This window comes from Watersipora subatra, chromosome 6, assembly GCF_963576615.1.
Source record: "Watersipora subatra chromosome 6, tzWatSuba1.1, whole genome shotgun sequence".
In the NCBI taxonomy this organism is placed as follows: Eukaryota; Metazoa; Bryozoa; class Gymnolaemata; order Cheilostomatida; family Watersiporidae; genus Watersipora; species Watersipora subatra.
This window is the reverse complement of record NC_088713.1, coordinates 381307-453395: the sequence shown is the minus strand read 5'-3', so window position 1 is coordinate 453395 and position 72089 is coordinate 381307. Positions and strand designations below refer to the sequence as shown.

The window sequence follows — 72089 nt, the reverse complement described above, 5'->3', positions numbered from 1 at the left end:
CGCTAAGTAGTATCACCCAATCACTATAGGCCAGTAACAGTGAATCGTTAGAGGAGAATTAGCTCCAATGAACTAATGTATGTATTGAATGGTTGTTTTTAATCATAGTTTGCCTTTTAAACTGCATCTAAATATCATTGTTGTAAAAAGATTGAAATTAAACAAATATGGCGCTGAAATTTATTATAAAAAAAATGCAGTTTTTTTTTAGGTTATTGAAAATGGTCATGGAGAATTAGCTGTTGCCAGAGGGCCTGAAAGTACAGTCCCGCCACACAAATATCTGTCATGTTTACATTGCTTTGGCTTCTATGCTAGGAAAAAGCTTACTAGAAATATCAGGGAATGTAAATTCAGGCCATTGGGTAGGAAGACATGTTACAAAAATGATGGTTTATTGCTGCTGGCTCCATTAATCAACGATGTATAGCAAGTAAAAATGAACTTGCTGCTGAGCAACATGAAAGAAACAAAAAATGCAGGTAATCTATTCGACGATCTGTTTAGCAAATTACCATCATGGCAACCAAGTGATGTTCTGCATGTCATTACCAAGAGCAGACTACATTATACTTTTAGTGAGGAGCATTGCATATGTCTGTATACTTAATAAACATTTTAAAAACTAAACCATTTACACTTTTCAACATTGAATGTCGTATGGTAGTACAACTGAACTGGCAAAAACAACTTATACTAAAGTCTTCAGTAAGTTGGAATGAAATCGGATTAATATTGCACCACAAAGATTGAATTTTCCAATTGATATCTGTTCTGGGAAACCACATAAAAGATTGAAACGTATATCAATGTAATATTTACTCCACCCTATAATTTTTGGTTATATTTTTTCTAACACTCAGATTTTACAATTGGATTGGTTACTGAAACTACTCCGCAGCCTGACTTTTTCTAGAGTCAGGAATGCAATAAACTCTCAATAATTGATATTAAAGATCAAAATTTTAAACAAATTATGCATAAGTTGACCTTGAAAAAATACTATCTTGAGAAAAACCTTCAACTCATGAAATTGGTTTAATTCTTTGTAGCTCAGCCTAGCCAATATTAAGTTAGTTATCACTTATGAATAAGAATAACTGTAAATGGACACACCCTAAATTAAAAAACTACACAATTTAGGTCATTCACATAAATCTCCTATTATATATCAAACATGTACCTAATCTAATTTCTGCAGCTACTTATTGCAAACTGGAAGTGTTAACTGGATACTGAAAAAAAATTTCAATGAAAGTAAGAACTTCGATATTGTGTCACGCAAATGATAAATGCCATACTATTAAAAATTGACTGCACACGAAAACTGACATAAACTCAATGGATTAGAAACTGAATGCATCTACAATATGCGTTTCATCATTGCTGTAAGAGTTTTTGAGGTAATCAGGAATGATTGATTAATAAGAGATTTTGGACGCCCTCAGTTTAAACGGCTTGGAGATGCTAATGTACGATACTCAGACATGAACAGCATTTGTAAAAATCTCCGTTCAATAGCTAAACTATGCATTTTCCTTATGGAAGTTTTGCACAATAAAAAATAATGAGTTCAATGATTCGGCCCATGCATATACAGTCCATCAAGACACTCTCCCCATTGGCGACTATGGCCTCTAATTAATATCTAGGGGGAAGCTAGCTGAACCTGGGCTTCGTGCTAGTGGGCACCATAACAGAGGCGCTCCACTTCTTCTAATAGGACATATCCTAGCTGGTGGCCGGGCCATATTGTGAACTGCTGTGCTCCTCTGGGTAGGCTGCGTCGCATTTTCTTCCTGGTGGTGGGGGGCATGCAGCCACTGGTAGAGAGTCTGTTGTTCTGGCAGAACCACTCTCACGTGTCCTGATCGACCAGGTAGACAACTGAGTTGATGTTTCCTGGGTTGGTGTGTTGCGTGGTGGGCCAGCACTTGGTCTCATGACACGTGTTGTCAATTACAGGGTCACACAAACACTGCATAGTGCAGCAATATGTGAAATCTGATCTGCCGGTTGTTAGTAGTAATCCAACAAATCCGACAGCTCCCTCCTTGTACCTGTTCTCCCACTCGCGAGGTAGTCCGGACAGACAGGTATCTAATGATTTTTACTATTGGTTTTTTAGTGGTAGGATTCTCCCTCGATCCAACTTCTCTGACGGGTGTGCTCTCGCAGGGTGCCACATCTGGGGGAAGAAGAGGGCAAGTCCAAGAAATGTGGCTCGATCCTTCTCCTTCTTTGTCTTCATGGCAGCCGCCTGGCATATCTCCTCTTAATCTTCTGTTTGAGTTCCATCTAACAGTGCTTCGACCCACGCGTCAGTCAGTTCCAACATGGTGGGTTCCGAGTGGCCTAGTCCTGTTTGTGTTATGCCTGTTTCTCCACTACTTCTCTTGTGGGCCACCACGTTTGCTGGTGTTGGCCTATCTACCACTTACCCAGCTTCTTTCAAGCTAATTGACACTGAAATCAGTAGATCCAGCAAAGAAGTATTCCATTCGTTGACCATATTCTCGAGCATACTGACGTCGTCTGGAGTGAATGAATGCTTTAAAAGAAAAACTTTGGTAGCGGCAGGAAGAGCCGTTTTACAGCTTTCTATTTTGACCTCTGAACCCCTTTTTTCGCCGGTCCCATTGAGTAGCACATTTTTCTCCCTTACCGCTCCGGCCTTTTAGTAGTCCGGGCTGGTCTCGGGTTGTGTCAGACAAGTTCTGATGACATTTTTGGCATTAGAGCCGTACCGGTTTCCTCTGGGTTTGATTCCGGTTCTCTCGAAAATTCTCCGAGTGTGACCGGATTAATCATTACTGAGCTCGGTCTTTAATTATTCTTTTCTTCTGGTCTGGCGGGGCTTCTTATGGGAGGTGCCTCTTGCCTTTGGGTTTTTGCAGCCTCCATCAGCAGTTTTTTTTAGTTGTAGGGCGGCCTTACTGGTAAGGGGTCATTTCTGATTTTGTCCGGAATTTTCTCCGGCCTGCTGGGTCAGGCTCTCTTCAGGTTAGGGCCCCTTTTAAGCTCTGGGCGGCTGGGCCTTGAACCAGCTGCTCTGGACAGGCATGGTAGGGCTTCAGTCTTGCTTTACTCTGAATTGAGGACTGGCCCTGCCTTTCTCAGATATGTGTGATTGCCCCAGCCTTTAGGACCTGGTACGGTTCCACGAACTTTGCCTGTAGCTTGGGGTTTTCCCCAGGTTGCCATACCTAGTTGCCTGGGGCGTACAGCGGGAGCTCTTCTCAATCCTTCTGTCTCACCTCCATCTAGTTCCGTTGTAGCGTTTCATGCACGGTTTACAACCTTCTCTGCATTCCGAGTGCACGCTTGTGGGTAGGGAAGAACTCGGTTGTGGAGGGTGGCTCTCCAGCTGGTCTGGCAACCTCAGCTTTCGTTCCAACATCAGCAAATTCGCTGTTTTTATATATATATATAATTGTTTCCTCATCCCGCTTATTTCGTATGGGTTGTAATTTCTGCTCTAACTCAGGTTTCTTACCAAAGACCTGGGAGTTTGAGCACTCGTCTCAAAATCTGAGCTGTTCCTAATAATGCACTTTTCTGCAACTCACCTGAGTTGATTGCTGTCGTTATCTGAGCAAGCCACATTTTATGCGCCGGTGTTATTGCGCCCAGTGCCCCAATGACTACTGGGATTACAGTTGTCCGGACATCCCAGCATTTTTCAATCTCTTCTTTAAGAGGGAGATATTTCTCTACCTTTTTTTTTTCTTTGCTGGCTATATTGTAGTCATTGGGTACTGCTATATCTATTATAGTAGCCCTCTTGTCCTCTTTGTCCACCACCACTATATTTGGTTAGTTGGCTAGGACATGCTAGTCAGTCTTGATGTAGAAGTCCCAGAGGATCTTAGGGCGGTCATTTTCATTAACCTTACCAAGAGCTTCCCACCAGTGTTGTGGTTTATTAAGGCCATACTTATCACATAGACTTCCATACACAACACCTGCAACATGATTATGCTGCTCAGTGTACGCATTTCCTGCTAGCTGGTTGCATCCACTGATGATGTGTTGAATGGTCTCAGGTGCCTCTTTGCACAGTCTGCACCTAGGACCATCGCTAGTGTGATAGATTTTTGTTTGGAGTTGCCTTGTTGGGAGCACTTGCTCCTGGAATGCCATGTGTAGCGACTCTGTATTGGCCATTTGGTTTCTTTTGTTCAGCCACATATATGTCTGATGAAGATTGCCAACCTTAGATATTTGTTGGTGGTAAGCACCATGAAAAGGTTTCATGTGCCAGTCAATTTCCTCATCATCAGGGCGAAGCTCCATTGTCGGAGCAGCCGATTGAAATTCAGCTAGCAACTAATCCGAAGTGGCTATATATATATATATATATATATATATATATATATATATATATATATATATATATATATATATATATATATATTAAATGAATGATTGGGTAATAAAAAGTGTTGGCACAGAAGGTTTGTTTTTATTTAGCATATAACTACAGTAACGGTTCTAACTTTCAAACTTCACATCATGAGAAAGGCGTTTTGTGTAGGGCAAATATTGTAAAATCTCTAATTGAACACCATAACACACTGTTTTTCCACCCTTTTTCTATAGTGGTAGCCAGGTCCGTAATTCCTGGGGTGGCTGGGTAGCTGGGCGGCTGAGCCGCTCCAACTTTTTAGTGATTTTCGGCGGTCAAGTACTAACACTTCAAGTCTAAGCTCACTCACTTGGAATTTTCAACAATTCATTTACTTTTCTGATAGCTTGAGAAAGAATGAATATATCCACTTGATCTACAAAACAGGTTGGTAAAAAGAAGATACTTTATTAAGAAATTTGAAAAATACATGAAGCAGCTTTGTTTGAAATCGGTAAATTCTTTTACAACCATTAGCAACAATATTTTGCCAGCGATTTCGATAGTCGTATGTTGACTGTCACCTTAATATTCAGTTCCTATTGCAAATTTTTAAAATTCATACACTAGAAGAGTCAGAATCACTCGATATAGAGTTACCGGAGTCCAGCTAATGGCTAAGAATCTTAGAAGCTTCTACAGCTTGAATGATCCCGGTACAGGTATTAGTTTTTGTCAGCGCTTTTTCTGAGGTGAAATTTCTGTTTGATAATTAGTGAGCCGCCAGCGAGAGGTTCACTAATTAGTTTATATTGTTAGCAACAAGCTTGAATTTATGGAAACCAGATCGTATTGGTTTATCCGAAGCAAAAGCTGAGTACCTATAAACTAACATGCTTTTTAAAAGCCCATATATCTGCTTCCGGCCACAAAGAGAATGTAACCCGAGCTGATACAGCGGCTTGAGTAGTGAAAGAGTTAAGACTTAGAAACTGAACTTTATTGCTTATGGTGGGTTGTGAAGAAGACCCCCAAACTTGCATTTTCCTTATCATATAAAACTTGTGCCACTTCAAACCTGTTTCAAAAAGCCCATTTGTTGAGAGATTAGAGCGCTTTTAGTCATTCACTTTGCCATTGCTTCACAGAAGCTGTACATACATCTATGGACGGTAGCTTTACTAACTCCAAACGCTTCTGCAACCACTCGATATTCTGCACAAGATGCCAGCTTGTACAAAGCAATGCAAACTCTAAAATAAACAAAAACGGGACAAGATATAATTTTCAAAATATAATTACATAACTTTTTAGAAATTCGCATGTTCTGCAACATAAAAATAAGAGATGCCCTAAAATAGCTTCATTTTGCTTGCTGCAACACTGAATATCTAGTGAAGGACAATTTGTTACAAAGGTTTGACAAGGATCAATCGTCATCATCTATCTGCTTACATGTTAGTTATAACAACAAAGCTTATTACTGTAAGTGTGCTAACCTGATTGCAGTAATGTTAGTTTCGCAAAATACTGATTTTAAAATTAGATCATCAAATTTATTCAAGCGACAACACGAAGACGACTGAATGTGATACATATAGTTGAGCATGTACCTTTTTTTCAGTGAAATTGGCGTTCTCACACATTCAATTGTGGGTGCCATGTCATCTTGCACCTCATCGCGCAGTCTGTCTACAACTTCCTGAGGGAGTCTGACATTCTCAACCCATTTGTCGTCTAGACTTTTTAAAAGGACATTTTTGTACCAAGAATCGGTTGTCTAAAGCATAAAAATGGTACATATTATTTAGATGTACTTTAAAACGATAAATTAAATACTTACTGAAACCATTCTATAATTTATATGGTTAATAGGTAAATGGTTTATTTTTGTCATACTTACGGATTGGAGGCTCATCCATTCGTCCGGAGCTTTCCTTTTTTTTTAGAACAGTGAGTTGCTGTGGTTGCCATAACAAAAAATCTAAGGCCAATATTATCTTATTTCTGATGGCAATACTGATTCCGAAACATAGCGTAAGTAAAACCATGCAACAAAAAAAATGTATCGCTGTATCCACTGAGCTAAGCATGGTTGTCGCGTACAACTAAACAACGCTGCTAACTATTAATAACTTCCTGCGTACAATTATTTACCTTTTTCAAAAAAGCGCCTGAGTCAATCCGCATCATGCGAATGTTGTAGAATGTCCATGGAAACACTTAATTTGGAAACACTTTGGAGTTGTGCGCAACTAGCGCACAACTCCAAATCAGCAAAATGTGAATGATTCGAATCATGGAAACGCAGTGATAGAGAGCTTTTAGCTGTTTAGATGAACATTGACTACACTACAATGAATGAACAAAAGAAATTAACTTTATTGTTCTTCACGTAAGCCTTGTGCTGTAGTGACTAGGTGTTTTGGTTGATTCTGCCACTCAAAATAAACAGGCTGATCATGAGCAATACACTCTGATCATTCTCAATCAATCAATCAATCAATGACTCTCAAAATTTTATTTTGAGAGTAGAATTTTATGTTTACAATGAATTGGATTTAGGCATACTTAGAGGGATGTTGATGCATAAAAGGTCCAGAGCTTCAGGGACGCGCCTCCGAGCCCCGTTGGTGAGGCTTACACAATCCCAAACCCCCAGGAGTTCATAATTAAATACCTATCATTTGCAGCCACAACTTTCAACCAGGGAATGCAGGCCTAGTGGTAGCCAATTGGAAGTAGTGTTCTAACAGAGGCTGGGGTTGTGTTTTTCTAATGGCTTGTCAAAATTTTTGGAAGATAAATTTGACCCTTTCATGGGAGAAGCCAATGTCGTCTATAATTTTCCTTCTCTTTTTGGTGGAGCGATGTTAAACCTTTTGGATGCAATAAATCTGCTAACTTACCTCCAACTTTTCAAAGGTCTCTTAATAAATATGCATTGAGAAACCGAAAAATATTTCTACTATTTGATATATATTGCTGTCAATTAACTTGCGATGATACTATAGCCTGTGTCCTGCTTAGCAATTTTTTACAACCTTAACTTTTTATTCCATTCTAAGTTTGAGTACATACTTTCGTTTTATATCTATTTTTACTGATGTTGCATAAAGGTTCATTGCACTCATTGATATGTTTGCTATAGTTTGCAGGCAAAGCAAACTTTTTTAAGTGCAACAGAAAAGGAGTTACAAGCATCAATATGTAAGATCAGATTACCGCAATGATGACAAAAAAATTATATAAATCAGCAAATTTATAAGTTGTACAATGATAATGTACCAAGTGCTACAAATATATATTCATGAACAAGTGACAAAAAGAACTATATTGATATTACATGCAGAAACAACAATTAACGTTTTTAAAGCAAAAGTATTTGCACTGTTTGCTTGCATAGCTGCTTTCTGATTGTGGCTTTTAGTGGAATGATCATCGTCTGGTTGTCCAATACCTTCCGCAACGTCTTCTGATCTCAGCTGTTCTTTGTCAGTGATGAACTAGTCAGTATTAGCGCCTAAACAGTTTTTGGCGGAGTAAAACTTTTTTGCGTTGCATTTAGCACAAATGCATTGTGTAAAAGGTTGTTAAATGTAACTCTTGTGCTGAAACTATTCATTCATCAATCATCGCAAATGTAAATCGTTTTGTGCATAGATGAATTTTAAAGTATCAAGGTGGCATTAAACAAGGAGCTACTACCAGCCTGAGACAGTTACCCTAGGACGCTTATGTATTCGCGGCATCTAACTTTCACGTTTTCGCGGTGTCATCCTCTCGCGAAAATTTAATGAGCGAAACTAAACTATCATAACGAACGAGCGAAAACGCGAAGTTAAATAGCTTTGTTCATTGATATCCACAATAAAATCGTCATATTAGAAATGCAGGCAATTTTCGCCTGTGGTTGGGATCAATGGGAAATTTCTGGTAAACTCACTATAGCTAATACACCGACTGAGCAGCATGGCAAAGCAAATTAAGATTATATCAGTTTAGTCACCGAATTTGTAACTGATGAGGATGAAAGTCTGGTAGGTGAAGTCATAAAATTGCAGAACAATTATTGTAGTGATGAATTTTATTACCAACCAAAAACAATATCAGCCCTCATCAGGTCTAACCACATTATCTCTTCCACTGCCAACCATGTACAAATTAGCTACCGGCCTAGTGCCAGCCATCTTACCGAAATTGCCGATACTGCTTCATGATATGTATACAGTATTTTTTCAAGTTCTGCTTTAATTATCTGTATAATCACGAAAATCTAAATAGGCTATTATGTCATCAACAACTAGTTACCTGTTTTATGACTCGGGCGGGGTAGTTAATGAACTCACAGAAAAATGTTCGTTTTTAGATTAGCAATTCTCAAACAAAAGTTTAAAATTGCTTCGTTGTTTTAGGCTGATTTTATAGAGAAATCTTCGGACAACACAGTCAATTTCATAAAACACTTAAAGACCGTGGGTTATGTGGTCAACAAATAATAAAATCAGGTTACCAGACAATTGCTGAGAAAGTCCAAAAATGCGTTTATGGCAGTGGCCCCTAGAAAACGCATAAATGCGTTTATGGCAGCGTAAGGGTTATACAGTTTTGGTTGTGAAGTTGGTTGCTACCTATCTATTTTCTTTTTCTTGGGATTCGAGTGTGAAAGTCACAGCGGGAGGAACCTAGACGTCATTGATAGTCTAAAAAACAAATGGCAGCAAGTGATCAAATTGAATTGCCGATCTCACCCACACATTTCAACCTGTGGTTTACAAATACGAACTAGTCCCAAATTGATTTTTTTTCTTATTAGCAAACTGGACCTGAGGAATGTAATCTGTTTTTCCACTGCATTTATTTTCACATCACTATATTTTCGCACTCATCAGAACCGCGAAATTAAGTTGCAGCGAAATTTTATTCTGTGTGCTAATCACGAAACTAAATACTAGCGAAATATAAGTGTCCTAGGGTATTTAATTATTTCTATGGTGTTGCTTTCCAAGTTGTAGGGAAAAAACGTGAAAAGCTTTGTTGCTGGAGAACAAGAAAACTAGCTTTATTCATGCAAACGAATCATTATTAATACAATTTTGTGGACACTTTTCTATTAATCGCTTGATGTTATAAGTTCATAAAGATTAAAGATTGTCAAAGTGGCGGTCAAATGGAGTTGGTGCTCAAATAGGTGGTGCCGCTTTACTTTTCAACACTTATCTTGCAGTTGCAGTCACATAGAAATGACATTCTTATAAAAGTGGCGTTCAATTAAAGGTTTTACGGAAAAATTAAAAAAAAATAAAATGACTGAAAGTGATAAAGCATGAATATGAAATAATTAGCCAGTAAAACTGAATTGGCGTCTGTTTTGCTGTAATTACAATTAAAAATTATTTGGCAATAATGCAACTAATACGAACTAAAAAAATGAAATAAAAACCCTGAATATGTTGAAATAATAATAACAATCAGTCCATAAAAGTATGTGTGTGTAATTAAGTGCACTGTTACAGCGGAAGTTATTCGGCAAAATATTAAGTACGACAATACTGATACTTCTCGATACTGGTACAAACGTAATAATGAGATATTGTACTTTCTTTGTCTGGTACTTTGTCTGACCAAATAGAGGGAAAATATAGAGATTATTCCCACTCATGATAATACAGTTTTCTACATTAAAATTATTTAGCCTTTTCATATTTAGCACTCGAGATTAACAAAAACCGGAAATAGGAATGTAACGGTACATTTTAAACGGCATTATAGATTACAAATAATAGTTAAATCGCAAAAATAGGTAATGGTAGCAAGAATTTAGCTTTAAAATATGTCAAAACATAACAAATTCAAAAGGTAATATTGATGAGTAAGTTCAGATTTTATAGGAGTAATCAAAAAAGGATACAGAGTACATTTATGGTAAGAGTGAAGAGAGTGATAAGATCGGCTTAACCTTTTGGTCAAGTGCTCATGTTTGCGGTCGCAATATTCGTGAGTTCTAAACCAAAATGAAGCAAATCTTTTATTCCTAGATCTTAACTGCTGTTGCTGACCAGACAACAAATGACAGATGACAAAATTTGACATTTATATAATATACTAGCTGTGCTACCCTGTGTAGCCTGGGCAATAAAAAAGTCTTTGGACAGAAAATTTATTTTTACTTAACATATATATCAACATTTTGTTGTAAAAATATAACGCTTACAAGTGATTGAAGCGAAGAAGGACACCGTCTGATTCTCCCCACACTTATATACTCTCCTTGAGACTACCGCGTCCTTGACCTCACATAACTTCTCGTAACTACCTGTAACTACCATGACCTTGGACAATAGCGTAGCCCGCGGCCCACCGACCCGATTATACATCACATTTACCATTCTAACTTTCGAACTACATATCATGAGAGAAGTGTTTTCTGTAGTTGAAATAAATTTGGAGAGAAAATAAAAACAACTGTAAAAAGTTTTCAAACTCTGTCAAACTACTGATCTTTCAAACTTTTTATCATGAGGGAATGATTTTGTGCAGAACAGATTCTTTTTTTGGAGGTATTAGACAATGTGTAACTTCTGAGAATACATGTATTTAACAGGTTAACAAAAAAAACATGACATAATATGATAGTATTTTGTGGTTGAAATTTTATTAGAACAATGTCTGCCAAAAATGGTTGAATGAAAAATTAATATTAATAATAAAGGTGAAAAACTAACTAAGTAATAATAACAGTGATAGGAAAATAAATAATGGTTAAACTTCAAACAGATATTATACTTGAACTATGTCTAAAAAATGCAAGTTGCCATAAAAACAATAGAGTAACAAACTTTAAAAACTTATATTATAAACTTCAAAAGTTATAAAAAGTTTATAAATGCAATAAAAGAATGTAAATTTACATATATATATATATATATATATATATATATATATATTCCTCAAAAGTATGTAAATATAAGAGAGTGGGGAATAACTGATACTAATGATAAATCTCACAGATAATCTTATATTAATCTTACAAATGATTGTTGTAAAACGTAAAATTAATTACGAATTACTAATTGGTTAGGTTTAGAAGGAAAGATGTGAAAGCTAATACACAAAGTGAGCACTGATAGGAAATTCTTTTAAACATGGATTTAACGGACGAAACATTCGGCTGTTGAGAAAAATAAAATAGCGCTTGTTACTATACTATATCGCTATTAAAATAAACAATAATTAACAAAATAAATAACATTTAACAAAATAAAAACAACTGCAAAGGTTTTCAAGCTTTTTTAAACAGCTGTAACTTTCAAACTTCAAATCATAGAAAAAGGTTTGCAAACCACTGGAAATTTAAAAGTTCATAACTTTCAGTGACCTATAGCCTTTAATAACGTACAGTGGAACCTATTCTAGCGGAACTGTTCTAGCGTTGCTAACCGAGTTTTTCGATATCCGAAACCATTTTTCCTATTAAAATAAAATTATGTAAATTTTAATCTATTTCAAGATGGGAAAAGCTTGGGTAAATTTGGAGATATACTTTGGTAAAGTAATTTTTCAACATTTTACACCATAAGCTGTACTGTATACTGCATACTATAAATAGAAACGGGTATAAATAGATCGTGTTTAATTTTAATCAAATGTTTTATATTTACGATGATGGAAAAAGAAAGCAAAAGTAAACATTTTGTACGTTTGAACTACTATGAAGTATAGTAGAAATACTATATGGAATACTTTATATACTTAATATGAAATACTATGGCATTCTAGCTCAGTGGTGAACATCCGGATAAAACACTCATCAATGCGAAAAATCGTCGTGAGTTCAAATCCATCAGATTGCGGAAAATCAAGATTTTAAGATCTATAGGCGGAAAACCGACAGATATACGATACACGACATACGACATACGAACATACTTTGAGAAATATATATATAATATAGATTAAGAAATGTATTATCCAATATAGTTTAGTTAATGAGAAAAAAAGGGTGAAGGGAGGATCTTAATAATCAATAAGTGCAAATAACTAATAATTTCATCATTAGACTTTTCTAGAGTCTAATTATTCTAAGAGCCTGTCCTTGCCTATCGCCGATTAATAGATTTATTTGCACATCTGTAAAAACAGTCATTTCTCTATTGATGAAAAGTGTTGACTATGTAGAAAATATAAATGAAAAGGAAAAGATTTGAAAAGGGAGACCGAACAGATTAATAATCTATAAGAAAGTTAGGAGAGCTTTACATATATGTAGTATAACAGAATATGAGCCATAATTAAAAGTGATGTAATTACTTGAAATACGAAGTTAATGCTACCACTCATATTATTAAGTCAATATTTCCAGCTTTTTGTTTAAGTTTTATAAAAAATGTTTCGGTGATAAATTACATGTCAGTAATTATCTATCCTTGCAACTTACAACCTATTGCCTTCGCTTTAATATGAAATCTTAGAGTTAACGACGTGTAATGTTATAGTAGCAGGTATTATGGTGTGAAAGTACCTGCTAGTAGTTGTCGCAGTATTATAAAGACAACTTATAATACTGCAATTATTCGATAGTTTTGTTTCTCACAATACACCTTGATCTCATTCTAAGTACATGTAACTAGCAGCACACAAAGTTAAAACTAACTGAGAATGCAAATTTTTTTTGTATTTGTACCAAATTTATGTTTCTGTAATCAGGCTCATCCAATAAAATTGGCAGGCACAAGTAGTGTTTTAACTTCAAAACAAAATGATTATGGGCTTGTTTACAGTCATTGTAGCTATAGTGAAAAAAATAATTAATTATTTACTGAGCTGTTTCCTTCTCTGATATATTTGCCAAACTGAAGAGGTTTTATAAAAAGATAAAGCGCTGTATTTAGGCACCTGGTTATAGAAAAAAGTAAATGTGTTGTCTACCTGGGAGTTGTGTGCACTTGGTAGTTTTCTATTTTATATGGCAGCCATCTTACCACGTTGTTTGTGGTAATCTCCAAGAGCGTGTTTGTAATGCTTACTGCCTAGCACACCTGCTCATTATATCAACTCTCCAGCCCACCTGCATTCCATGACACTTAGCTAGCACACCTGCATTTAATGCTTCTATGCTAACCACCCTTACTTAATTTCAATTGACTGGCTAAATACCTTGCTAACTGAAAGCTGCTCTTTTTGTAACCAGAAGAAAAATGCCTCACATTTTAGTTTTTAAAATCAATGGCTAAACAGCATTCACCAACTACATTAAACAAATTGCTTTTAGTTTTGGTGTTTGCTAAGGTTTCTAATTTTCTATATGCAGGCTGGTGTTCCTAACTTATGGAGAAGGTATCGATTGTAACCACGTTAACAAGAGGCTTCAAAAGTGTTCCACTCAGCTATAGGAGAAGCAACCTGAATTAAAACCAGAGTTCAAGCTGCAATATGATTGTGCATCAGTAGAGAGCTGGGACAACCTAGCAGAAAAGTCTGACAGCAACCTTGATTCTAATAGATTGTTGAATGCAAACCAAGTAGGGCCAGCTGATGAAGGAGAGGCCATCATATATGATGAGGTACAATATGACTCGTCTCTGTCCCCACTTCAGACTGACATGACAGAGCAGAGAATCTGCAACGAGAGACTCTATATTATGAGCCTCGAGCATCAAGCTTTGAGTAACAGACTGAATCTCATTCAGATGGTCTAAGGAAGGTGAGCAAATTTCCTCCCTAACCACTTCTCAAAGGTAGTCTTGAGCCCCAGAAAAGGACTTTATCAGAACCAGTTGAATCAACAATGAAAGAGTGTCTATGCATTACAATGAGCTTAGCATTATAGAAAAGTAAAATTGGAGTTGTCTTCTCATTTTAAAAAGTAAAGCCCATTTAGCTTATTGCACAGGTATTCCAAATGTAGTAATCTTTGATAATTGTTTTTTTAACTTGCTGTAGTTTTCGGTTTTTCAGAGAATACATATTAAAATTAAATAAATCGGGATATAGCAGCTGCTACAGAAAAGCTCTCTTAGTAAATCTTGGAGTTTTTAGTTAAACTGAGCAGATGTTTTTAATATACCCTTGCATTAGGCTTGTCTAAACTAGATATTATATAGTAGATTATTTTTAATAAAATTAGTTTTCTAACAAAACAATTTTCAAGTAGAACACCACATGAGTTAGATTGTCAAACATACACCAGAGCAGTTGTGAATTTAGCTGTATATAGGTAAATACAAATGTAATGTACATTTAGTTTAGTTTATAGCGTAATTTATAGATGAATATCAACAGGGTAAGTTGCGCAAAATATTTACAGTGTAAGTTATACAGAGCTGACTAAAATTCAAGTTCTACAAAGGCAATTACAGTGCAGGATAACTATATTGTAAGATATACAAAGGTGAATATGGGATAAGCTATATAGACAGAACTACAGTGTAAGTTACAGGTGGGTAACTGTAGAGTAATTTATAGATTGAAAATTACAGAGTAAATAACAAAGGTTATGCGGAGAGCTTTTGAGGCAGTCATGCAAAAATTATTGAAGCTTTATAAAACAACCCAACAATGTAAAGGTTACCTCACTTGTAACAGACCTAAAAGTACTGATAACTCCCCAACAACTCATACAGAGAGACTAACAGGATTATGATTCAGAATACATCTTTAACTCATCTTATGTATACATAAGGTGTGTTAAAGATGTATTCTGAATCATAATCCTGTTAGTCTCTCTGTATGAGTTGTTGGGGAGTTATCAGTACTTTTAGGCCCTACCTTTAGGGTACCTCTATAGAGGTCTAGCAAGTTACAATATCTAGTTGAGGATTACCGTGACTATATCATTAAAAACATGTTTAACAAAATGATGAGTTGATTCAGTTTGTGATGAAAAGGGAGATCCCTAATGTAAATCAAGAGTTATCGTACCCTGAATCGCATAAGCTCATTAAGCTTCTATAGACATCAACAGTGCAAACATCAGTAGTTTTTTAGTTATCTGCTCCTGACTTGAACTCCTAGCACACTGAATGCTCATGGAAAGACAGGATAGTTGACTGACTTAGATATTTGCCAAAACTAAGGCACTTCAGTTGATCTAAGAGAATACAACTCTATATAAATAAAGTAATCCCATTCCTAATCATTTTTCAGTATTTATATAAAATTTTTGTGTACTATCACTGTATTATGGGACTCGGTTAATCCATTCAATTGTTATACTTCTGTTTGATTTTCAAGAGACCTTGACTGACATTTTATCTCAATCAATATATTTCACCTTTCTCAATTATCTACCTAAGAATGTCAAGTGAACATAAGGAGTCTAAAGACAGCTGATTATTTTGATCTCTAATGAAGCTAAACTAATCTGCTTGTGATTGATTAGCTGTTATATAACAACAGTTAGCAGGTTAAATTGACTTATCAAAGAGGCGAGCTAGCGCCGGTGAGTTGATTGCAGCTGTCAGTGTATGCCCCATAGGCACCTGTCACAGCTTGCCAGCGCTTGATATGCCTCATTAGTAATACAGTAGATCAATATGACATCTAGACTGTAAGAGATAAAACGGCAATAGGTTATCAGTGGTTGTACTAGACTCAGCATATCACATGTCTACGGAGGATGGAAGGAAACATCACTCAACCAATTAGGTAGAGTTATACTTTTACTTAGTATTAAAAGCAGTAAAAAGCGGTAAAGTTTTGACTTTCAATATTCTCAGGCATGATATTCACATGTTTAGCTCTAAACATCTATTTAAGCAGAATGCACTTGTTATGCTTGTTTAATGTGGCATTTGTATCAAAAGTGTTTAGAAACTGTTTTCATTTCTTGAGCATCAGCAATATTAATTGCATGAATGGTAGCATCAATATTGTATAGGTAATAATTTCTATCCAACACTAGCAAGGTTTTTATGTTACAAAGACTGCTCATCCAGGTGCACAAGCCATTAAACCTAAATATAGATACATAGTTGAATTTAAAGATAGTAAATTGAATTATCTTTACATAAAACTGGTACTTATTGCCCATTCAACTAATATGTATTAGGATTCAAGAATGCGCAGGATAAAGCTGTGTTGCTACAGTTTTTTACCTGCACCAATGCTTTTGCACTGTCTATAATGATGGTAGGAAACTGTTTTTTTCTTATATAGAAATTTTAGCTTCGATTAAATGTAGCTGATTAAAATAGGTGAACCTCAGCAATATTAAACTGCCTAAAAATATCTCGGAATCTATTTTAAATAGATACACGATGGTAAATTGGCTTGAGTCTATTCATTAAGAGAATTGTACTACCCTCTGTTGCTTAGACCCTTAGAAAAACTGAATCGTCTAAAAATAGCTTTGAATGTTAACAGTAACTAAAATCATCTAAAGTCGGCAAGTAAAAAAAAACCTTTTCGACACAGGTGTTTTTTATAATAAGTAGTTCTATAGTTTTAGTGATGCCAAAGTTCAGAAGAGTGACGTAAAATAATGATAAGGTTATTCAGTATGTGTAGACTGCATGACAGGAACTAATCACGCTTGGTAGGATTAAGGAATTGTTCACTCAGTCAAGGGAAAAATCGCAGCCATACGAGCAAAATGTAGAGAGGTGTAGGTATATGATTTATAGAGTTTTAGATATAAAATGAAGAGAGATGTAGATATACGACATATAGATGTGTAGGTATATGATGGAAATAGTTGTAGGTATATGGTGTAGAGAGGTGTAGGTATAAGATGAAGAGAGGTATAGGTATATGATATAGAGAGGTGTAGGTATATGATATAGAGAGGTGTAGGTATATGATGTAGAGAGGTGTAGATATATGATATACAGAGGTGCAGGTATATGATGAAGAGAGGTATAGGTATATGATATAGAGAAGTGTAGGTATATGATATAGAGAGGTGTAGGTATATGATGTAGAGAGGTGTAGATATAGATGTGGAGAGGTGCAGGTATATGATGAAGAGAGGTATAGGTATGTGATATAGAGAGGTGTAGATATAGGATGTAGAGAGGTGTAGGTATCTGATCTAGAGAGGTATAGGTATATGATATAGAGAGGTGTAGGTATATGATATAGAGAGGTGTAGGTATATGATGTAGAGAGGTGTAGATATAGGATGTAGAGAGGTGCAGGTATATGATGAAGAGAGGTATAGGTATATGATATAGAGAGGTGTAGGTATATGATGTAGAGAGGTGTAGATATATGATATACAGAGGTGCAGGTATATGATGAAGAGAGGTATAGGTATATGATATAGAGAAGTGTAGGTATATGATATAGAGAGGTGTAGGTATATGATGTAGAGAGGTGTAGATATAGATGTGGAGAGGTGCAGGTATATGATGAAGAGAGGTATAGGTATGTGATATAGAGAGGTGTAGATATAGGATGTAGAGAGGTGTAGGTATCTGATCTAGAGAGGTATAGGTATATGATATAGAGAGGTGTAGGTATATGATATAGAGAGGTGTAGGTATATGATGTAGAGAGGTGTAGATATAGGATGTAGAGAGGTGCAGGTATATGATGAAGAGAGGTATAGGTATATGATATAGAGAGGTGTAGGTATATGATATAGAGAGGTGTAGGTATATGATGTAGAGAGGTGGAGGTATATGATATAGAGAGGTGTAGGTATATGATATAGATAGGTGTAGATGTAGGATGTAGATAGGTGCAGGTATACGATGAAGAGAGGTGAAGGTATATGATATAGAGAGGTGTAGGTATATGATATAGCGAGGTGTAGGTATATGATGTAGAGAGGTGTAGATATATGATATAAAGAGGTGTAGGTATATGATGAAGAGAGGTATAGGTATATGATATAGAGAGGTGTAGGTATATGATATAAAGAGGTGGAGGTATAGGATGTAGAGAGGTGTAGATATAGATGTGGAAAGGTGTAGGTATATGATATAGAGAGGTGTAGATATATGATGTGGAGAGGTGTAGGTATATGATATAGAGAGGTGTAGATATATGATGTAGATAGGTATAGGTATATGATCTAGAGAGGTATAGGTATATGATATAGAGGTTTTGGTATATGGTGTAGAGCGATATAGGTACCAGATTCAAGCTTTCAATAGTGTTTAAACGACAACTATTTTCTGCTTTTATTTATGTTCTCAGAATTCCTTAGTAGTAAATTGTTTTCATTGTATATCTTCTAAAATAAGATATGTAGTGTTAAACAGTTTTTTTCTGACTGTGCAGTACTGTTTTTACAACTATACCATACACTCAGATTATCCTATTGGTATTGTATGCTATAGAAAAAGCTTATACGGTCATTTGAAAGAGGTAAACCAAAACTCGTTAGTGCACAATCGTATCAAAGCTTTACTGCCATGGATGAATTAGCTTAAACTGAGTGCATACTGATCTATAAATGTATAGAGTCAACAGGTGTAGGAATCCAGCTAAAGTAAAAGTAAATGCTACAGCTGTCATCACTTTAAACACAATATGTTGTCTTTCATCTTCATCTGAAATATGCCAATGCATAGGAATGAAAGTACTTTACATCAAAAATCCTGTGAGTGAGCTCCTAATTCTAGATTTACTTGTGTGTGAGGATAACTCCTAATCAATGACTCAAGTGATTTTAAATAAATAAATGATCAGTTCTATGCCGTCATATCTATCAAACTCACTTTTGAGCTTTTTAATTCCAAGGTATTACCAAGGGATTGCTTCTAAATATCTCATTTAATGTCTTATTAATAATTGATTCATTATTTATATACAAACTGGAGCTTCTATTAAACTAGCTGTGGATGTTAGCCTGCTGACTCAACAGCCACCACACTCAAAGGTAGGCTGAAGATCTTCAGCTACACGCCTAGCAATAACATAAACAGCCACCACACTCAAAGGTAGGCTGAAGATCTTCAGCTACACGCCTAGCAATAACATAAACAGCCAACAAACTCAGAGGTAGGCTGAAGATCTTCAGCTACACGCCTAGCAATAACATAAACAGCCACCACACTCAAAGGTAGGCTGAAGATCTTCAGCTACACGCCTAGCAATAACATAAACAGCCAACAAACTCAGAGGTAGGCTGTAGATCTCTATCTTCACTCTTAACAATAACACAGACAGCCACCAGTTTCAGAGGTTGGCCATGGATATTGGTTTCACCCTAACATTAACATAGGCAATCAACAAATTCAAAGTTTAGCTGTGGATCTTTGGCTACACCTTTAACAACAACATAGAGTCTCTGAGTGAATGATTTGTTAATACACAGCAGAATAACGAAGGAACTTTTGAAAGCCTCAGCCCTCAGTTCATCAATTGTTAAATTGTTTTAAATTGATTTTACGTAAGCTCATGACAAGCAATTCCAATAATTTGCTGGCATATGTTTGGCATCATGTCACTGTTAACTTCTAGTTTGAACATCTATCAGCACTATAAACTTTTCTGTGCAGAGCAATAAACTTTGAGAACTACGTGAGAGGGTCTAAGATGAGTGACACATAGTGACATGTGCTTTTTCTCAGCTTATTGATTTTATGTGAAGGGTTGGTCAGGTGTGGCAGTAAAGCACTGATTATATCTATATGCACGATAATTATAAGATGCTGGGAGGCGAATTATTCATGCATGTAATAGCGCATTGGTTGGTTATGGTGAATTTCGTAGGTTTCAAGTTTCTCACAACTTTCAACCATGGTTTATGACAGAGGAATAAACAGTGCTCTTATTATGGCAAGTGAATTATATTCCCACTTTGCTAATGTCTTGGCAGCATTATACAACAGCTTTGGCTAGACTATGGCCACTTATTTGATGGCCCAGTGTCTAGAGCGCATGACCTGTGAATAGAATGCCGGAGTACTATTTATAGAGAAGCGAGTAAAGCAAACATAATCCTCATTCTTTGAAGAAATATTCATTCTTGTAGTTGGTATTTCTGTGAAAGCCCTCATACACTCTTTCTGTCTCTGTGATTGCTTGTGTCTATAGAAAGTTTTCTTGCTGGATCGTAAATATCTGAACTAGCTGTTGGAATTCTCACCTATTTTAAACGACCTTGAAACATGTTTCATCAGACACACTGATAAAATGTATTTTGTTTTGCATCATAGCTGCTGGCTTGGTTCATTAATCCATGTTCCTTGGCTATGGTTGTGCAATGAAAAGGAAATACCATTTTTATATTCTCCAATGTACAGAAGTATACCTAGAATTGTCTCATTCGATCTACTTATTGGGTCATTCGCTGTCATTTACCCTGACTATGACTTCATGCAAATAGTAGAATTTTAACTGCTGGTATTTCTAGCATAGTTGGAGTGACGAATCCTCTATTATTTCATTTTAAAGTATTCAAATAGTTTGATCAAAATACGATAGAAAAATTTACAGGTGAAGAATATTGTGCTTTGAATAAAAGACAATGATAGATAAAAGATCGAAAGTTTGTAGAATTGTAGATATTTGAAAACAAAATTATTGATAGTTGATAGACCGTGACAGGTGATTGATAGATAAAAAAAAGTCAGTGATAGACAGTGGCAAGTGAGTGATAAACAGTAACAGGTGATTGATAGCCAGTGATACGAAACTGATAGACAGTGACAAGTAACTAAGCGAGAGTTACAGATAATTGATAGACTGTAACAGGTGATCGATAGACATTGGCAGATAACCATTTTGAACTATTTAGACATTTGCATCTAAACCAATTTAGTTTAGTAAACAAGCATACACAGTTGGAACCCTAGTAGACTCCGCTTTTCGAAGAAGTATTACACGTAGAATCATTTTGGGCAGTCTTTTACAAGAACAGAGCATGTTAGAAGCTTAATGCAGCTTATATAATATCTAATGCTTTATGATAGACTCAGAAGCTAACTCTAGTAGATCTCTGGCTAGTTTGTATTACCGTACACAGTGTGAAAAATTGCTAGTATTTATAGCATATCATACGATTAACACAGAGTCATTCCTACCATACCACATGAGTAACATAGAATTGTTCCTACCATGACTTGTGACTAAGATAGAGTTGTTCCTACCATGCCTTGTGACTAAAATAGAGTTGTTCCTACCATACCATGTGATTAACATAAGTTCCTGTTCCTACCATACCAAGTGACTAACATAAAATTGTTCCTAACATACCATGTGGGTAACATAGAGCTGTTTCTACACACCATGTGAGTAGCATAGAGCTGTTCCTACCGTATCATGTGACTAACATAAAATTGTTTTACCATACCGTGTGACCAACATACGTTAGAGTTTTTCTACCATATCATGTGAATAACATAGAGCTGTTCTTACCACATAATTTGGCTAACATGGAGTTATTTCGGAAGAAGACAGGTCATTTACTGCGGCTCCTTTCACCCTAGCTTGTGTTCTATTGAAGTATTATAGCTTCCTTATTTCTAGTACATTCTCTCCTGGTTAGACATCTGGTCCTCTCATCTTGTTTAGTAACGGAACAAAATGAGCAGGCATTAAAAATGCTTTATGTACCTTGAAACCTAAAAAGCAGAGGTTAGGGTCACTTATCTTTTTAAAATGGTCCAAACTACTACCAGTTCAAATGTTGTAACGAACTACTGAAAATCTGCAAGACTTTTATATTTTATTTTTCTGGCCCAGTGGTTCCGCTAAACTCAGAGAGTTCATAAAAATTCTATACACAATCATAATTATCAGTCATATGAAGTATTTAGGGGGCTTAGTTGTTAGTTCGTTAGTTTGTTAGTTGGTTAGTGACAGAGATAAGCCATATTTGTTATTGACCAGCTCTGCTCCTCACATTAAATGATAAAAAGTATTTTACAAAAAAATGTATTCGATAATGGAGTTGCCTGTCTACGCCTCCTTTGCAAAGCTATTGATGTAGAGAGTTGTGCTTGCTAAATTCAGCTTTTGCTAAATGCCAGAGCAGCAATGAAGCATTGTCATGGCTAGTCATGGTTGAATGAGTCTGTATAGTCCTTGAAGCGTGCAGTTAGGCATTTCTTAGACTACTTAGAAATTTTACTAGATTTTATCAGAAAGTATCGGTACTACCTGAGGTGATCTAACTGTCACGATGCTTGAAAATTATCGACCAAACTTAATCATGATTACAACTCACAAATCAAGCAAAGGCATGATTATGCGATCTATAATAGTTGCAAAGAGGCTGACATAATAGAGACACTCGATGCCGCAATTTGAGCGTAATAGCCCATTCCATATAAAGCAACAATAGCAACTAGTGATGTCATTTCACACATTGTTTTTCTGAGTATCGCAACGGAGATCAAGTTTTGTCAATTTTAATCCTAAAACATCTTAGAAGTCAGATTCCCTCAAATGTTAAAAACAATTGCAAATGATAAAAAATGGTAATACTTTCTGGCAAAATATGTTACCATCTTGTGTAGATTCATCTTTGAGAAGTACTTTTAATGATCACGCTCATAGATTGTTGTTGTGAACGCCGTGAAGCAATTATGGCTGGAGCAATCTTAAGCAACACCAAGCTTACCACTAGTAAAAGATAATTTTAGTCGATATTACTTACCACTGTATTGCAGGTGGTTATTGCCACAGGAAATAAGAATTATGGAAATAAGATATACGAGGCTTTGTTGTTTTAGCTTGTTGATACGCTGATAGATTATAGGTTTTATTTTGCATTCAACACATCATCAGGTGGAAATGACATTTTTATGGCTTCCAAAGAACAAGTTCCATCATATTAACAAATTCTTTAGTGTCAGTTATTTATATTGTCACAAATATTGTGATGATAAACTCACATAAAAACACTAGCGATTACCAAATATTAACAATCAGACAGGCTGGATCAAGGCTCCATACAAATTACTATTTTACATGAAAAAATATATTCTTCTTTGTAGCAGAGTAATTTCATTTTATTAAACCTAATATCACTGATCAATTACGATGAAAGCCAAGAGGTCTCATGGAAAAACGAGTTCATGTTAAAAAATTATAACCTAGGAATTCAATAAAAAGGAAATTTATCGATTTACAATCGATAATACATGTCATAGAAATATCATGAATGTTATAGAAGTATAAAATATGTACCATAGAAGTACTATGCAAGTACTTCTATGGTACATAGAAGTACTATGTAAGTACTTCTATGCATTGTTTAAATAAACCTAAAGGTACCATAAAAATATCTCGCAAAATATTTTGTAAATAATTCCTTAAAGTAAAAGTAACAGCTCCTTAGTTGGACCTCATCACTAACTAAATGTACTTCTACCAGCTGCCAGCAAGTGTCAGCTTTAACACTTACGAAGCTTTGTTGAATTAGCAAGGTGTTATCTATATATCAGCTCTAAGCCACACAATTTTTATAGCCTAAGTACTACCTTAATTAAAGTAATGCAAACTCCTTGTCATCTCTACCTACGTTACTTATAGTTCCTCAATTATGTCTATTACTTGACCTCCTTGTTAGGCATCTACAGCTTAGTTTCATTTTTTTATCTTTTCCTTTTTGGTCTATTTTCTTAATTAGACCTTTTGTTATTAGTATTTCGATCTCCGATTTATTTTTCCATAGATGTTTTCTTCCCTTAGCAACAGTATTTCATTCTGAAGATCCCGTCATGAAGCGCTTCCATAATTAAATGAACTCATCTTCAAGTCTTTGTTGATAAACATTGTGTTTAGTTGTAGGCTGCTGTAGTCCGTAATTATGTATAAGTTATTTAAACTGTGATGTACCTTTTCACTTTTTCTCTTTCTTTAATTTCTATTAGCGTTTAATAGTAAGTGTAAACTTTTAACAAATGAATTAAATGTTAACTTTTTTATTAAGCTTTTAAATCTGTAAAAGCTTGTAAGCAATTGTTTGACCACCTTAGAGTTCATTGTGGTAAGTGTTCATATTTTTGGCTAATCTTTACGCCTATTTTTTTGCATTTCTCATTTCATTTTTACAAATTGTTCTTTTGTCACCACTTCACAGTTTTTATAATTTTTTCAACGTAACTCGAAATCACTGTAAAACAAACCTTTTAAATGATGACTATCTGTATGTACTTGCTAGATGTTTCAAACATCTATGCTAACCTCCGTGCTATGTTATACAGTGTTTTATTGACAGGACGCTAGCAAATGTCATTCTACGCCTAGAGGTGATTTAGCCTATTGTGTTTGCGTTAGGCGTAAACATCCTGTTAAGTGAGTGCACTTTACAGGTGGCACAATACTAAGGCTCGAAATGATTCAGAATTACCTGCGTCACTCCGACCTCAACCTAGTTAGATTAGTCAAACTGACTTTTTATGACCAGCCATCGACCTGCAGACGACAAATAGATTTTATTTCTCTCTTCATTTTTTCATAGTATTGAAAGATACAATAAGGCATATTCTATTGTTGGATGAGCAAAGTAAAAGGTTAAAATACACCTGTATAAAGCTAGGACAGAGAAGACAACTCTATCTCCTGTCAAAGTGCTCTGATTAACAGCTAGTATCCGTAGGTTGTAGCTGACTCAATCAATTGGATGAGGAGGCAGCTGTTGTGCATGTCTATAAGTGTGTAGGTTAAGTCCTAGTTGCTCAGGGGTATTTATTCTTTAATACTTCTGCCCACCATTAAACCAATTAAAAGGATGCCATGCTTTGTAATGTCACATGTAATCAATCACATCCTGTGCTCATGTGGATGTGTGATTAGACAATCATTACGGAGGATGAATATTGGACAGCTTTTTGTTTTTGTTACCGTGGCAACTTATTTTAACATGCTACTCCCTATCTTTTTTTTCTCCTCCGCATCAATTGTTTTTTAGCGATTAGAAGTGTTTAATGAAGGATATGTCCACATTTATTAACCACATTGATTGCTCAATAATGCTGTGTAGTCTTTGATGAAAAAGTTCAGGCAATAAACCTGAAAAATGATGGTGTGTGTACCTTTAATCTGAGTCCTAATGTAAGCTATGATGAGTTGGTTGCAGCCTCATGCCTCTCATACCTGCCTTGAAAGATTGGTTGCTGTCTCATTTAAGACACCGTTCATGAGAAAATACAAAACGTGCGAATACTTAAAGAATTATATAACCTAAACTGGCCAGTTCGTTTGGTGGCTACTAGTGTACATATTTTATCTAGGTTTCAACTACTGACTCTCATCCTCCTTTTAGAAGGATAATTTTTTAGCGATTCCAGAAATTCATCTGGTGAGAAACGAGTTTTTTGTTTAGAGCTTTGCAGAGCTACTATGAGGTCTATCAGCTTTTTAATTGTTCATGATGCACCAGCATAATATCATCGAATACAAATTTTAGATATCTTGTGTAATTTTGTAGAGCACCCATTTCCAAACAATTTTTGTATCATCTCATATATGTACGACCTTAAATAATGCAACAAAACTATTTTTTCCTACTCTTTTGCTTTCTCTCCCATTTCACCTTTTATCTCTCTCTCTTCGCAATTTTTTCTCCCCTCTTCTCTCTCCGCTACCTCTTACTCTTATTTCTTCTTTTCTTTCTTGTTATTTTCTTTCCCTCCTACCCTTCCCTATCCTTCTCTACCTGTTCCTACTCTTTCTGTCGAGCCTTCCCGTATGACCTTGTCATAGACACGCATAATCTCACAGCCAAAAAGGAAGTTATGATCATCCAATTGTATAACCCTTTAGCTTAGGCAACCACTGCCCTTTTCAGCCATTTAATAAATTAGACTTCGGTCATGCTTTGCAACAGTAAATTATATTACCTGTAAGTTCTATTAGACGCTCCTAAAATGCAATACACTTGTTCAAGGAACGTTCACGCTGCAGGGAATTTATGTTATACAAATAGTAAAATACATGTAAATTGCCGAATCTCTGTACCAAGATTTTCTAAACTTTGATACCTTAGACCATACAAAAAGAAAAAACTAGAACAAACTTTTTAATTTGTTGGCTGTACCATAGCTGTAGTGTTACTGGTTTGCACAGACAAATCTTTTCCTTTTTATGATCAATCTCAGTGGTTTTATAAACTGTGATTGCGGTAAATTTACAACAAGTGGATAGGAACTGCACATTTTCGACGTTCATTTACAACGATTCGCAAATTTTTCTGAACAGCAGTCTATTCTGCATAGTATGACTAATAACAAATATTTTGTACGTCTACAATAAGACAAAACAACAAGTTGATGGGGAGCTCACAGGCATTGTTTATCACACCAAAAAATGACCATTTACAAAGATTTATTTTTTATAGACAGCAAAGTATATTCTGCAAAGTATATCTAATTAGCAAGTACATGTATTTTATATATTTACAATGAAACAAAGCAAAAATATATTTTTACTACAAAAAGAGTGGTGTCTACTTGTTTGTCATCTACTTGTATCCAGAGGTCAAGGTTAGGATAACTACCAACAATCAATACTCCAACCTGTGACATTCAGATTAGTAGATCGACGCTGTAACACATGTACCAATCGATCGCCTTTAAATATTTATGAACAATTGCGCAGCTACCCTATTCTCTGTTTTGTTGACACATCTGGCCAGAATGCCTTGGAAGTTGTACATATAATAGATATAACGCGAGAAAAGTTACCCTTCAAAATGAATTTGAAACGTTGCCCTGACTTGATACTACGTTAAATGGAATTTTTACGTAGTTCGATGCATAAACTTTACATAATTTTTTTACGTTCTCTGAAATTTACATTATAGGAGGTAAGCGTTACAGGAGCCTCGACTCTATATAATTATTAATTTCATATTTTCCTATAGCAGTATTAAATATAATTTAATACCATTATAATATACAATAAATTATATTATAATAACATTATACTATATTTACTAGCAAACATACATAATATAATATTATCATAGTATTATAATATAATAATATTATGCGTTATTATTAATACTATATAATATTATTAACCATATATAATAGTATTAATCATATAATATTATTATATATAAAAATAAACTAATATTGTATTATCAAAATGAATTATTAACAAATGATAATTATATTAATATATTATCATACTAAATTCAATTATATTATCATAGTAAACTATTATGTACCCTTGTGAGGAGGGGTCAATTTCTGTGGAAGCTAATTGTCACACTGCTAGAGTGTTTTATTTTAGTATTTAACATAACTCAGATAAATATTTAGTATCCATAAAGAGCACACAGCTCTATAATTATGTAGATAGATTGCCCATATCTCATTGCGCTTGGTTTCTACGTGGATTTGTTTACTTTTCTATAGACATGTTTCTAAGGAGACTAACTATTATAACAAGGTAGGGTAGTGCCGACTCCCCATTACTTTACAAAAGCTAATACCGATAGGTTAGCTGCCCATTTAATTGCTATAGAACTTTTGAATAGTCATTTTTACTAGCCAAGCATTATAACTCATGCTGGTCTCGATTCAGAGAGACACGCTGTAAAAGTCTGTTAGACTTAGAAAAAGTCTGTTAGACTCTGTTAGACTTAGCGCTGTAGAAAAATGTAACCAACGTTGTTTCTGGCATTTGCTGTTGTTTGCAAACTAACCAATTGAAAAGAAATGAAGCTCCGCATGAATTTATGACACTATGCATCTGATTGATGTCATATATAAAATACCTACTGCGTGAAAGATTATAACTTACTTTTACAGAACATGGAATTTTAAGTAGGACTGGAGAATTTAGTCAACTAATAATACACAATGTGAAAGAGGCTCCTTACGGAGATTTGAGCGTCAGGTCTTTATAAATCTTTACTGCTACATTTTTTGTTGGCTGTCATACATAACTTAGCCCTAAAATTTTAATGATATAGCCTAAGAGTTAACATAACATTTAATGTAATGCAAATAAGATAATGAATGCATTGTTCTTCTCATCAGTTCTGACACTAAAAATTCTGAAGTTTATTTTTAAATGTAGTTTATTACTGCCGAGACGATGCATTATGGTCACAAGTTAAAAGTTTCTTCTAGTAGGTTTGCTTATCTAGTTTCATAATAATTATTGGCAGAATCTGTGTCAACCTTCATAATACTAACGTAACTTCATGCTGCCAGCTGCCATCAGCAGACGAGTGTCATATTTCTCTTTCCTTTTTATAGTCTCCTCTGAAGAAAGGTAACTGAACAAGGCTTTGTTATTACTTCATTATTATTATTACTATTATTATTACTATTATTATTACTATTGTTATTACTATTAATATTATTTTTATTAATAGATTGGTAGCAATGGCTGTCTGCTACAGAAACTTATGAATTTTTCGAGTAAGTCATGTTCGTAATTAGTTTCTTAGTAGCAATGTTTTCACCAAGGGGAGACAACCCCTGGAAGACTTAGCAGCTGTAATTTTTCCCGAACTCATATTTCTGTTTAAAAGTGTAATTTAAGATCATAAACACAATGAAAACCTAAAGATTTTTATCCAATAGAATCTAAATTATTCAAAAAAAATCCAATATAGTCAGGAATATAAAGGATTATTTTAAAAAAGACCAGTTCAGCCTTTCAACCCCCATGAACCAAGGGGAAGCAAATCCATAATAAAATAGTACTTAGGATGATATGACTATCAAATGACTGTAAGATCTACTTAACCTAAAATAACATAGATTAAAACCAAAATCTAATATTTCATCATTCAATATCATTGAATTTAATATAATATTATACCACTAATCATAGTACCCTACAACATAACATTATGCAATTAAATATAGTAGGTATACTAAAATGTAATATTACCTCATGAGTTGTATTATATTATAGCAATGTAATGCATTATATAATATAACATAATAAAATATGGTGCAATGAAGTAAAATGTAACACATTGTAATATAAAATAATAAAAAGCACAGACTGCCAAAGCGAATGACCCAAAACATTTAATATCACCATTATATTGTTGCAATTTTCTTAAGCCGGAGTTATATGTTTAAAATTCCCAGAATTCCTTTGACTTGTTATATTGATGTTATGGAAAACTATAACTTAGAAAATTGTAACCGATCTTGGAAACTAAGAAAGACTCTCTGGCCGAGTGTTCTCATATTAGGGCTGAATAGTGAGAGCAGGTGCTTTGCTACCATCATTACTCTTCAGCCGAGTGAGCTGCTATTAGTACATGAAGTCAGCTACTTTCTGATTAGAGCACCTGCTGTTTGAATGTCACATACGCCTCCTTAGCCTTTGGTTAAATACAAATAACCATAATTATTTATGGAATATCAAATGCTCACCCAAGGGTTACTGATGGGTGCATCAATATTACTCTTATGTTTCGTTCTGGCTGCCAAGCAGGTCTGTTTAGGAAGATATCTGTCTTTTGCTGTCGTGACCGTTCTAAATGCCGTCCGCACTCTATTGCAGTTTTCTTTCTTCATAGTGAACATCTGCAGGTCAGCGACTGAAATCAATCTATATGTTTACTTAAATAAATAATAATTAGCCAATGCTAATGGCAGCGGGCAAGCTGCCACATGATCACAACCCATACATATTTTAGAAACTGAGCATACATTTGTCTTTCATGATGGAGACAAACATCACTAATCACTCTAAACTTAGGCATCAGCTAAAGTCTTGCAACTGCTGCCTTCATCTTCCAGACAGTAGCCTTTGTTCTTCCAACTGGATAGCATTCACTGCAGCTGTCAGCGTCGTTCCTGCTGTATTGCGCCTAACTTGGCTATGAAACCCTATAAAAAGGAGAACTGTGGGTAATTTTTAAACATCCAAATTAATAATCAATAATCGCTCTCTTCTTTCTTTCTCTCTCTTGCTCCCTCTCTATCTCTCTATCTTTCTCCCTTTTCCTTTCTCTTTCTCCCTCTCTCCCCACCTTTCTCTCCTTCACTCCTCATCTGTCTCCCTCTCTCCTACTCTTTCCTCCTCTCTTTTTCCCGCTCTCTCCCCCTCTCTCTTCTTCTCTCCCCCTCTCTCCCCCTTTCTCCCCCTCTCTCCACCTTTCTTCCACCTTTCTTCCACTCTCCCCCTCTCTCCCCCTCTCTCCCCCTCTTCCCCTCTCCCTCCCCCTTTCTCCCCCGCTCTCTTCTCTCCCCGTCTCTCCCCCTCCCTCCTCTCTCCCCCTCTTTCCACCTTTCTTCCACCTTTCTTCTACTCTCCCCCTCTCTCCCCCTTTTCCCCTCACTCTCCCCCTTTTAGCCTCTCTCTGCTTCACTCTCTCCCGCTCACTCCTTCTCCCTCTCTCTTTCCCTCTCTTCCCCTCTCTCCTCCTCTCTCCCCCTCTCTACCCCTCTCTCTTTTCCTTGCCCCCTCTCTCACCCTCTCTCCCCCTTCCTACTCTTCTCTCCCCATCTCTCTCTCCTCCTTTGTCTGTTGTTCTCTCTCTCGCGCGCTCTCTCCCTCTCTCTCTTTCTCTCATTCATTCTCTCATTCATTCTCTCATTCTCTATCATTCTCTTTCTCTGTATCTAGTTCTCTGTAGTCTTACTGACAAACTCCTAGTGAACCCTAGAGTTGGTGCACACCAAGGCGCAATTGAAATAAAAATATATGGTTATCATTCCTACTTCAGGGTGGAAGGCTAAAGGCAATAGTAAGGTTAAGGACAATTAAGGAATCTCAATAATAATAATAATATTAATAATAATAATGTACTTTGTTCTCAGCAGGCATCAAATGGTTAAATAAAGTTGGACTTAAAACAGACACAAACCCATGCATCAAAGTGTGATTCTGTTAATAAATGTGTATAAATAAAACTTGCAAAATATTTAATAATATAATAATATTGTACATATAACGTATTATTGGCATTGGTAATCATCAAAATATGATGCTTTTTCATTTTACGCTAATAGAATTAAAAAACATGAAAAGACAGAATGGAGGAATTTTTGAATGAGTTGAACAAACATTTTTCATATGTTTTAAAGGAAAAATATGAATATTTTAGGCATAGTTTACTCAGGATTTGGAAACCTGTAACACAAATATGGAAATGAGCAAGTTTGGACAATGCAATATGCTCAAAGATTTTGTGAAGTGATATGTAGAACGTAATAGTGTACTAATTATATGAAATAGTTAAATACATATTAAGATTGTCTCTCCAAACCTGTTAATCCAAATGTCATGTCTACTCGAGCTTGGGTAATTTATGTATATATATAGCTGTATATACTAAAAGTAGGTGCTGTGTTGACTGGGATTTTTCTGTTTTTTAATCAGATAGCCAGCAGCATGCGAGTAGATTTTCACCACAAACGCCTGCACTGCGTTCATAACAACAATCTACAAATGCAAAGATGCTTATTGAGAGCAGTTGCTTTAATCGAATGCAAAGTTTTCCATCAAATTGATTGTGGATCATTTATATGGAAAATTAAAGCTCTAAGATTTCCAGTTGGGTCTAGCATTGGTTGGAGTTGTCTGCTTTTTGCATTAAATATGGCGTAAGCAATGCATTAAGCTCTGGCTGTTTGTTCGTATAACTGTTCCCTTATGTCTCCCAAAACACACCTAAGATCAAATGTAGTCAGTTTTAATGAGGTGTATGAGTTTTTATAAGTGGTTTCATTTTTGATACCAATTGAGCTCAGAGAAATCAATGTTGAGCTGTGAATACATGGGTCGTTAGTTTGGCTAGAGCAGGTGATCAGATTGGACATCCTAGACCTTTGGACACCAAAACTTCTTTCCCCAAACCTGGAATCTCGGCACAGATATTTGGGAATCATTTTATGAAATATAATCCAACTCTATGAATCAAATTGTTTTTTGGCTCCATTAGGGAGCACCTAATTTAATAAAATGTGCGAAGCGATGCAGCAAAAAAATATTTTAACAACTTCCAGGCAATAAGTCAAAATTCATAAATAGATAGTGCTGTACAAAACTCCAGAGCTTTTAATCTTGATTGATGACCTTGGCTGATGGGCAGAAACTAAAAGAGGTGGGATGAGAGTCATTCACAAAAGAATTATTCAACTTCACAGAATTAACTGTATAAAGAGTGTGCATTCAGCATATAAATGTTTAATGTTCTTGGAAACTAAATAGAGTTTTTGAAACCAAACGTATTTGATGACTTAGTAGACGGCAGGTAGGTCCCATAAGGATGAGTTTGTTATGCTTTGGTGCAGGACCTAAAAGGTTGTAGAGAAGTTAGGAAGACCAGTGAAGACAATAGATAGGGGTTTTACTTCCACTTCTGTTTTGTTCAACTTAAGAGTAGCAAGTGTGGTCTGGACCATCAGATTGGTTGATAAGATGAGCTGAAATAATACGTACCAGTACATTCCTTCTTTGTCCCTCAAGGAATGTAGCCTATGTCATATTAAGAGGGTGTATTTACCAGCAGAATTCCTGTTCTACTCTTAACAGCCTTGGTGGTTGTTTAGAATAAAAACACTAGCGCATTAATTTACAATCAGAATGCTATACGGAGCATCAGTATAACCATCCCAACTCATGGCCCCTCTTTGCTATAGACTCATGGGCTAACCATGATCGGTTTCTTTTTCGGACTGAGAATCGGAAAATAATAAGGGTGGATCAGAGGGTGTGAATGTAATAACTGATAGCCTTAAAATCACAAACTAGTAATGAAGGATGCTCAGTGTGCGCTAGAGAGAAATCGCAGGCTAATAACGACACTTAACTAGTTTCTGTAGAAATTATGAACACGTCTTAAGATCAAAGATAAACCATGAACCATCATTATTTTGTTAAAACAAAACCATAGTCTTGGAATCAGAGGTAAACAATTAAACATCTGTATTATGTATATAAATCATGAACCTAACCTTTAGATCTGAGGCGTTTGGTAATTTAAAATATGAACTTATCAAGCAATGTGTCAGTTCTGTCCAAGTAACGCTAGAGAAGTGTGATAAGCTGATAAGACTTAATTAAATTTGTTGAGAATATTAGAACTCTATCTACAGTGAATACCATAGACCACATGCTATGAATGCTAAACAACACATTCAGATGACCTGGTAGTGTAAATTTGCTAAACTGGCTGAGAAAGACACTAAGGGATAAACTGTGTTCACTCAAGTGTAAAGGCATTCATTGGGTCGGATTTCAGCAAGTATTTACACTTAGGAATGAAATCGCATTGACTCTATTGTTCCTCTCTTTAATTCTATTAAGGTCAAAGCATCTTCTTTCCTTGAATTCAAGATATGGTGTCTCTATTCAAAGTAATTACTTCAGAATTGATTCACTATAAACGCCGTATACGCTGTTGCAATAGCAAATAGCACGCCTATCGCCAACTTTGATGTAGTTACGCACAAGTAATAAAAGTAAACAGCTAGACAGGGCCTTGGGACGCTCTTTCATTTATGGAAGAATGTCTATGTACAGGAGTTAATACTAGCTGACCACGCAGTACGTTTAACTGAGGGACTTTTAGTGATGCTTCAGCCTGACATAACAGACTCACGGTTAGAATATACTTTTAAAGTCTGTAGCCTAATCTTAGATGACAGATTTATCAAGTAGTTTAGGAGAAATCAAGTATTTTCTGTATTTTTTAGATCTATTAGTATTCAAGTTTGTTCTTTGTTTTTGTCCGCATAGCTAACTTTCCATAACCATTCTGACTCTACTTGTTTTTTTAATTCAGTATTTGTCATTGACACTTTGTGCATATTTCTATATTCTTTTCTCCCTATATATTTCAGCTCACTCTTTAGGCTTCAAGTTTTTATTTCCTTTTCATTCCCTCTGCCACTCCCACCAGTTGCCATTACAAATTTATCCTCTGCTATGTCTTCTTACAAGTATTAAACCTAAAATGCAGCTCATTTTTTCAAGATCTTCTGTCATACTCATTCAGTTGAGATTGTACTTACTCATGCGGCTGCTTCTTTGTAGCCATGGCAACTGTTTACTTAGAATACTGTTAAAAAGTTTTATTCAATAACCAAAAGGACCAATGTCACCTGTGATATGTATTTACCACTAACTTTCTCATAAAACACTACATTAATCCTTTGAGTTGTTATTATTCCCTTTCTTCACACCATCAAACAGTCTTTTGAAGAATTATTTACAACTGAGTGTAGGCAACTCTCAGTTACACCTTTTACCAAGTACCAAATATTTTATTGTTGCAGCAGTTGCTTCCTCTCAAATAAGAATTGTTTCCACGATGTTGCCTGAACCAGTGTACATAGTGGTCATAGCCGTTTCTGTTGTGCTGTTTGTGATCATCGTCGGCATTGTTGTACTGATGATCATCAGGAAACGATACTCTCTCAACTGGTGAGTAACCTCAATACTGCTAACATTTCGCTAAAAAAACATGCTGCTGTTAGACTTCGCGCACGTTTAATTTGATGATAGAGTAGACAGCTAAGGGTGTTGAGAGTTTTTAACAGATTCATAATGTGTTGCTGTAATCAAGTAAGTACTACTTACCTTCTAGAAATTGAAAAGATAGACAGTCTGTATATTAGATTGAATAGAAATTATTGAGTTCTCATTTTTATAGTTAGCATGGGTATATGGGAAATTCGTAATGTAGTTTCCAAAGATTGTAGAGGCGTTAATGTTGGCCAACGCTAAGGCTAATTTAATAACTGAGTTAAAATTTATATCTGATCTGCATCAGATAGCCTTAGTGGTCATGTTTGATCTATAAAAGATGGCCTTAGTACTTAGGCTGTATCTTATCCATATCAGATAGCCTTAGTGCTCATGTTGATCTATATCAGATAGCTCTAGTATTCATGTTTAATCTATAACAGATAGCTTTGGTAGCCTATTCATGTTTGATCTATAACAGATAGCCTTAGTATTCATGTCTGATCTATAGCAGATAGCCTTAGTGTTCATGTGCGATCTACTGCAGATGGCTTTAGTATTCACGTTTGATCTATAACAGATGGCCTTAGTATTCGTGTCTAATCTACCGTAGATAGCCTTAGTATTCATGTTATATTTACGACAGATAGCTTTAGTGATCATGTCTTATGATAGCAGATAGCCTTGGTGTTCATGTCTGATCTATAACAGATAGCTTTAGTGTTCATGTGCGATCTATAGCGGATAGCCTAAGTATTCATTTCAGATCTATGAGAAATAGCCTTAGTATGCATGTCTGATTCAAGACAGAGAGCCTTAGTATCACTATCTGGTCTATAACATATATGTATATCCTGAGAACAATGTTGTAAGCTTATTAGGCTGTGATGTATCCTTCCTATAATGGATGCTGATTTGCAAGTTTTGTAATGATTTCATGATAAGACAACCACTAAACTGTATCAAAGTAAAAAAAGAAGACGATTTCATGCTACTAATATGATAGCCTCTATTTCTAATAGGCTAAATTGGTAAAACCCACTCGTTGCTTTAACTTTAAAATGACGCAAACAGTTCTTGTTTAGTTAACCTTTACATGCACGACCATCCCTGATTGGTTAACCTTATATTTGTGTTTTTGGTTTGATACATGAGAGGCATTACAAGAGAAGCATTCAGATTCACGTTCTCATTCTCGTATCATTTTAGTTGAATTATAGTACTTCCGCGTTGATTGACGTTAGATTCGCGGTACACTACCACACCAGCTTTAGCATGGTGTGAAAACGCATCATTAAAAACCATGATTAATATTTTAAGCAATCTAGGCAGACAAGAGCTCGCTCTAAAACAAAAGTGTTTGGTGTATACTAAAAATGTTTCATCAAAGTTTTTCACAGGCCATAGAGTAATCAATGATTTAGTTGGTTATTGCTGAAGGCAGTGAATAGAAGATATTTTCAAATATACTAACATGCTTAAAATAAAATGACTGGTTTAGTACTGGCAATTTCTACGGCGGACATTTTCTCAACGTTTTGTCATATTGCTTCTCTTCTCGTGTAAAGAGTCCAAAAGTGTCCTTAATCTCATTAAGAAGAATCATATTTTTCCACATGGCTCTTCCATCTTGTAAATGATGCCATTTTCATCTAATGTTGTTGCTTAATTGCGCTTTTTTTCGAACTAAACAGTTTGGTGTAAAAAAATGCATATTATATTTAAAAGAGTCTTAATGTTGCTGTTGCATTTTTCAATCATGGATCATTCATTTAATAATAAATAGTTACAATTGTCCATCCATGCCAAACTCCTTCTCTGAGCTTTGATCTTTAGATTTCTCTACCGCCTGCTCTTCTTGCATCTTCTCTCCAGGTTTGTCTGTACGTAACTCTGGAAGTGTTACTTTTTGTAACAGCCAAAATGAATTCTTTTAACATAAGTTGAACGCTACTACTTTTGCAAGTAAATACCTTAGTTAATTAAACAGGCAAAGGTCAGCGGCAAAGGTCAGCACGAGATTATGGCCAAACAAACGTGGTTGATATTGGAATACCTTATCAGTTTCTGTCCTTTGTTGAGAGTTAGTCACTGTGTTTAATAACCACACAGCTGGCTGCTTGTATCTTTGATTGCTTTAGAGTTCTTTATAGATACAGCTTATGGGTACTAAAATTGATATCTTATCACAAACACCTTGAATTGGTAAAGGAACAATGGTAGCTTAATAATAATAAAGGTACACGCTAATATGAGCTATAATACTGGCATTGCCACTGACTATATTCATCTAAATGCTTGTAATAGAGAGCAATATAAAACAGGCTATAAAATTGTAGCCTGAGATCTTCACCAATAGTAAGTCCATGTGGGCTATAGTAACTGACTCCCCGCCTTAAAGCAGACATTTTCATTGAAAGCTGAAAATGTGGTAAAATAATTTCTGAGGGTCATTATCTCTCGCTTATAGAGTAAGTACTCTCATCTTGGCTTTAAAAGTGACAAGAAGAAGATAACTTCCAATTTAGATATGTGTGGAGCCTCAGCAATGGCATATCATTCAGTTTTGTTTAGCGCTAATTATTTTTTCATGCGTATTCCAACCACCTGGTTACTATTTTCATAATCTCTAATTTTCTCAGCACTTCTATTCCTTTCCACATTGCTTAATCTCCATCCAATTTTTGACCTTTTTGACCTGCCTAATAACTTTTAATTTTCAATTCATTGAACTTTTTTGTACAATCAATCAATTTTGTTAACTTTGTTTTTGCCTATCTAATTGGTTAGTCAGATTTTGTTTTTATACCGATTTGCTATCATTTTCCTACCCTTCATCCAATTCTCCAACCTTCACTTGACCCACCATTCTATAGTGTTTAGCATACCCTAGGACACTTATATTTCACTAGTATTTAGTTTCATGAGTAGCACACAGAGTAAAATTTTGCTGCAACTTAATTTCGCGGCTCCGATGAGTGCGAAAATATAGTGATGTGAAGATAAATGCAGTGGAGCAAACAAATTAGAATCCTCAGGTCCAGTTCTTCAGTAAGAAAAAATTTTCAATTGGGAACTAGTTTGTATTTGTAAACCGCAGGTAAAAACGTGTGGGCGAGATTGATAATTCAATTTGATCGCTTGCTGCCAATTGTTTCTTGGACTATCAATGAACAAAGCTATTTAATTTCCCGTTTTCGCTCGTTCGTTATGATAGTTTAGTTTCGCTTATGAAACTTTTGCGAGAGGATGACTCAGCGAAAATGCGAAAGTTAGATGACGCAAATACATAAGTGTCCTAGGGTAATGAACAACATAAGACTAGGGAATCATATCAGAATAAAATGTGCCACACCCAATAAAATATGTCTATAGTTATGATGGCTGACAACAGGTACCAGAAGACCCTATTGAAAGATTCCGAAAGGTGTCCTAATAACATGTCAGGCTCACTGCATGTTATCAGGCAGCGAGTCGCGTCGCACAACAATCGTGACCAATCATCATCCAGTGATGAGGATTCTGTTCATGATGATAAGAGTGCCTTGCTAAAAGAAGAAAACTCTCACAACAACCTCCTGGATAATCTACAGAAAAAAGTTGGCTTCATACAACCTGCCGGTAAGAAGTCAAACACGGGATATTTAACCACTTGTTTAGTATGTAAGAGACAAGTTTAAAACATTAAACCATAACTGCCGCGTACAACTTTTATCGTACTTCCTAGGTAAATCAGACACGCTGATTCTGATTTTGTACTCAAAATAAAGATTGGTCCACTAACCTTCAAAGTTATTAAGGCTTTTTTAAAGCGTTTCAGTATCCGTCTCGAAAACAACACAATCAGCATTACAAGCTCCGCCCATAAATTTGTGACGGAACCTAGCTTTTTAAGGAATGAAAGTTAGAGATGTTTAGACCGATTTAGAATAATAGAGATGGGTTTAAACAGTTTAAACAAAATATAGCGTCATAGTTATCACGGTAGTGCTAGAAAACCTCTTTATAATGGTGATTTATTGGATGATTAGGATCTTAGGCTATTGTAACTTTTTGCTCATGAAGGCGAGTTGACTAATGCTCTAACTACCTTTATTCCTACTCACCATTTATTTGAGCTAGTAAATCACTCTCAGATGCCTAGTGGGCAAGCAATAGAGGTCTATGACTATAATAATATGACAACCTTTACTATACTAAGAGCCATATCCTTGTCTGGAGTTGCGCTTAGAGCTTAGGATTAAAGATTGCTTTATTCAGGATTAGAACTCACAACAATCAGCTTGGCGGATTAACACTTTCACACTCACACAAGTCCACAGCTATTTAGTACTCGTTTATTATATTAGATCTTGTTGCTTCATCTGCACTTCTGACGATCTCTCACAGCCTTCATGACTGTCAGTGTACTAGTATAGGAATAATAATGAAGGCTATACAACTTCATGTTTCAATCTTGACACAATCGGCTACAGATCAATCAGCGTTGAAATTGCATACAACATTCAAACACTCGATGGGATGGCGTCTTGAATGCTGCTTCAAGAATTGATGACAATCTCTGCTCACGTCAGTTACAAATCAATGTTAGGGATGAGTGCTATTGTGTCTGCCAATGCAGCTGTGACACTCATAAACAAGTGTGAAGTTGCCGCAAAGGGCGAGAGTATCTAGCTCATCACTTCTATGAATCATGAGATTATTATATCGTTTACACAGTCAAGCATTTGTGTAGCTTGATTCATGTTAAAATCTACTTTAGGTTTGCCTTCCCTTGTCTGCTTTTTATAAAATAGGGAGTTCAAATGCTGTTGGCTACGCTAACTACATACAAATATATAAAAAACATATACAACCTATACATTCACCATAAATATGAAAAATAGGCTATTTTTTACATTTTAGTGTTAAAATAAAAGATGCCGTATGTAACTAGTTCAGTAATATTCGCTCAAATTAAAAAAATGAAAGTAAAAATTCAGTTAGTTTTGAACTATTGTAATAGGAATATAATCTGCTATAATATATAATAGATACATGTATAATAATTTATCTATATACAATAAATATATACATATATATCATGTATACACATATGTATATATTATATATAATATATATATTTTATATATATAATATAGAGTATATTTTAGCAAGTAATGGCTAGATAAAGTGTATTGTGCTATATTGAAACATGATTTGATACAGATACAATGTGAGCTTAATGCAAGCTGAAAAAAAAATAAAAATCATAAATAAGCTGAATTAATAATAATAATAATGAGTACATAAAAGTGTGTGTATAAAAAAGGTTGCAGTTTCAACAAAAGTTGAACATCAAAATTTTAAGTAAATCATGCTGGTGTCTCTCGATACCGCTTCAAACTTAAAGAACCAGAATTAGGAGTGTAACGACGCATTTGAAAGGGCAACGCCACATTGCAAAAAAACTAAGTAAAAAAATAGGTAATGGATTTTATAATGGCTTTTAAAAAACTATCAAAAAAAGCGCAAAATTAGTATTCATTAATAATAAACAGCAGCACATATTTGATAAGATAATGATAATATATAGATAATGATAATATATAGATAATGATAATATATAGATAATGATAATATATAGATAATGATAATATATAGATAATGATAATATATAGATAATGATAATATATAGATAATGATAATATATAGATAATGATAATATATAGATAATGTAGTTGAGGATAATAAGATCATCTTTGCGTAGTGATTATGATTTAAAGGCAAATGGGGAACTGATGGTAAAGTCATCACGTGTGTGGTTTGTTGTGACAGTCAACATTAAGTAAAAATTGTTATTCTTCGAACAAATACGGCCACATCAGACAATCGTTCGGACTTATAACATTGGCCGAACAATTGAAGTGAAGTCTAAAGACACAGTGGTTGACTGTACTAAAGGTGGTTGACTATAGTAAAAGCGGTCAACTGTATCGGAAGCTGATGATTTTTTGTAACAGTATACATTTTACATTGAATAATATCAGCAAACAAATCACAGCCATGATACTAGTTATTCAAAAGTTGTTAACAAGAATAAATTATTCACTAGCTTGCCAAAGGTAGCTGACATCATTTCTCAGTTTAGATTCTAATAGATGCTTACAAGCAATGAGAAGCTCTACTACTGCTTTTCTTGCCTTTTCCACCGCCTTCATCTATGCACAGATAAAAGGAATGCGCTACATTAACGACTCTATCAGTCAATTATCCAAAAGTCAATGGAATGGGATGTCAAGAATTTAATAGTAGGTATTGTCCATAAGCATTCAGAGGTTCAAGTTGGCTACATAGATCAATCCATAATATTTACAGTATAAATATATAAGTAAAAACTATGTTCACATCAGTGAGCTTTTTAAACATTAATACAATATTAAAAACACGTAATCAACCTTCTAACTTTATCTTGTGATTTCGTGTGCAAAATTTTCATGCTGCAAGCACACCATTCTAGGGTAGAGGGAGAGCCGTTACACAGGGCTCCGCTAATTCTAAAACTCAGGGTTCACAAAGGTTTGCCCTAAGAAGGAATAAAATTTCAGCCAACTGACACCCAAGGTTGGTAGGTAAGAATAAGATGCCGATAGGCAGGGCAAACAGTTCTGATGAGCACTGAAAATCTGTTTTTCTTTAAAATATAATTTTACAAAAACGAACAAAATTCATAAAAATTAAAAAAAACAATCAAAACTTGAGATATTTTACAGCTAACACATTTAAACCTAATACGGAATATAATAATCAGTCTGTACGTCTGCTGTCTCTTTTTTGTCATTTACCATCAAAACGGTAGTCACTTCTTCCAAGAATTCTGCTGACTAGCGCCTCATAATAATGTTCTGTGTCATCTATTGATTCCGTTGAGGGCCACCTATTTCACAAAAAAACTGTGTTTTACTTCACCAAGGCTATTAAATGGAGTGTTCAAATCAACAAGCTTTAACAGTTTTCCAATCTGTAACATCACCGGTGTCGTGAGCTGTCATCACACAGCTGCTTATCACTTTTGATGACAGGAACTACCATCGTGAACTTGAATGGTAGTAGTCCATGGCATAGAACTTGCGAACTACCATAACAAGTGTGTAATAAATAGACATAAGTCTAGATCTCTGAAGAATTTTCACACCGGTGATCTTTCTTTGTTTACAAACATTAAAGATAAAACCTGGTCTTACTGTTGGGGAGAGCAATAAGATAACAGCCGAGTGTTTGTTCATGGGGTGATGCAGAAGGATTTATTGCATCAAGCGTAAATTAATATGGAGTAATTTCCTGTGACAGTCATGGTGTATGGGAAAACAATGCATACTGACTGATAAAGGTGCCTGTGAGGACCTTTTCCCTACAGCGAATATTTGTGTTTTTAATCTCAGCGCCAAGCGTTCTTGGTCAATAGACACAGTCATGTTCTGATTGCTAGACATTGTCCTCATAGAATTGTGTCTTCAGACCTGCCAATAGCGCTCTCTCTCTTTCTCTTTCTTTTCCTCTTTTTCTCTCTTCCTCCCTCTTTCTCTTTCTCCCTTTCACTCTATCACTTTCACTCTCTCATTTTCTCTTTTTCACTCTCGCACTTTCTCTCTCTCATTTTTACTCTTTCTTTCTCCTTCCCTCTCTTCTTCTTTTTCCCTTTTTTTTCTTATTTCTCTCTTACTCTCTCTCTTTCTGTCTCTTTCTTTTTCTCTCTCCTCTTTCTCTCTCTCTCTCTCTCTCTCTCTCTCTTTCTCTCTCTTCTCTTTCTCTCTCTCTCTCTCTCTCTCTCTCTCTCTTTGTCTCTCTCCTCTTTCTCTCTCTCTCTCTTTCTGTCTCTTTCCTTTTTGATCTCTCCCTTTCTTTCTATCTCTCTCTTCTTTTCCCTCTCCTTCTCTCCATTTCTCTCCCCTTTTTCTCTCACTCTCTGTCCTTCTCTTTCTCCTTTTTCTCTCTCTCTCTCTCTCTCTCTCTCTCTTTCTCTGCCTCTCTCTCTCTCTCTCTCTCTCTCTCTCTCTGCGTAAGATCTGCCAAGTAACTTTTCACTATCTTCTCATGGCAGACTAGCATTACAAGTTATCACATTTTGGATATCAGCAAATGATTTCAATCAGGCAGAGTTGATCACTGCCTTGAATGATTGTTTTCTAATAGTACACATAGAGTTACTTTTCTCAATACATAAAGTTGTTTTTATACAAATAGAACTACATAGCTTTCAACATAGAATGTTAGTTCTTATCACACTAGGTTCCAAAGTTATTTTCCTTTGCACGAGGATGTAGTTTATGCTATCCATCAATGAGCTCTCAGTCGTCATACAGAAGTGAGAGTGTATAAACTATAGGAGTTACTATTCCATTGATTTGTTTAGCCACATGTCCCTTCAACAATTACCAAAAGAATTAAAAATTAAATTATGTTAATTTTGAAAGACCAAATAGGAGTTGGCCACATCATTGCTTCTAATTTTTGCGGCAACTGGATTTTACATTATAGTCCACATCAACTGTTGCTTACTATAAATTAATTTTTTTGTTGGTTCCGTACCCTTTCATCATTCATAGAGTCACTCTCTACCGCACATAGAACATTCTTTTTTTTAAAACTTCAGCTACCAACAGGCCACTAGGAATAAATTAAAATGCAAATGTAAACTAAAAGATTGTCATATCAAGGCGCTTATGTATGAGTTGACTGCTCCATCCATACAGGTGCTTTTGCCGCTCTTAATGCAATGAAGGTTACCATTTCTGGGCTGTGATTAATCTAGCAGAAATCTACTGTAAAATGCATTCTGGGAGTGATCTTGTGACATGTATCAATAGGTTTCAAGTTTAAATTTTCAATGGAGACCTGTCAATAGACTAATGGCAACAGTACTGAATAATCGCTAATTGATATTGAAATACCTAGAGTAGTTGGCAGGTCTGTATTAAGTGTCTCTGCGGGTTTGCAAATTGTGAGCAAAGCATTCGCAAAGCTATCAGCTGTAGTATTAGCCGTTGTCGTAGGTGTAGATTGCTGAGAGTTTGCACGAGATCTTTTCTATCATTTGTTGGAGCGTAAAAGGAGGGTAAGATATATGCTCATTCAAACCAGTGCAAAATTACAGGCTATAGTTAGTTTCTTTAAAATGTATGGGTTGAAGTGTACTTGAGACTGCCATAGATGGAGAAGCTGTTGCCAATTTCACTGTTGCTAGCATCTACATGTTTGTTATAATAGAGAGTGTCTTGTGAGATGCAGGAGCTATGTATAATCACACATTGCGATGAAGCTAAACATGCTCATGCAAGTAGCAGTTTTGCATCTGTTTATTTTTGGATTTTTGTGCATAAATTATGAGATTCCTTAAAATTGATCTGCCAATTGCTTGTCTCTACATGTCAATCCTTTGCCTCAACTATTTATCAGTGGTTTTTGTAACTTCATCTTAGAGATCATTTGACGTCCTGGGAAACTCATGCAGAAAATTCATGCGGTCGGTCACTCTCTCACCCTCTCTCTTATCCTCTCTCGTTTTTTCTTTTACTCTCTCTCTTTCTTCTACTCTTTCTTTCTTTTACTCTCTCTTACTCTCACTCTCTTTCTCCTCTGTCTTTCTCTTTCTTACCGTCTCACTCTCTTTCTCTCTAATCTTTTGCTCTCTGTCACCCCACACTCTCTCTCTCTCACCTTCTCTTGCAAGTTTTCCCTCTCTCGTTCACTCTGTCACACTCTCACTCTCTCTCTCTCCCTCTTTCTTACCCTCTCTCTCTCCCTCTTTCTCTCTCTCTCTCACTCTTTCTCCCTCTCTTTCACACTCATTCTCTCTCTCACTCTCTCTCACTCTATCTCCCACTCTCTCACCCTCTTTCACTCTCACTTATAAAACCTACCATAATTGTTCTGGCTATTTTGTGGTAGTTTAGTTATGCCACAAGGTTGACACAATCACCTGTCGGAAGAAGGAGATATATACCCTGAAATAGTTGAATACTCAGTCTAGCTCATACTATTAGACAGAGTTGGACATGAGAAGCATCCTGGTTCCTTCTGAGGGCTCTCCACGGTATGCATGAAAAGGAGGTTTAGGGTTTGGGCCGAGTGTACATGTAGAGCTTTGTTATAGCCAACTTCATTTCTATGCGAGTAAAATGACCTAATATTTAGGTGAAAATGCCAATTAAGTTTGCCTTTTTAAAAATCTTTTTTTTCAATTTATCTGATATAAAATAGTTTTTAATACGATCATTATGTTATCAATAGCTCATCTATTAATAAACGAAGCTTTTATAAGCAAAAATAAATAAAGTCAGGTAATGGCTCATTCCAATAAGCTATTTTATCAAGTTCCAAGCTACATATTAAATCATAACATTTGATAGATACCATAATACTAAGGCTGTCAAAGCTAACAGACTAAAAGAGGTCTGAGCAGCTGATCTGTCTCTGCGAGAGTGTCATATTTAGGATCCTTGAGGCTTGCACGTTCCTCTGCAATACTCTCGAGGTCTCTAGAGGTACTCCTGGGAATATATCCAAAACATATATGTTGTGTAGTAGAGCACACAATAAGCATTTGCTAAGATTTACGTGAAGTCATATACATGGAGTTATGTCTACACGCTATTACCACCGATATGAGCCTAAAATGGCTTGTACTGCAATGATGTTCGGCTATTGAATTTAATGAAAAATTTAACTTTTACCAAGGTCATTTGCCAGAAAGCTCGTAGCCTCAAACAGCCTAAAATTTGGAGATATCAATATAGGTCTCAAGCTATAGGTGTCAGTAATTCATGCGTTTATCCAATATCAATGGGTATTGTAAACCTTTGTATACCCCAATATAGGTAAAATTTAATATATTTCTTTGCTAAGTTAAATGTATCATGCCTGCAGCAACTACATACTCCATAAACATAGGTAGTCAGACAGCTTTATGATTCTTCTCTCAGTGATCACTCACGCATTGTCGGGTACATTTGTCGCATCATTGATTGTAGTAATAACTCTGACGTAATATTATATCTAGTCTAGCTTTCTGATTGGTGGCTGTCGAGCCAGCTCTAGTATGACTTTACGGTATTTTTAGCAGGTTTAAGGATGCGATTCTAGTAGACTTTATCAAAAAGTACAGATACTTTTCTATCATATGAGACCTTGCTTTTTGTTTTGGTGATCTGACTGTCAGGATGTTTACAGATCAAAGTCGACAAACTTGATCATAAACAAAATTTCAGAAGAAAAACACTTGCCCAAAAATGGTTTCAATAGTTGCGCTTGGGCATTTACAAGTATATGCAGCGTTTAGAAGAAAACGATGAGGCAAATTCTAACCGACTTATCTTTAAATGAATTGAGACCTCAGCAGCAATCTATTTTTAGGCTAAGTTTAAAATTTTATTCCAACGATCAAATGCAAATACAAAATAAAATATGTCAAATGAGATGAGTCGCGCTTGATTCGCAACAGATGATGTCATAACAAAAGGGACAAACAGGAGGCACCACTACTGATGTCATGTTGGGGCAAGTCTGGGTGCATCTTTTTCTTGTGAGCGCTCTAACTGCAATAAGTTTTGTCGATTTTAATCTTGAAACATCCTGGCGGTCAGGTCACATAAACAACAACAAAATGCAAGTGATAGAAAAATGTTTGTACTTTCTGATAAAATTTATTAGACTTTGGTGCGATCACATCTTTAAGCGAGGATTACTCTACTTGGCATATAAATGTATGAAGTCTGTTGCTGCCGAGAAGGGAAATTGGAGTCTTATGACAGGAAAATCAAAATGTTTATCAACTTTATCATTTTACTATAAAATATTTGGTTGCTTGAGCATTTGATATTTCTTCCAATGTGTAACGTATCCATAAAATCATTTGATTTACTTCTACTGCCCATCTTTAACCAGATCCCAAACATGACAGTTTCAAAAAGCATCTCCCATTAAGAGATTTACATGAAGCATCTACCGATAAGGTACTGTTAGCGTTTCCTTAACTTATTTGGCTGAACTCCACTGCTAGGTCAAGCAAGTTGGTTATTACTCTTTACAAAAAGGATTGTTATCTGCTAATAATTAACAATTTGGCGGGCAATCAAATAAACAGCCAACGAACTCTATCACTTCTTGACTGAACATATTACAAAGTGCTGCAGGAGTCGGTATACAGTTTGATTCATTATCTCAATGATTTGCTTGACAACCTGCCCGCATTGTCATAGCATATCGGAATCTGACATTCAGTGCTTAATGAAAAAAGAAATTGCATAATAAGATTGAATACAATGTCAGGAGTTGAATTTTTTTTAAAGGCAACCGACCAACAGGTGGTTGTATCCTTTCATTTTGTAGCACATAATGACTTGTGGCAATCTTTGCAAGTGTCTCTTGGAAGACTTGCAAGAATTGTGTGGATTTCCTTTCCTCTGCATGGCAGATTTGTGAGAATTTATAAGCTTATATTAGAAAGCCATTATGTTCTCTGGCTCATATGTAACTCAAGCACTGAATTTATCAGATGTTCATAGCCTGAGCATTGTAATACTGTACTGAAACCTTACCATCACCATGTAAAAAATACCTAAAAACTAGGGTAAAAAGCTGTTGTTTTCAGAGTAAAACACAAAATAAAAACTTATTACGAACAATTTATTTACACTTCTTTGTATTTGAATATGGCTGTCTTTGAACATTTGCAAGGTTGGTGTAACTTCTACACCCTGTTATAGTTCCCAAGTTCAAATATCGGCCTGCAGTTGTGCCATTTACAGTATTTCAGGCTTTATGAAGCATAAATTGATTTTCATTTGTAATTGAATATGCTGGTACGTGATGCAGCCGTAGCACCTGCTCAGTTGTGTCATTAACATCACCTGTCTGGTCTTGTCGCTAACAAAATCAGGTTAATATCTCAGTGTGGTGCTCAACAGATCCACTAGCTCCTAACCGGCACTAATGGTGTTACCCACCCACACTATAAGTCTATTACATTCGAAGTTTATGTCTCTATTATGTTTATGTTGAAGAACTCTAGAATAATATAAGGTGAAGGTCATTATAAATCAGATGCAGCAAATCCTTTTTAATCTACTTTATTTATTGCTGAATCTAATTAAACTTTCAACACCCACGGGTTGACCTCCTATCTCATGAACTTTTGATATTAGCAAGCAATTTCAGGTGTCATTTTATTGCACTGTAACTATGCTTAGTTTTATTGATGCAGAACAGGATTTTTTAACAAGACGATTTCTGTGCAGTACTTTTTGCCGCAGGCCACAAACCCAAAACCTATCCATCTTCTGTTATGACTTATAGTTCCAAATAATTACAAGTTAAAATCCAAAAAAAATTTGTCCCCACAACGGCTATATCTACGTATTTGGCCAAAGTAGTTCATGTAGTCCTTCAATGGAACTTTGGCGATGTGAATGTAAAAATGTAAATTTCAGTTCTTTTTATGTGTTTCGAAGCAAAAACTATTATTTATGATGTTTAATGAGTAAAATAATGCTCTTATGCACTTTTTTGTTATTATCATTGTGTTATTTATTTACTTTATATAAGCATAAATAATTTATTTGGTATAAAATAGCGATGCTGAAAAGTCTAGTAATAAAAACTGAGCCAAAATGTCCTTGACCTAGTTTCTGGTGTTTTTTGTTTTGCTGTCCGTGCTGCTGTTTCCTCTGTTGGCTCAATTTCATAGACATCAAGGTTTGCTAGTGATTAGTCTTTATCATTTCATTAACTTAGAATATTCTAATATGATAAAAAGTAGCTAGAATTGGCTTCGAAATCAGCATTTTAGCAGACTTCAAAATATTACCCCATCTCTACCTGCGGTTTGATTAGCAAACCAAAGTTATCACGTATCTTTAATACCAATAATATTGCTTCAACTTATGCTTATGTTAGGAATCTCAAAAAGTTGAGCAACTTTAGCATTTTACTAGAAAATATTCAGGCTACTTACGCTTTTGATATTCCTTCCGATGTGTAACATATTCATTTAGCCATTTGATTTACTCTTACTACACATCTCTAAACAGACCCCAAACATGACAGTTTCAAAAAGCATCTCTCGTTAAGAGGTTCACATGATGCATTTACTGATAAGGTACTATTGGCATTTCCTTAACTTTTTTGGCTGAACTCCATTGCTAGGTCAAGCAAGTTGGTCACTGCTCTTTACAAAAAATGTGGGAGCAATCAAATAAACAGCCAACATACTCGTATCACTTCCTGACTGTACGTATTACAAAGTGCTACAGGAATCGGTATACAGTTTGATTCATTAGTTCAATGATTTGCTTGACAACTTTAATTTCACTATGTATTCACTCTACTACCAATATTATTGCTAGTAGGCTTATTATTATTATAATTATTTTTTTAATACTATTATGAGGCATTGCACAGATATTTTGGATCCATTCAGAACCCTGAACCTAGATAGACAGCGCTTTTTCTAAGATGTTTGCTGAACCAAATTGATCAGTTCGTTGAATGTTGTCCAGTCTCGTCCAATCAATGCGGAGTACTGCCATGCAGGCTCTCAGGTGATAGATAGCTACAAGTGCACTTATGAGTACTATTGCTTGTAACTTTACTAGTGCTTTGGTAGTCTGATGCACCATGGGAGATCATTATGTGTAATAAGTAACTGCATAGTTATTCCAAAGTACGTTAAGGCGTCTGAGTGGTACAAAGCAAAATGTCTATCTATGAAGCTGAATTTCGTGAGTTGGAATCTCGTTGAAAGTAGCGTTTGTTTTTAACCTACAAGCATGGTTTCAGACAGACAGATAAACACCACTCTCATTTTATTAAAAAAGAAACTAAATTTATAATGTTTTAAATATATCAACTTTAAATTTTTGTAAAATATTTTGCCTATTGAGGATCAGGCCATACTGTGTACACACTTCTGAAAACACGTTAAAAGCTAATATTGTCTAAAGTTCAGAGGTCACCATCATGCTAATAAAGGTTTCTGATTTGCTATTTATAGAGCATAGACAAAGCGGTTCGTTTTCAATGGAGTAACTCTCAGAGTTTTAAGAGCGTTAACAAAGCTTTTTACTAAGAAATTTAATAACTGGGTCAGATAAAATTTAATGACAAGGTAGGCTAAGTGCATTTACTGTATCATTAAAAGCTATAGTCTGAGATCTTTGTAAATATTTTAATACTTTAGGCTAAAATAACTGAAGGTCTTTGCCTTTAGTGAACAATAAAAATATTCTTTTAGACATATTCACAGCTTATCCAAACAAACATTTCCCTTTCAGTCATATAATAATATTAATAATACAATTTACATAGGAGATAAAACCATGTCTATGGAGGGGATCGATTGTATGAGACATTTTTATATTTGGTCATGTGTACTTCTTTAAATCTGTATGGGATACTATCATGAGATCAGAAAGTACTATTGTTAGAAAATTCTCCTTAAAAAAAAGCTTGGCCAAGTTTACTTTACATAAATTTTACGAAATTTTAATTCATATAACAACTCTTAATAAAAATTGGTGATCTATAGACTAAGGACTAATAAACAGCAGTTCAGCGATTCGAGTCCAGCTATGAGATATTTGACAAAGCAACTAGTTTTAAATTTCACTTCCGTATAGGGTTACAACTTTCACGGCAACTTACAATTGCTTCAGAATGTGTATGGGAAGACAACTCTGACAGAAAATCTGAAGCAAATAATGAAAATAATTTTTGTACCTTCCCAACGCAACTCATAAAATGTATAATTTAATCAGTAACTAATTTCAAATACATGTATCTTGAATCGTTTCATTGTTGGGGGTTTTATTAAAGAACTTCTAGTTTTGTAGCTTGAACTTGATTTCTAACGACTAACACGCCATCTCTCTACATTTGATCAAAACTTCTAACGACTAACACGCCATCTCTCTACATATGATCAAAACTCTACTTACAATCGCTTCGGAATACAATTTTTCTAAAATGCTTGCAAAAATCTGACATGACAGGCCAAGAAGTTCCTCGCATACAAAAGTAACTCGACGTGCATAACTTGTGACATAACCAAGAGGTAACAGTTCCTAACATATTCAATTACAGCAAAAACTCGAACCAGGCTATTTGAGTAATTCATTATGTTGTAAGAATTTGCACCATATTTAAAACACTATAGGCATTTGTAACTGCCGTCTGTAGCCTCCAGCTGTTTTAAAACTCTGTTATGTTAATTAGTTTTTATTGATTTAATAAAATGTCTGATTGAGAAACTAGCTGACCATACATAGGGCTATTCTGAGCTACTCAACACTTTGTTAGTCAATCAACAGAGAGAGAGAAAAACAGAGAGATACATTGAAACCTCTTTTATAAAATAGGTAGGCAAATAACTTGAGCATTTTTAAAGTTTTTTGCTTTATCTTTTATGCAGAGTAAACTCGGTAACTATAAATGACAGCTGGGCCAAAGGAGGCGTGTCACTGGGTAAAGTTAGTCAACATTCAACCAGTCTCATACCAAAATCTCTCATAACCACTATGCCAGTTTTGACATTTGGCAAGCACCTGCAGAGCTTGCCATGTTTTTGACCTGTCCTAATTTTATCATTAGTGGCTTCATACATTATTTCTTTGTTGCATACTGTAGAAAGGCTCATTTTGTTTTCTAACCTACTGTTACTTAGCAGCATAACTCTTTACTAACAACATGTCTTCAGTTTTACATAAAGCATTAAATGCAGACACACAGACATGTTGATAGTTAGTGAGAAGGTGAGAGGTGGCAGCAGCTGATTATAATTGCTGCGCTTTCAAGTCAAAGACTGTACCTTATGCTGATAATGCTTATGCTGCAGTTGTAAATGTTTCTAGAGGAATAGTGACTAGAATTGAAAAGACTCTGTACTTATTCAAAATGCTTCAGCACTCTCTTTGTTCGTGATTCTTCTATTAAAACATTTTGTACCTAATATATTTTTTCTGATTTTTCTGGCTATCCATTTCCTGTTAGTGTCTAATTTATTTTAATTCTCAAACTTTGTTTTTCCACTCTGGGTCATTAGATTAGCCCAAACCCCAAACCCTGATGGTTAAGTAGGCTTGACCTACGTACAACAGGTTAAGATTCAATTCCCAGAAAAGCCGCTGTTGGTGACAGAAATGACATCCAAGCTTAAATTGCTCTCTGCAACTAGGCACGTCTCCATTCATCGAGGTTCATTTGTCACTAGACTCAGACATGTTCAGCAAAGACCAAAGAGTCGTTGTTGGTGCAACAATATTTTAGAAACAAGCATAGCCTCTGTCAAGCAGCAATCATTCGGCTTTGGATAGCATAGGGTTGTTGTATTTATAGACTCAGCACGCTGATTGGCTTTTGTTGGGTATCACCACAAAGTGGCTATAGACATCTCTGTTACATTCCTCGGTACAAACTGTCTATAAATCACATAACGCTCATTGGTAATTGACCTCTCTTAGAAGTAGTTATTCTACATAATCGTGTAGGTTTTGCATACTAATATGGACAGTGCACTCTACAGCTGAATATCCATGTGAAGTGTAGTAAACAAGTGGGAAGGTCAATTTCTATGTAAAAATTTGCCCTGTCAATTATGACTTAGAGCTCATTTATATAGCTATTACGGAAAGTCCATTTAACAAGTGAAGAGACCTGTTGGACTCCCTTTAAGCAATTTTGAGAGCCATTGTGCCACCTGATTAAGAATACCATAAAACTATTTATGTTATGTAGAATAGGATAGGCTCATGGCAAACACAGATAAAACCTTAAGAAAGTTGTATTTTCATGCCATGAACTGATAGCTTTTTTATTTGTGTAATTAAGCTTTTTGATAAAAGCACGAAGCTAGGATGAAGAAAAGCCTAAACAAACTGTTGAATACTTAAACATGCAAACGATTTATTTTGAAAAAAGTAGACAAAGTTGGTTTTCCTATACTGGATAGGCCTAGAAAAAAAGTGGTGCTACCAAGCATTATTTAACTGTATATAGCTGATAAACATAGGAACTACTTGGCACTAGTTAGTAGAAACTAAATCCATAATAAAATATTGTTTGATCTAAGGCTAAGCGTTTATGTATGGCATCTTGGCATGTGACATCTTAGTTACAGTGCAACTCACATTGTTTTTTTACTGTTTTCTACTTTTACTGCTTCTACAAAAGGTGTTTGTCTCTGCTCTTTTTACACCCAAACTCTTTTTTCTCCGTCTTCTCTCTTCACTTTCCTTCCTCTTTTATTTCTGTTCCTCTTTTCTCAAGATTCTCATCTCCCCATTTTTCCCTGGTCTCTCTTTTTACCCGTCTCTTCTGTTTTTTTTTTATCTCCTTGTTTCTCTTTTTTGCTTACTCTCCTCCCTTTTTTTCCGCTATATTTCTTTATCTGCTATTTTTCTCATCATGTCTCATCATTTCTCATCTTCATTTACTGAAATGTGGTCACAGGGTATAAATTAACAGGCACTGGCTTTGACATCAACTCAGAGGTTTTTGACATTTAAGTTTCAATTGGTTAATATTTTGTAAAATAATGCAATTCACATCATTTTGATGGAATACTGCTTTTTAAGAGCTAATATATTCTGGCCTTATTCATACTCGCTGATGACTATATTCACACAGCCTGCTTGTTGAACATTCATTATTTTTGGTAGCATCCGAGTTACAAAAAGGACCATCATCAATTATGGGTGGAGATCAGTCAAAGCGAACGGCATTCAAACCGATACTGAAGCACCACAAGTCAGAGGGTCTAATCGTAGCCCCTGACAGACGGCTGAGCGCTCCTGTTATTCATGGCAAGTCAAATGCAGGTGGGTCTCTAACTAAACCAACCATTTCAGTTTTTTGGGCAAGAAAAGGAAATTAAACATCAACAGAATCTTCCATAGACCTGTCTTTAATTGATAATCTTGTCCAGTAAGTGTGGGAACTCATTTGTATGAACAAGCTGATGAATGTATGAGTAATTATAACAAGTGTAAATACTCCTAAAATAGCTAATGGTATGAATAACTGGCACCACCATTAGCATCGTAGTCACCCATTTGTTTGCTCTTGCCTCTCAGCAGCTCCTCACGTCTATTTTAAGAAATGGATATTTTGGTATAGACTTGTGAAGCAGCTAGCAGCTCAATTAATGTCATGGAAATGTCACAGTATGTATGCCGTCACGTACAATCCTGCTCTTCTCCAAAGATATTGACATCTGGTTACTAAAATGTTATGCATTTTCAGGACAAAAAGCAGCTTTAGCAACAATTCAGCTATCAAGAATGCATTTTAAACGGGTTTTGCATGGGTGTAAAAATAGCTGATGGGTTGATAGAATGAAAAAGGAAGACGCTGAATAGTGGTCTCAATGATCGGCTCTTTAAAAGCTTATTTTTGGGGCGCTACTAAAAAAACCATGATATAGAAAGGAACTCGCGCGGTAATGTGATTTTTCCATTCGCTTCAAGTACCTATTATTCATGTTCGTTTGTTTATAAATTTGTCTGAGCAACATGTCTCTTGTTGTTTATGGAAGCTCCAAACTTAAGAGACTTATTCTATTTTAAAATTGTCCTTTTGCAACTGTTTTAACCACTGAATAGCACAAATTGGATCAAATTATTTATGATTATCTGGCAACTTCTCAGATATTATGCGCACATTCAAGTCGCTAGAGCTTAGAACAGATTGGTACCCAGTCATAGTGGTCCATTTTTGAGGTGATCAGTATATCAAAAAGCTCAGGAGTTACCTTCTCTTGCATTTGCCTTACTACAGGCTGATAAAACAATACTATGTTGACTTGATCTTTATAACAGATAAGTCTTACTATGAATAAAATTTTACTGCTGGTGATGTAATTGGCAGTTAATATTTGTGCCTCTGCTACATGGAGGGGCTGTTTTTGGGGTTGTTGGTGATACCAACCATTGCTTATAGAGCTTTACTGGAGTTGTCTGTTCAACTTGTAATATGTTTGTCATTAGGATCAGAAGCCTTGTACCATTTGACATACACAGTTTTTCATGTTGTACTCTACTCTTTTGATTGGTTATAACTATTGGAAATTATATAAGGTATCGCAATTTAGACTGCTGACAATTAATTTCTCAGCATTTAATCTATGCTCAATTTAACTTCAATTCAATGTTTCAAGATTTTTCATGGTTTGTGTCCTCGTTTTTTACATGACAATTACAGGTTCTTAACTCATTTCAACTTACGTGATATGAACAAATTGCATACAATCACAAACAATCATTTTGAAAATGTCATTGCCAGCTGCTTTAACAATCTCCCACCAAATATCCGTTCTCTTAGCAGAGAAAGGCATTTTAAACACTATTTGTCAGACTATTTATTCAATTGTAATGGCTAACTGTTGCTTTTTTCCCTTTTTTTGTTGTTTTACTATTGTTGTATGGCCTAATCTGAAAAACATTTCTATTTGTGAAATGAAATTATTGCCAATAAAGTACTATATATATATATATATATATATATATATATATATATATGTGTTCTTCCAGTTTCTACGCTGCCAGCCATCTGCAATATATGTTACTTGGCTAACAGTAGAAAAACCATATGTTATAAGTTTGGTGTATTTTTTATTCTTGAATTGCTCATGCAGCAGACACCTCTGCCTCCAAAGAGTTGACATACGTGATCGTACTTACCAGCAGCTCACAGCCTAATGGTACGGCCACATGTGCCAATTTTTTCATTGTTTTTTACCAAAGTCATGAATTGAACGAAAAACACATAATTATTTAGCTGAAATTCTCAGAATTGTCAGAGCTGTGCACGCACACAAAGATCGTCGACGAAACGTTTTTAATTGGATAGACAAACTATTAGCAAGCACAATTTTAGCAGTTTTTGCAATTTATAATAATAGTCCGAGGCAGATAAGGTGACACGCAAGAAAATTATTAATGCAGTTTGCCATTGTGAGTACGATGCAATTGACTTGATTACGCTAAAGATGGAAACGCTTCCTACAATGGAACTTTGGCTTCTAAAAAAAATTTTTGATGTTAAAAAGAAATGCTTTGTAGCCATAGTGTCCAATTTAGGCAGTTGCATTGTATGTACTATGTTGAATTGCATTTTTACTTTTATTGTGTGCCGTGATATTTGTCTCGGACTATATAAATTGCAAAAGCTGCTACAATCAAGATCGCTAATAATTTGTTTAGCCAATAAAAAGCGTTTCACCGACAATTTCGGTGTGCATGCACAGCTTTGACAATTCTGTGAATTTCGGCAAATAATTCTGCGTTTTCCGTTCATTTCATGATTTCGGTCAAAAACAACATAAAAATCGGCACATGTGGTCGTAGCTTAACCTCCTGTTATTACTTTTGTTTTGAAAATCCTGCCAATTCTCTGTTATCAGCATTTTTTGAAGAATGCAGTCCCCTCAGATCTAAAACAGTTGCAGAAGCTGCACTTAAAGATGAACTTGCACAGCAATCTAATAGACGTCATCAGAAAATACCGGTTTTTATCATTTGCAGTTGCTTTTTAAGTTTTCTGTGATTTGACTGTCAGGATGTTTCAAAATTAAAATAAACAAAACTTGACCCCAGTTAAAATTCTCAAAGGACAAATATGTAAAAGATGATGCCGTTAGTTGTTAGTTGACAGTTGATATCGATGATTTCAAGTCGCAATGTTACACAAATTTATTCTGTTGGTCTCTCTTGCAACTGTAGACATCCTAATTGCACTTTCACTTGACTTGGACTTTTTAACCACAGTCGAGTTTTATCGACTTTAATCTTGAAACATTCTGACAGTCAGATCACTTCAAACATAAAAGAAATTGCAAAGGATAAAAAATATCATTACATTCTTAGAAAATCTACTAATATCGTATTCATCTTGAAAAATTCTCCGCTTCACAGCTCAGCTCATGGAAGTTTAGACTTACTACACTTTGACCTAAATTGTGACTTACATGTTATATTTCATTTTGTAAACTCGTTTGAAACAGCAAACTTTAAGGATTTTAGTGGCCAAAAACAATATCCTGTGTATATCAGACACTTCAGTTTGCAACAGGTGTTATTTTTGTTAGCTATTGTTTTTCTTATTGTACATTCAGCTAATTACAATTAGTGTTGACTTTGGTTGGCAACTTGACTTATTTTAAGCCTCGGTTCAAACCAAATCCTCAGCTCAATTGAGGTGCGCCATATGTCTACCCGTAGCTTAGTATTATAAAATGGCTCTCTGATGCCTTCGTAACAAACAATACAGGCAATTAAATGTATTGGAATTATTTAGAAATCGGCCATGTTTTAGAGCGTTCTGAATTTTTTGTATGGTGTAGTTGTCTCACTTTTTTTTTCTTCATTGGCAGAGCAGCAACAGGTTCGCAGCCTGTCAATCATGCAGCCCATTTTAGAGAGAGCAGGTGATTGTATATATGGTAGTATCGCTAGTAGCTACTTGCATGTTATTACCTTAGGCTATTAATCACCTGCTGCCTTCCTAGTGGCCTTCACATAGTTGAGAGCTGACTCTCTCGTAGTGCACTGCAGCTATTCTTTCTTGTGGAGCAGGGGAGGGACATATTTTAATACCCTTAGAGGCTAAGATATAACGGAGAAATTTATGTAGTCTGAAGTCAGTAGTATAGTTGGGAATATACTGAAGCTCAAGTCATTGGTATAGCTGGAAAATTACTGTAGTTTAAAGTCATTGGTGCATCTGAGAACTTACTGTAGTTCAATGTCATAGGTATGGGTGGGAACTTATTGTGGCTAAAGTTCATAAGTTAGTTGGGAATTTACTGTAGCTTAAATTCATCAGTATAGTAGGGAACTTAAGATACTTTGGCTTAAAGGTTGACTAGCAACGAAATCCCGTTACAGTTATTTAGTATTAAAAGATTCACCATGTCTTACTTTGTTGTGTTGTAGGTGCAAACTATGTAGAAATGTGATTACAAGCTCTTGAAAGCTCAAAAACAAACAGTTAATCGCAGCCATCACGAAAACGGCATAGGTTGGAATCCCTCTCCAAAATGGCTAAAATGGAACGTAGTTGAACACGATGTGGTTCTGTTGACATTTTAATGAAACTTTGTTCATCGAAGTATTTTTACAAATATACTTCCCGTATTCAATAAAACCATGTTTATTGTTCTTATGCGTCTATCTCATCATTATTGTAATGCTGTCACTTTGAGCACTGATATCTCAAAACAGCCTAAAAACTAGTTCAATTTTTTAACCTTAGCTCGAAGGAGTGCATATCATCCTCTGATAAACATGATGAGCCTGTTGGTCATCTGTGATAGTGGAAAAATGCTGCAAGAATTGTTCATGTTATTTGCCAGAACGTATGGGTCACATGATCAGATTACGACTAGATGGTTGGACCAAGCTGCAAGAAAACTGTAATGTAGTGAGCATCTATATTTTATAAGGGCTTTCCAGTAGAACCCTAAGTATTTGTCATAAACTAGTGCTACGAGAAGTTTTATATTAAGCCTTTTATTGGCCTTTTATTTCACGTGATAACGTCACATGTCAAGACAATACCCCGTTGAGTTGAGTACATCATCAAAATAAAGGGATTCCAACCTACGGCGTTTTCGTGATGGCTGCGATTAGCTGTTCGGTTTTGAACTTTTAAGAGCTTGTAATCACATTTCCACATACTTTTCACCTACAACACAGCAGAGTACGACATGGTGAACTTTTTGATACCAAATAATTGTAATGTGAATTTTGTTGCAAGTCATCCTTTAAAGGCATAAGTCTAGTTGGGAATTTACTGTAGTTCCAAGTCAGTACAGCTGGGAACCTACTGTTTCTCAAAACCTCTTAGAAATGTTAGTGACTAGAATATGTTCTTTATCATTCTTTAACAGATTTATATGTTAACGGTAGCCTTATTAACAAATATGTTGTTGGTGTTAACAGTAGCTTTATTACCAGTCGTGGTGCTAGTGTTAACAGGAGCTTTATTAACAAGGGTGGTGTGAGTGTTAACAGTGGCTTTATAAACAATGCTCGTGTTAGAGTTAACAGTTTTTTTACTAACAATTATGGTGTTTGTGTTAACAGTAGCTTTACTAACAATGGTGGTGTTTGTGTTAACAGTAGCCTTAGCAACACTAACAATGCTGACAGCAGACAGTAATTTAGAGGCATTCAAAATAAATACAACTCACCTATAACAGCCACTCAGTCTCTCAACTCATTGAAACAGAAATATTCGCATTTCTTACTTTCTTTAGCATGAGAGTTGTTCTTTTCTCAAAGGATAACTCTTCAAAGTTGCTTTACAATCACGTAAGCTGCCCATGGATAAGTTACATACCCCATCATGGTTTTGGTTAGATAAGTAGATGATAGACCGTCATACACTGTAAATCCTCGTGTATAAGCTGCGTTTATGAACTTACAATTTTGGTGTGTGACTTTACATACAGTCTGAAAATTATACCTGTAAACTTTTCACCGCGTTCGAGGTTAACGTATATTTTAGAATGTGCGAACATTAAAAATAATTTGTTCAGCACTTTACTTGTATTCCCGCAATGGCGTCATTTGCCATGGTCACTGTCAATACATTTTTCAGCACTTGACTTTGCAGAATGCTGCAGCATTTCAGTTTGTAGTTTCCAAAAGCAACGTTTACAAAAGTTACATTGTTTGTAAAAGTTGTATTATGGTATTCTCGATGATATGAATTAAAACCGTGCGTGCCGATTTGGTACTGGTTTACTGTAGTTCGCCAAAGTCGTAACATGTTCTTCGCAAAAGTGAGATTGCTCGTTAGTTGATTGGCATTTCATCCGCCATTGCATGCCTTTGATGACAGACAGAAGGACAGAGTTAGCGAATACTTCAAATGGCTAAGTTAACCAAAGTTTTTTAAATGAATAGAAAAACGGTGGATGCTACTTGTATACCAGTAAGTCATAAAACCATTTTTAAAGTTGGGATGTGGCCTGTACATGGAGGCGGCTTATTAACGAGGATTTACGGTAATAGTCAGCATTTTAGTTGGTACGTAGCTCTATTGGAAGAGCTATTCTCTCCTCAAAGCTTACATTAATCGCTATAGAAATAGTGGTTTACCTACGCTAGTTCGCCTGGACTAGGGTATCTAATCATGAGCTGTCATAGTTTGCATAGCTATAATTGTAGACTGTAATGTCTAAACATTTTCCATTCTAGTGGGTAACTCCACCTTTGGCCTGTGCTCCTTTAAACCAAACAGCAACTCTACTGAAACTGTCACACTTAATAGCTTTTGCTAAACAAGTAGCTACAAATATTTTCACATTTCCTACCAAATAGAGCTAGCTAACTACACCTAGATGTCTATATATAGTAATGCTGCTCTGTTCAATTTTTGCAACAAACAGATATACTGCTGGCACCCAGCTTAACGCAAGAATTCTTCTCTTAAAAGGAAAGACTTCATCAAAAGCTCTTTGTACAGTGTCTGTCCTAAATTCATAAATTCTCTATTCACAATCAAGCTAACGTGTATATCTAGGTCATGTATATGACTATTATCAGCCATTAAATAGGCCATTAAATGATGGGAATCCTTTGGAAAGCAGTACACTAGCTACCAACTGTGTAGATTAGGTTATCTTATGTCATGATTCACTTTGAAATAACAAAATCATTTGATAGGAATTTGTGATCAAATGATAAATTTTGCTAGCTGTACAAACCCAAATGGCAACAGCTCTTTGTATGGTAATATCAAAGTTAACTGTTGGCTTATTAGCAATGAAAGGGTATTGCTAACAGTAGATGTATTAATTATATTGATGATAGTGTTAACAGTAGATGTATTAACAAATGTGGTGATGGTGTTTACAGTGGATGTATTAGCAGTATTTGCAATAGTGTTAACAGTATATGTATTACTAAATGTAGTGATGTTGTTTACAGTAGATTTATTAACAATATTGGCAATGGTGTTAACAGTAGATGTATTAACAAATGTGGTGATGGTGTTAACATTATATGTACTACTAAATGTGGTGATGGTGTTAAAAGTATATGTATTAACATAAAAGGGAAATAGTTGTAACTGTAGGTGTAATAACAAAGGTGGTCATAGTGTTAACAGTAGGTGTGTTAACAAAATGGTGTAGTGTTAACAAAGACAAATTTACAATCTTAGCAAAAGTATTAACATTAGCTGTATTACCTATGCTAATGATAGTGTTAACAGAGGTTAACATGAGAAAGCTAATGATCACTTTAGTCTAACAATAGTACTTCCATATCGTCAGCATGATAGAAGTAAATTTAATAGCAGTTTTACGTTCATATCGTAAACAAAATCAGCAGTAGCAAATTAGCTATATTATGGCAATGAAGTTTGACCCTGGCCTTAGATGCGTAGGTCTTCCTTTTTCCAATGCTAGATGATCGATACATAAACCTCATTAATCTATTAGAAATCATCTTCATACTCCCTGCACCAGACATGCTAGTCGTTGTGGTAGTAAACATGCAGCATGTTTTGACAGGATATAGTCTTGAATCAAATCCAATTGTCTTTGAGTATTATCATGTGTGCTGCAGAAGTAATGGGACACGCAAAGCTCTCAGCCACTCGTTCTGCTCCATATGGTTCGACTGTTGCTGACATAGATGAACAATCATTCACTCTTCCTTTAGCAGTTGGGGACAGCGCTAGCCCGGCAGCGCAGGCTCGCCATGCTCGACGAAGGAGCAGCATGCAGGATTCTATCGATGCAACAAACCTTAATCCAGAGTTTTACAAAGCCCTGGTTTGTGTTTAAATATGTGTACAATGTAATATGACTGTTATATGTGTATGGTGATCTATGACTGTTATATTTCTATGATGTAAAATGACTGTTATAGCACTTATATGTGTATGGTTTTATATGACTGTTATAGCTATGATGCAATATGACTATTATATGTGTAGAGTGTAATATGACTTTTGTATGTGTGTCTGACGTTTTATGACTGATATATTTGTATGATGTTATATGACTAATATATGTGTAAGATTTAATATGACTGTTATATGAGTATGATAGAATATAACTGTTATATGTGTATGTAATATGACTACTATATGTTTATGATGTAATATGACTGGTATATGTGTATGATACTATATGACTGTTATAAAAGTATGATACAATATAACGGTTATATGGGTATTATGTTATGTATATGCGTATGATGTTATATGACTGTAATTTTGGCTAATATACAAAAAACTTTTGTTTTTCTGTTATAACGTGACTGATATATATTTGAGTTCTATGGATCTAATGTTTCTTTGATATGTCTATGTCTATGCCACAGGATCGAGCACCTACAATAAAGGAAGAGATCAGCATAGACATAGCTGAACCAATAGGAGTACTTTTCATGTCCACTTACCTTAATACAGATACGGGGCTCCTTAAAGTCACCCTACACAAGGCTGACTTTGCAGGTGAGTTTTCAGGCTTACAGGTTTCTTGATTAAAATATTAGAATTTACTTCAGTTGTATGCACAGTGCAAACATACTAGCAAGCAGAAGCTATCATACTTTTAGTTGGAAAGGCAACTCCTATCACTAAATAAAATCACTAACAAAATTTAAAATTCACATATTATGCTCTTAGCTGATTATGATCTTAGCTGATTATGATGAGTTGTTACAGTAAGGCTAGTAGAGGTTAAAATGCTTCTAGTTTTTAACACCTGGCTATTAACTGTGGTTGGCAGAATGAGACAGCTATAGACAAGTATCAGGGAGTTGTCTTGCCTGAAGAATTAAAAAAGTTATCCATGTGCAGTATATGAAACTCTGTTATGGATACTGCAAGAGATTAAACAAGTTTTTATGGTTTGACCGCAAATTGCTTTTTGAAAAAAGAATAAAAAGCAAAATTAAAAGTATCTAATTCTTTTGTTTTGTGTTATAAAATGTATCGAGTTCAACTTGATGATATCAGGTAAAATGTCGGAGTCAGTTTGTTACACTGCAAGCATTTTTTTTTTGTTGAACAAAAGCCAAAATGAAAACTTCTCTTTGACATGAGATAAACTTGTAGCTGTCAGATATGTTTTTCCTATCGCATCAGCTTTGGAATCTCATCTTTTACACTAAATATTCTAAATATTTTGAATGTTTCATTTTATGAAACTGTTAGAATGACTAAAGTTTATTTCAACAGAAAAAAAACTCAATCATTTGACTCGATCTCTGTTTTGCTAAGAGATGTTAACTGAGTTTAGGTATTATAATATTTAATTAATATATGTGCCAATATACTGTAATATTTATTTGATCAGTCAAACATTTGGCTAAAGCACCATAAAAATACTGATATTATATTATATTTAGATCAGGAGGACACAACTACAAAGTGTAATTACAATACCAGAGATAACCTTTACCTTGGCTCAACTATAAGTACTTCCTAGTTGAATAGCTAGGCTAGATTTGAACTGGTTTAATTGATCGCAGTAATTCCTGTAACTAGTTGACTTGTAACAAAAGTAATAATGCATTATGGTGGCTCATGTAATATCAATATTTTTCAGGTTTTCCAAATGCAGAGATTCAGCTGAAAATGCCGTACTTCACAGTTTTTGTGACAGAATCACACTCAGCCACCCGTCACACAAAGCATTCAGAAAATGCGCAACATCCAATTATAGAAGAAACGTTTCTTTTTGAAGTTGGAGGTAGTAACGTTATCACTTGCTAAGTACAAGCAGTATATTAAACAGCCTAAATGACTAATAATATTTGAGCTAGCAAATATTTTATGGAATTTTGTGCAGATTATTGGTTTTGACCTTTTAGCATTTCCAGAAAGCCCGTTTTTATTATTGTGGTTGTTATTTGAACTTTCTAATTCAGATGTGTCAAAGGTTATGCTCCAAAGACTGACATGGCGTAGCTAGCTTCCTCAGAATGAGCATTTAAAAGGCTTTCAACTGAAAATAGATGTATGCATGAAAAACTTAGTTTTTTATGCATACATCTATGTTAATTTGCTTAACTGTAAAGTCATGCTGTCATAGCAATCAGCCAAAATTTAAGCTTTCGTCTCAAAATTTCCTACTTTTTTCCAGCTTTTGTTGCAAGAAATATTTCATCTTGCAGTATGATTAGACATGCCCTTTGATAGGATGTAAATAAATGCTTAAGAATTTGCACCCAGTTGCTTACTTAAGAACAAGGATCAGACTAAAATCTGAAGAAATGTTGCTTTGAATGTGAGACAGACGGTCATATTGCACTTTCGGTTACCAATGTATGGTCCGTCTATTAGATAAAATACGAACATTTTGTAAGAACCTTAAGTTTTAAAAAGGAAATTGACAAAAAAAAATGTAAATAGATTGTTAAACCACCCAAGAACAAAATAGGAAAACAGCAAAAGGTATGTTTTAAAAAACCTATTGCTGGCACCTCTAGTTTTAAAAAAACCATTTTAAGCCTGGTTTTCATATCTATTGCAAGACACCGGCAGTAATCTTGCGCAGCAAAACACTTGCGACGCTAGGTTTGGTGGCTTCTGTTTACATAAAGCTGCATCCCTAATAATCCCATAGAAATTTTTGCTGGCCATGCCGTTTCGATAATGCTAACATTCACTTGTACAGTGCATTTTGGGAGGTTTTGCCTGCAGCTCTTCGCAAAGTGTGAACAGTGTTAAATTTTCACGCTAACCGTCGGCAATTACCGAAGGTACTCAGTGTGTAGGTTTACATTTCATTGCTGATACCTAGCAGCGCTGTCGCTGTTGTTTGTAGCGTATATGGAAACCAGGCTTTAGAATCATTTTGTGAGCTGATGAAGCTAAGACTGTAGGGATATGCTAGAAGCCATAGAGGTATAGAGACAAAATATCAGAGTGAGACAAATCTAGAACATTGGTAGAATATATAAAACAGACATAGAAAGTAACTCAGGCATTTACTTTTTGTAGAGAAGCTTCTGGAAAAGAAACTTGTCTGTGAACTCCATGACTTTGATCCATTTGTCAAGACAGAACAAGTGGGAGTTGTTCATGTGCGCTTAAATACCATTCCAGAAGATGAAATGTTCTCTTTACAAAAACCTATAGAAATGTGCTGTTCAGAAAGACATGTACATGATAAGGTGGGTTGAGTCAACAGTTAGTTGTTCAATTAGTCAGTCAGTTAGTCAACAGTTGGTACTGTATGTTGCCTAACTGATAATCTATTTGTTTATCATTCGTCTGTCCGGCTATAGCTGGGTAAAATCCAGCAATGCAAATTCTCATTATACAAGATTTGATCTTGGAACCTCCTGTTCCCAAAGCGAGAAGCCAACCCATTAGACCTCGTGAGATGCAATAGATTCATTGAACAATATGAGACACTATTTGGGTTAAAGTACGCATAGCACTCTGCGCTATCCGTAACGTCACTAAAGCTTGATCTATTGGTTTTCATGAATCAGATTAGCAATACAAATACTAGCTTACTCAAATTAGCCAATTGCTACTACTTTACCTGCCACTGATTATAAGCTGTTTTTAATAACCGTGTAAAGCCGGGCGTTCACCTAGTTTTTACTATAATAATAGTAGTGCCCGTTCGTCTCTCTGTTTGAAGCCATGCTGAAAGTCCTATGATAAAAATTACCCTGCACTGGAATCAAACCCAAGTGCTCCGACTTACATTATCATCCAGCTCTCTAATCACTGCCACTTGCCACTTTGTTATTATTCATTTACTAACTACTCATTACAATCTCTCATGATGCCCTGGACTATCAAGCGTACTAGTAACTTCTAACTAACATACAACACCACAGAAATTTTAGTTGATAGCTGAGAGTTTACGATGTATCATTCACTGTATTTTTATATGACGGTATTTATGTTTCCATCTTTTATGGAAACCTGTTCCAAGTTTTGCAAGCATCTGTTAATAAATTTTACCATCCGTCCTTGGCTCTATTAGCTCTCCAGAAAAACCTTAGTGACTTGTTGATCATCTCAACAAACAGCTCTGTCTGTCATATTCCTTGTTTTAATTATCTCAATCAAAAATATAGGCAGTCATGCGAGGCTAACTACACCTGAAATTAATTTATGGCCATGTACATTACGTACATATATAATACAATATACAGAGAGTACGGTGTGTTACAATTACGGCTCAAACAGCAGACACAATATTAATACAGCAGAAAACATTGAGGAATGTACTCTAAAAAGTGTTAATATCATGTAATGTATAGGAATTTGTGTACATAAGAAGATAACTCTAAAAGTCTTTCAGCTTTTAAAAACTAGTTCAAAAACCTTACGAGGTTCAAAATTTAACTTTTGGCTACCAATTTACTTTCTTTACCAGCACACAATTACATAGGTAAAACCTAATATTTGACAAGGGTGCATATATATTGACATAACTTTTGAACGTTATAAAAGTGATAAAGTCTGAATTTCTGAGTTATAAATCGCATGTCTAAATCATGCAATTTATCAATATCATTTTATCACTGCTAAAGTAAATGAATCACCTTCAGTAGAACTATTCTTTAATAAAAATCGCTAATACTCCATAAATCTAAACTTAGTAAAACCTTTGTACCTGACATGATTAGTCATTGCTATGAAAAACTTTCAATGAAAATAAAGTTTTTGCAAAGTAAAACTAGGCTCAAGATAATTGTTAAACATATACAGTAGGCGCTCCTACAACGTAAATAATCGGTTCAAGGAACGTTTACGCTATAGAGCACTTATGTTATAAGGACAGTAAAATACATGTAAATTGCCTAATTTGTTCCAAGATCTTTTTAGACTCACACTTTTGTCTATGCAAAAGGAAAAACTTGACGTAACTCTTTTAATTTGTGTGCTTTACCGTAACTGTAGCACTATTGGTTTGCATCAACAACTTTTATCCTTTTTATGATCAATATCACTGGTTTTATAGACGATTATTGTGGTAATTTCACAATAAGTTTGATGGAGGACTACACATTTTCGACATTCATTTACAACAATGTTCTTGTTTTTTTCTAAACGACAAAGTATATTCTGCAAAGACTAATAACAAATATTGTGTTTGTGTACAATAAAGTAAAACAACAAAATATTTTTATTATAAAAAGCTGTTTTACCTAGCCATGATTTATCTGTATCCAGGTCAAGTTTAGGATATAAGATAACTTTTGACAATACTTCAAGTCGTCACATTCAGATTGGTAGACCCGACGCTGTGACACATGCACCAATCGATCGCCTTTGTATTTATGAACAATTGAGCAGCTACCCTATTTTCCTTTCTGTTGACACATTTAACGATATATTACCACATACTAGAATATTGCGAAAGTTATATAAAACACTGCAAAACACTGCAGTTTCTTTTGCCGCAAGTGCGGCAAGATAAACTAACATTAAAATCGAATTTGAAAACACGCCCGACTTGGCACTTTACATTATATGAAATCTTTTATGCAGTAGGAAATAAAAACTTCTCATTAAATTTTTTCATTATCTGAAATTTATGCTATAGGAGGTATATGTTATAGGAGTGTATACTGTATTCTATTGGCTAAAAATATAACATTATATTGACTAAATATAAATGCCTGCATATAGCTGTTTTTTTGTTGATGCATGCATACAATAGGGTAATTAATTAACTGCTCACCAAATAGAAATGCTTCGTATAAAGCCTACTGAAGCCACGCCAAGCCACTCTTGGCCATATATAAAGTTTATACCAAAAGCCTCGTAGCGCAGCTTGGCAAAGCATTTAATGCTTTGCCAAGCTGCGCTACGAGGCTTTTGGTAAGAGGAGTTAATTACTGATACTCGAGGAAATTCTTGTTAGAATTACTAGATAGCACAAACAGTTTAAAGATATTCTTTGAAATCTATTTAAAAATATATCTCTTCTTGTGACAGTGAACACTTTCACTTTTGAATTTGTCTGTTCACACATCATACCTGTGTTATATAAACGTAGATATATAAATAGATTATAATGTACAGTTTATAAATAATTATATAAACTAACTTTGAACAAAAAAACTAAGTCATCAAAAATAAAAAAGTAAAAACTACTCCGCTTTGTTTTAGCAACTCAGTAATTTTGCGAATGTTTTAGCAAAATTCTTTTCAAGGGGCTCCCATTTATATCTGATAGTTGCTTACTCATTTACTGCTAAAGCCATTTCAACAGCTCATGTTTATAATAAATAGTATAAAGGTGTATAGTGATGAGCGATACTGTCACCTTTCACTATTCTTTACTCTGATTCAACAATCTCATGCATCCTGTAAACTAGTAAACCATTGGATTAGGGCTTCTCCTGAATGAAAAACATTGTTCTAGCATTAAAGACTGGACTTACACAAAATTTTAATAGATTTTACCAAAATAATCACACATAAAGTCAATTTTTTTTTTCTTTTAAAATCGGTTTAGATTCTTGAAGAAAACTGACTACCAAGATACTTCAAAATTAAAGTTGACAAAATTTCATCACTATTAAAATGTCCAGAATAAAAATATGTGCAAAATGACATCACTAGCTGTTATCGCTGTGATAGGCGATGTTGGCTATTGTGTTGAAGCTGTAACATTATGCGTCTTAATGCTGCCAGCCTCTGCAACTTCAGACATTATAAAAAAGCACTTTTGCTTGATCCTACAGTTTCAGTCTTGATCAAGTTTTAATGATTTTAAACTTGTAATGTCCTGGCAATTTGATCACTTCAAGCGTCAAAAACAATCTCAAATAATGGAAACATACCGACACTTTATAATAAATTTTACTTAATTTTTGTGAAATTTTGTCATCAACTAGTTGAGATAAAACCATAGTCGATCGTGATTCATTTTGTGACTGTGGTCAAACTGTTGCAGGACTATGTGGGAGAACTGCTCTTCTCTATAAACAGCAACAAAACCAGAGATTGCGTGACCATCGTAGTAGCTAAGGCTAAAGACTTACACATAGAAGATGAGATTTCTGTGCTCGGTAAGTACAATTAAACTTCCACACACAAAGTTAGTTGATTCCACAATCTGCTTTTGAAGCAAATGTATATTTAAATGTATCCTTATGGTAAGTGCGCAAGTCACGATACATCAAATAAAATTAAAGGTATATCGTAAAACTCTGGGAGGAAATAAATATTAAAAACTAAATCAATAGAGAAACCAACAATAATCAGTAAAAATATTTTTCTATTGTTACTTTACCGTGAAGACAGAAAGAAGGCTAACAACTACATGTAGTAGGTGTCGCCGCAGAGAGACATTAATTAACAATGACTTACATTAACTCAAACTAAGCGTGATTTAAAATAATTTCACTTATATACTTTATTTTATTTGGCCACCTTCGGTCATTTATTTTTGGATTTCAAATGCCTCTTTACTATCATTTATGAAACTGTTAAAAACTTCTAAACCTCATGTTAGAAGTTACCTCAGGCGTAGAGCCAAGTCTGAGCTCAAGTTTTATACCGTTTGCTTGAAAGTGTAATTGTTGAGACGATCATAAGTTGAGGTTTTGATTGTATCATGAAGATGCAACTCTAATTTGTCGGGAGAAACAGAAAGTGATGTTTTCTGTTGAGTGAGTACCATAGACACCTAAGTCGGTTCCGAGAGTTTAGTCAGACAGCATCTCATCACTGAATAATTGAAACGAAATTGTGTTTTTCTGAGACAAATCTTTTTATTTCTGACTTCCAGGAACTAATTGAGAGATTGTACTTTGATAGGTCTGATGGTAAAAGCGACCATAACTCACCTTGGACAGCGAATGAAAAAGAAAAAGACTGACCACGTGAAGCTTTCAATTAATCCTTCTTTCAACCAAGCTCTGACGGTACAACTCGGTCCTGCACACAAACTCGAAGACATCAATTTTATACTTGATGTCTGCAAAGTTAGGCTCAGTTCTACAGAGGTTATTGGTAGGGTTATTATAAGTCCCAATGGAGAACAAAAAGAGGTCGAACATTGGAAAGAGGTACAGGAAAGCCCGGCTTTAACAACGAGCCTAGAATGGTGGCACCAGCTGAGGAGTGTAGGCAAAAAGTCAACGGACTCACGGACTTAACTAGCTAGCCGAGCGCAACTTGATAGCTGTAGAATTCCATCCAATGAGATCTCAAGTTCAATAAACTAGTTATTGGTATACTGCGTACGGTAAATAGGTAGCAGGAATTTTAGCCTCCCATCAGTACAGCAGTCTTCAAAGCTTTGTGGAGCAATCAGCTGATAATAGCGGGCAAGCTCAACTTTAGTACAGTTCCGCAACAGGAAAATATATTATTTTCTCCAATTCTTTGCTTTGATATGTAAACAATCATATTGAAGCAGTTCAACTGCAGCTGTTGTGTGTTTTACTAATGTTTATATGGATTAGCATATGACCTAACGTTACAGTCTTATATTATTATTGCCTTTATGTTGAGTTTACCTGCTGTTCATATTCCAGGTCTGTCTTGCCAAACATATGAATACACGTAGATATTTTTATAGAGTGTAGCACATAGTCCAACTAGTGAAAATAGGGCAGGAATTATTGTCTAGCATTGTTCTATTAGTTATTTTAGCAAAGAACAATAAAATTTCACAACATAACCAGAATGCGAGCTTCTATTTCACAAGCAGCTACAATATCTTTGAAGTTTTTGGGTGTTTTAGCATTTTATTTATTCCATTTGCAACTCAGCCTGCGGTTTGTGTTATGAACTCTTGCGCAACTAACTCACTACAAGTAACAGTTGCTCTTATTGGTTTTCACCGCAGAAATATAACCAATGGCAGGGTATTAAACAAAAGCACCAGCCACCATTGCCAGTTTCAGTCTTACTGTCAAACAAACTTATCATTTTTTCTATCAACAGGTTCTTGCCCATATTTAATGTGGTGCGGTGAGTCATCAAAAGTAATAGAAGTATTGCATGGCCCTAAAGATGATGTCCCTGCATTTTTATAGCTTGACCTGCAAGTTGCCTGCTCAAGGTCTTTAGGTCCAGTAATGGACGTGGGTTCAATACTGCTAAGGTCTTCCAATGTTTCTTGATGATAGGAATAGTCAGGTTCCTCTCGTAGTATCAGTGGTATATCTATTGGTATCTCTTCATAATTCAAAAGATTCTCCTAAAACACCCCATCATATGTTGGTACATCTTACTCATCTCTCACTCTGTGCAAAAGTATACAATATGACTCGTGAAAAAAGGTAGAAAAATTGGCTCACCCAACCGCCGATGCTTTGAAGACCCTGATCAATCCCGTAACCCTGATAGAAAGTTATAAACCACCGAATAAGATCGATGATCCTCACTCTGTCGTAGTTTTTGTTGGCCAGCCTTTGCAAGTCCATAAACACAATAAGCCCCTAAAATACAGGGTAGGTTCTATTTAAAAAAGAGTCATTGACATTATTTGACATTGCCACTGTATTGGAAAATGATTTCAATCAGTAAGGAAATAATAACTGTTACTTTGGCTTGCAATTTATAAGAAAGGATATTTAAACCAGAGTGATCCGTTATCTGCAAAGAGCTACTACTAAATTTGTTTTTAGTGCAAATATGAATGTAGTTTAACCTAATCTTAATTAAAAGTTTAATTAATCTTTTAATTAATTTCAATTTATTTGGCAAAATTCTATGACTAATCAAAACTTGAACTTTCTATAGCTAGAAAACATTCTTCAAAAGATAGTCTGAATGTCTGATGTTTGTGAAAACATAAAATAGAAAGACTAACTTATAAATCAGATGGGGATTTTAAAATAAACCGATAGACTAAAAACAAATAGGAATTATTTCCAATCATTCATTACCTTTTAAAAATCAACAAGTACTTACCAGCACAACTCGTCCAATGTTTATCTTAATATCTTCTTTGTCATCACTTAAAAATATGTTTTTCATAAAACTGTAAAAATTAGCCTGAGCTCTGCTGGCTGTCATGCTCGCAGAAATCTCGGTTTTTGCGCGATGAAGAATTGTGGTGTATTTGTCATCAATGAGCAGGTCCAACTCTGTCAAGTAAGTAATATGAATGCATAAGTGAGGTTAGTAGAAGAAACTACTAGTTGATGAACCCTTGAGTGAGATGAGTAGAAGAGACTACTAGATGATGAACACATGAGTGAGATGAGTAGAAGAGACTACTAGTCAATGAACACATGAGTGAGATGAGTAGAAGATACTACTAGTCGATGAACACATGAGTGAGATGAGTAGAAGAGACTACTAGTCAATGAACACATGAGTGAGATGAGTAGAAGAGACTACTAGATGATGAACACATGAGTGAGATGAGTAGAAGAGAGTACTAGATGATGAACACATGAGTGAGATGAGTAGAAAAGACTACTAGATGATGAACACAGGAGTGAGATGAGTA

General features: G+C 35.2%; 1 protein-coding gene across 9 annotated transcripts; it reads left to right on the top strand.

Annotated features, from left to right (window-relative positions):
* Positions 1–28410: 28410 nt before the first annotated feature.
* LOC137398625 (synaptotagmin-7-like) lies at positions 28411–70294 on the top strand. 9 transcript variants are annotated; one of them, XM_068084794.1, is made up of 11 exons: positions 28411–28477; positions 34456–34603; positions 38040–38266; positions 53335–53493; positions 57045–57098; positions 61252–61460; positions 62014–62146; positions 63246–63389; positions 64643–64815; positions 68574–68688; positions 69440–70294. In XM_068084794.1, the coding sequence occupies exons 2-11, from the start codon at positions 34491–34493 to the stop codon at positions 69778–69780; spliced, it is 1668 nt and encodes a 555-aa protein (XP_067940895.1). In that variant the 5' UTR covers positions 28411–28477; positions 34456–34490; the 3' UTR covers positions 69781–70294. The 9 variants fall into 9 exon arrangements, with proteins under 9 accessions (XP_067940895.1, XP_067940897.1, XP_067940900.1 ...); XM_068084796.1 differs by having other exon boundaries at positions 28438–28477; positions 34459–34603; XM_068084799.1 differs by lacking the exon at positions 28411–28477 and adding an exon at positions 33678–33780 and having other exon boundaries at positions 61348–61460.
* Positions 70295–72089: the final 1795 nt, after the last annotated feature.

Bases quoted from the DNA above. Each gene is read 5' to 3' on its own strand.
- LOC137398625 (XM_068084794.1), top strand. From the start codon at position 34,491: ATGTTGCCTGAACCAGTGTACATAGTGGTCATAGCCGTTTCTGTTGTG. The intron at 62,147-63,245 runs GTGAGTTTTCAG...AATATTTTTCAG, and splicing joins ACACAAGGCTGACTTTGCAG to GTTTTCCAAATGCAGAGATT. The intron at 68,689-69,439 runs GTAAGTACAATT...GTACTTTGATAG, and splicing joins AGATGAGATTTCTGTGCTCG to GTCTGATGGTAAAAGCGACC.